This window comes from Girardinichthys multiradiatus, chromosome 15 (genome assembly GCF_021462225.1).
Source record: "Girardinichthys multiradiatus isolate DD_20200921_A chromosome 15, DD_fGirMul_XY1, whole genome shotgun sequence".
Taxonomy (NCBI): domain Eukaryota; kingdom Metazoa; phylum Chordata; class Actinopteri; order Cyprinodontiformes; family Goodeidae; genus Girardinichthys; species Girardinichthys multiradiatus.
Window position 1 is genome coordinate 11,278,535 of NC_061808.1, and position 72,089 is coordinate 11,350,623.

The following is a 72,089-nucleotide window of genomic DNA, read 5'->3' on the forward strand; positions in this document are numbered from 1 at the left end:
TGAAGAAATAGCAAAAAGCCGAAAAGACTTAAAAGATACCCCTCTGACAGATGGAGAAACATTATTTGTAGACGGGTCTTCCAAAAAAGATGAGAAAGGTAAAACAAAAACCGGATATGCTGTAGTAACTCTTGATAAAGTACTGAAAGCAGAAGCACTCCCTTCACACTACTCAGCGCAAGCTGCTGAGTTAGTAGCCTTAACTGACCTATCCTACCAAAAAACCTATACAAATGGGCAGCAATATCGAGTCATGGAGTTTCTCATGTCTCGAGAGGAGGAATGGTAGGATTAGTGAACAAAATATACACAACATATGGATTTAACTCTTATTCAAAAAATTTTTGTAGAACATGTTTGATCTGTGCTAAACACAATGCACAAGGGAACTTCAGACCAAAAAGGGGACAGTTCCCCAAAGCAAAATATCCTTTCCAACACATACATATGGATTTCATAGAATTAAATAAAAGTGAAGGAAAAAAGTACTGTTTAGTAATAATAGAACATGACTAAAATAAGTTTCTTAATAGCAGTGTTTATTCTAACCATCATAATTTGTGTTGTGGTCATAGCATTGTGGTATCTGTTGTAGCATTGTAGCTCTTCATCTGACCTTCAGAGAAAGTCCGGCTACAAAGGGAGCTGCAATCATAGTTTGCAGCTGTCTCAAACCGGTGAAGATTGTCCACAGCTCTGTTACAGGTTTTTAGGAAGGGCGCCAATCTACAGAAAGATGTTCACGCCAACACACAAAAAGATATTGATAATAGGGGGCGTCATCTCAATCATAATTGTAGGTGCCCTGCTAATATGGGAAAGAAATCATAGAACACTGCATAAAAGATCCCGGTCATCTGACCTTGACGAATCTGACGACAATAACAGGTGTGGAACAAAAAGAGCTTACCAATTCGGATTAATGGTGTGTGTGCAGTCAAACACCACCACGAATCTTGTCATTCCACTTACCAGTCTTAGCCGTAAAACAGAAAAAGGCCAAGATTATAAAAACTACAAATGGTACTTGACTAATGATCAAAAACAAACACAATGGGCCACAATAGTAGCTGATGCAAATAATGAATGGACCCCAACGTGGGGCACTACTGCATATGCAAAGCACCAGAAAAAACTATTCAAACTTAACGCAACAAGTACAGCTATATATCTAACTGTGAATCTTACAAAAACCTCCCTAAAACCCCCTGGGAGCAACTTACAGGGAGATTGTTGGCTTTTCCTACTAAGGGCCTATTCATCAGGGACGGATCCCAGTTTCCAACTGTTTATTTGTGAACATAAGAATACAACGACTCTCTCTCAAAAAACAGTAGAGAAAGGAGTTAGAATTGATCCTGAGAACCTGACCACAGACGACTGGTTTAAAATAACTACAGGAATATCTAAAATAGATAACAACTGGCTCTTAATGGCAGAACAGGCTGCCCAGGCAGTAAAAACAGATTGTGTAGTATGTATGGGAGCTAGACCACTGTTACAGGTGGTCCCCTCAACGTTGACAGAAAAATGCTTAGTAGAAGTAATGAACAGCACAAGACTCTCAACAAACTGTACTATGTGGGATAAGATTTATCCCTTGACTACAGCTGAAAAAACAAAAACCGATGTTTTCAAATAAGGTTGCTCCAGGAAATTTTTCTTGCATAAACCGAACAGGTGTGGGATCAAACATAAGCAGACTCAATAAAGATCAATGTCACTCCATCATAGCAGTAGGTGTCAGCTTTAAACCTAAAGCACGCAGCGACATCTGGTGGTGGTGTGGAGACGATAAACTGTATGACAGGTTGCCATACAACACAACTGGTTTGTGTGCATCAGTGTCATTAATATTTCCCGTGTCTGTTATTCCACTCTCAGTAGCAGATTTGTTGGGTACAGTAGCCAGCATATTTCCACACACCTGGAAAAGTAGAGTAAAAAGATCAGGATGGAGTAGAGACGACCCTACTTATATAGATAGCATAGGAATACCAAGAGGAGTTCCTGATGAATATAAATTAGCAGATCAAGTAGCAGCAGGTTTTGAATCCACCATATGCTGGTGGTGCACAATAAATAAAAATGTTGACAGAATAAATTACATCCATTACAATGTGCAACGACTAGGAAATAAAACTGAAGAAGGATTCTCAGCCATCCATGAACAATTGTCAGCTACCTCTTTAATGGCTTTCCAAAATAGAATTGCTGTCGATATGCTCTTAGCTGAAAAAGGTGGAGTATGTTCAATATTTGGGCATCAATGTTGTACATTTATTCCAAATAACACCGCAGCTGATGGGAGCCTCACCAAGGCCCTGGAGGGCCTTAGGTCACTTAACAGCAAAATGAAAGATCATTCTGGAGTTGACACCACAATGTGGGATGGGTTTGGAGAAATGTTTGGTAAATATAAACAATTAGTGTTGTCTATCCTTATGTCAATAGCAGTCTTTGCAGCTATTCTCACATTGTGTGGATGTTGCTGTATTCCGTGTATAAGAGCTTTGTGCACTCGCATAATAACCTCTGCTATTCAGCCAGTCAAAACAGAAATGTCAGAGATGTATGCCCTCCTGAGACCTGAGGAGACAGAAGGAGCCAGTGATGATGATGATGATGACCAGGAAGAAGAAGAGACTTCTCTGCATTTCCCTGATCTGTATCCTGACCCTGACGACAATTAGTTGTATACAGTAAACTTAAAGACCTCCTGCTACTTTTTTAATGACATGTACAGATAAAACACACCATGATGTCTTAACTGAAAATCTGAGAAGAAAAGGTTAATGATTGATGTATCAAGTGTTTAAAACATTTATAAAGAGGAGGAAAATGTTAGGGTTAATTAATGATTATATATGTTTTAACTTTAATAGAAGTGAAGCTTGCTGTTCAGAGTGATTATATCTTATATGTACAAGAGCTGCAAGATAGAGACAGGATGTTCTAGAACATTCTGTCGGTGCAGCTGTATCCAATCTTATGAGTGTGCATCCCTCCCTTTAGTGGTTGGAGCATTTTGTAACCAGGGCGTTTTTTCTCTTATCTCTTATCAATAAAATGCAGAGGGAGCAGAGGCTGTCTTCAGAGTGTTGGTGGAGGATTGTAACTGAGCAGCCTCTGAAAACACTCTCACCTGCAGGTTAAAATGAACTAACTTCTCTGTGTCTTTCTTTGTGCAGAATTGTGAAAGTGTTTGGTGTTTAAACCTAACAGTTAACCTGAAGTTGAACTCCCTGTATCTCATAATCATGGTACCTGCTCAGCTGCTTTTTGCTTCTTGTACTATTAGTTATTGAAGCTTTTTGGATCCTGTATCTGCTTCTTCAGTTTGGTGACCATAATTCATTCCAAAAGGGCTCTGTGTCATTTAGTCTAAAACTGTGTCTGGCATTGCTTCTAATATGTTTATTTCAATTCATGGAGATTAAGCATTTATAGATATATGTCAATCATTTTTGTACATATAAGGAAAATGTGTGGAGAAGTGAATGTTTGCAGCCTTGCTGTGTAAGGCAACCTTGAACCTGTGTGAAGTGACATTTTAAAAGTTGCATGCATCTTTAAAAGTCAGAATGAATTCTCCTTTAAAATAAATTGCTCAGCAGCTTACTTTAAAGCATGTTTTGGTGGTTTGAAAAAAAGGGACAAGTAAACGCAAATAAATGCCATAAAGCTAGTCTCTTTATTAGAAAGATCTAACAAGAAGCTGTGAAAAAATTCATCTAGATTCCTGTTTTCACACTCACAGGATTGCTGACAAACGAAGAGTATAGCAGAACCGGTGATATGTTTCAAGCACATTCCTCTGATTTACATTTCCCCTTTACTTGTCAAAACCATCTTATTCCCAGTGGTGCTGTGGTGTCATAGATAATGGATGAACATTTTTCAGCATCAATAAATGTCCCGGTTCAGTATTGGGTTTCTCCTAAAGTTGCTTTGACAAGAACTCCAGAACTAAACGTCTTTGACCAAACATACTTTGAGGCTGTAGCTGACTGATGCAGGATAATTCTAATATTTCACAGTCAACTAAAGTGGCAGATTCTATACATTTTAAGTTTTGGCAATGATGTAATCATAAATTGATTTTTGACTAAATATTGATGGCTGTGCACCATTATTAATGAAGAGCAAATTTAGGTTGACAAAAAAGAATGAAAGGGTTAGAATCCAATCCAGCGTTGTTTTTTGAAAATAAAAAGAACAAAAAACAAGTTTGCCTGGAGGTTTGATGTCGCATGCTTAATGGTCCTTCGGTTCACAGCTGCAGTTGAGACCAGCTGTTTCTCTTCCAGTTCGGAATGGAAATAAGTAATATGCTTTTTCAAATTTGGTGAGTTTCAAACTATTTCAGCTTGGTTTTAAACAGCCAGCATATAGTGAAGTTTGTGTTTGAGTTTTTTGTTTTCTCTTCAGTGCAGATTGTACAGGATGTAATTCTTGCTCAGCCAACCATTCTTGTTTCTGTTATGGGTTCACCATAAACTGTCCAGGTGCCACACTAATACTCATTTGAGTTCCTTCATTTGTGTTCCTAAAATTAGGTTGTTAATTGCCATTGATATAAACACGTTTCGACATCCGTTAATTGATTCAAAATCATCAGAAACAAATGTGTCAGTTGAATTTAACTACTGCTAAATCAAAATGTCAGAAGTATAAAAACTCAGGTTCACTACAGTGAATGTGTATGTGTGTTCTAGCATTTGTTACAGTGTAAGGCCCCTTTTTCCAACATGTACTACGTTGTGAGGACGAACTGGTCTTTATGGGGCCTAAAGCCTGTACCCCATAAGAATAAATTCTATTTCTGGGTTAGGGGTTAGGTTTAAGACTATGGTGTGAACTGAGTTTAGGTTAGGTTTAGGTATATACTGGTAATGGTTAGGTTTAGGGTATAGTCAGCATTAGGTCATAGAAATAAATGTAAAATGAATTGAAGTCAATGTAAAGTCCCTCTAAAGATACAAAGACATAATACAGATGTGTGTGCGTGTGTTATCAGATGAAAAAAAACACAAAAACCTCCAAAGATAATTTTGTTTTCTTTGAACTTGCAGGGTCTTAAAATACCAATTGCAATCTATGCATTGAAACTTGCATTGCTTTATGTTTGATCCTTGGCAAATAAAGGCTTTCACTTTTATCATTTCTGAATCGATTGGGGAATGCTATGAATCAGAAAAAGGCAGACCCAAGATTCAGCCAGACACAGTACTGAAAGTTTAAAAGGTTTATTCAGCCACAGGAAAATGTCACACAGGTAACACTCCTCACATCTTCCAGGAATCACTGAGGCAGAAAGAGGGATTAGTGACTTGTAGTCTCTCCAGATTTTGCAGGGATCAGAAAAGCCACTAACCTGCTTTTGTCTTGCATGGAACTTGAAACCCAGAGGGGAAACCTCAGTGGGCAGCAGGCGGTGATCTCCACAGCACAGGTAAGAAGTGACTCCAGGCTGAATAATCCGAGGACAGAAACAGGGTCAACGATCGGAACAAGAGGCGTCAGGCAAGGGGCAGGCAGGGGCATAAACCAGATGCAGGAAACAAGGTCCACAACCAGAATCCAAATAGTCCGACAGGGAGCAGGCAGAGGCATAAATCCAAAAAGCAATGCAAGGTCAAGAACAATGATCAGACAGGAAGGAACGATGGATATCTACTCACACAATGGCTTTTAAAAATCTGGCACCATCTGCTTGTCAGAGTCAGTATATATCAGGGAAGACACAGGTGCTTGGCATGCCACAGATTGCACTGCACTGCAGCAGCCACCAGGTGCATCTAATCTGATGATTGCAGCCAGGGAGACAGGGCAGAGCAGACGTGCCAGAATCATAACAGGGAATCCCTGCTGTGTACAAAGAGATTTAAATTTGTTAACCGTATTTTTGAGACAGAACTTATCAATTAAATATCCTTCGCGGCATTTTTTACTACTTTTCGCTCCTCTAAATAGAGATGAACTAACAATGCTTGATCTATTTTTTGTTTAACCTTTATTTAAGCAGGAAAAAATGTTGAACATTTGAATGTTTAACTTTTTATATCTGTACCATTGCTTTCTGTCTTACCCTGTCCTGGGAAAGACAGAAAATACTGGAAGGATAACAATAGTCAAAACACAGACATTTTTACCTTTGAAAAATAATTTGGCAAAACATCTAAAGCTAGATTTTTCTATCTCTAAGTCGTTGAACAGTCCATTAACAAGTTCAAGGAGACTTTATATCCTTACTTATTAGGTCATTCTGCAAACAGTTCTAGGCATGAGGTGCAGCATATTGAAATGACTTATTTGTTTAGTACAAAGATAAAAACATGGTACCAAAGGCTATCACCACTACAGAATGAAGTCACGTTAAGTCAGATTAAAAGGCACCCGAATCTTTTTCTGTGAATGGACAAATTGGACCATCAAACATGACCATACAACAGGGCACCTATAAAGCTTTGAAATAGTGCAATTTGCTGTAATTATTTTCAAGGTCTGGATATGTAAAAAACAAAATTGACAAAAAATGTTTCCAGACATTATTGCCAATTCCATTCTCTACAGACTAAAAACCTGAATTTCTTAAGAGTAAGAAAGAAAAAAACAAGTAAATACAAGACTTTTGAAGTGGTTTTATATTTAAATGCTAACATCCTTTCCTTGGGGTGGCTGTGGCTTAGGTGGTGGGAGTTTGTCCTGTAACCAATTGGTTGCCGGTTTGAACCCCTGCTCTGTCCGTCTCAGTCGTTATGTCCTTGGGCAATCCACCTCACCTGACTTGCCTGCTGATGGTGGTCAGAGGGCTTGGTGGCAGCCTCACTTCTGTCAGTGTGCCCTAGGGCTGGTGTGGCTTCATAGTGTAGCCACAGTAGTGTGTGTGAATGGGTGAATGACTGATTTCAGTGTAAAGCGCTTTGGGGACAAACATTTTTAAATAGAAAATGGAACCTTAATAAAGACAATGGTGTATGACCTTTGTAAAATTCTCTATAAAAATTGAAGCACCATGTTAAACAAGATCCAGAGCATGCATGCTTTGAGTAGAAGCATGCATGTAAGCCATATCACCATAATCCACTACAGATATGAATGTGGCATAAACATGCCTCTTGTTAGTGTCAAAAATCCAAAACGACCTAATTTTGAAACAAAAAACTTGGATTCAGTTTTAGCTGTTTTACCAGCATCTCAATGTGAATTGTAAAAATAAGGGAGTCTTTGAGAAGAGTCTAAATATTTGTATTAGGAGACAAACTCATACTTTGCATGTAATTACCTTTTAACCCTCCATTAAAAAGGTAGTTATCAAACCCAACAAGATCTTAGAGGCCAATACTTTCACTTAAATAATGTGTAATTTACTGTGTGAAATGGTTTTTAGAAGTCAACGAAACCTTACATCCACCAGTCAAAAAGTACATATTACTGAGACTGTGATCATGCTATGCAGTGATAGAAAATTTGCAAAAATAATGGATTGATCCAGATGGCATCAATCTGCTGGAATGGAAAACAATTCCATAAAATAAAATGGTAAATTAAATATCATTGTTTTTAAAACTCTGTAAGAGGTTTGTATTACTACAATAAATATTTAAATTAAGCAAGCCATGGATTTCCCAGTTTACAAACAATAACTGTAATCCTATTGAAAAAAAAAAACTTTTAACACAATCCAGAAAGATAAACTTAATAATAAAATATTATCAGGATCTCTTTGCTGACTGGTTTTAATCTAGACTTTGCTCAGGGATGCCTTAATCCCACAGTAATTTTTTTTCTGAAATGCTGTTGAGTTGAACTAAATGAATTGTTTTATGAAGCTTTAGATGTTACATGTACCAAATATTTACTTGCAAATGAGACATTTTAGGTATTGTTGAACATTTCCTGCAAATTTTGTTGAAAGGGGACCTCAACTTAAACCAGACTGCCCTTTCAGGACGGATGTCTTTCACTTATTTGCACAAGGCCTTTAACAAATGACACGTCATAATCATTCCTGTGTCTATTTGGAATTTTTTCCAGGAGAATTAAAGCAGGTCTGGACGATTCGACCAATGATGCCTGTTTCTTGGTTAAATCCTGGGTTCAACAACATTTAGGTGCATCTGAGGCAGGGTCCTGACTTAGAATTGAACTGAACAAATTAACAGCAGTCACTGAGCGGGTGAGTCATCTGGATCTGTGGCACTCTGCAGCAGACTGAACAGTCTCGCTGCCATGGGGCTGCAGGGGAGCAAGTGTCATGCCAGTAATAGACAAAGGAATAATGTCTGTAATGAACAACAAAGCAATATAGAGCCACACCCTAGGTTTTACAGACAAGCAAAGAGTCTGTGGTGCTTGTGTAAAGAACAGGTATAGAGCTAAAGCTGTTCACAGAAATGCCTTGTTGGTGACAGCAGGAGACAAGACACTGATTGCAAGGGAAAGCAAGGTCTTGGCATCTGGAAGACTGAATTACAGATGGCATCTTAGACCCTTAGATAGAATTTGCAAGAATTATTAAATCAGTGCCCCTTGTTGCAGATGTCTTACTCCCTTAGAAAGAAGCCATTTACAGTGCCTTGCGAAAGTATTCGGCCCCTTGAACCTTTCAACCTCTTGCGACATTTCAGGCTTCAAACATAAAGATATAAAATTCTATTTTTTTCTGAAGAATCAACAAGTGGGACACAATTGTGAAGTGGAATGAAATTTATTGGATGTGTCAAACCTTTTTAATAAATAAAAAACTGAAAAGTGGGGCGTGCAATATTATTCGGCCCCTTTACTTTCAGTGCAGCAAATTCACTCCAGAAGTTCAGTGAGGATCTCTGCATGATCCAATGTTGTCCCAAATGACTGATAACGATAAATAGAATCCACCTGTGTGTAATCAAGTCTCCGTATAAATGCACCTGCTCTGTGATAGTCTCAGGGTTCTGTTCAAAGTGCAGAGAGCATCACGAAGACCAAGGAACACACCAGGCAGGTCCAAGATACTGTTGTGGAGAAGTTTAAAGCCGGATTTGGATACAAAAATATTTCCCAAGCTTTAAACATCCCAAGGAGCACTGTGCAAGCAATCATATTGAAATGGAAGGAGTATCAGACCACTGCAAATCTACCAAGACCTGGCCGTCCCTCTAAACTTTCATCTCGAACAAGGAGAAGACTGATCAGAGATGCAGCCAAGAGGTCCATGATCACTCTGGATGAACTGTAGAGATCTACAGCTGAGGTGGGAGAGTCTGTCCATAGGACAACAATCAGTCGTACACTGCACAAATCTGGCCTTTCTGGAAGAGTGGCAAGAAGAAAGCCATTTCTCAAAGATATCCATAAAAAGTCTCATTTAAAGTTTGCTACAAGCCACCTGGGAGACACACCAAACATGGGGAAGAAGGTGCTCTGGTCAGATGAAACCAAAATCGAACTGTTTGGCCACAATGCAAATGATAGGTTTGGTGTAAAAGCAACACAGCTCATCCCCCTGAACACACCATCCCCACTGTCAAACATGGTGGTGGCAGCATCATTGTTTGGGCCTGCTTTTCATCAGCAGGGACAGGGAAGATGGTCAAAATTGATGGGAAGATGGATGGGGCCAAATACAGAACCATTCTGGAAGAAAACCTGTTGGAGTCTGCAAGAGACCTGAGACTGGGACGGAGATTTATCTTCCAACAAGACAATGATCCAAAACATAAAGCCAAATCTACAATGGAATGGTCCACAAATAAACGTATACAGGTGTTGGAATGGCCAAGTCAAAGTCCAGACCTGAATCCAATCAAGAATCTGTGGAAAGAGCTGAAGACTGCTGTTCACGAACGCTCTCCATCCAACCTCACTGAGCTCGAGCTGTTTTGCAAGGAAGAAAGGGCAAAAATGTCAGTCTCTTCATGTGCAAAACTGATAGAAACATACCCCAAGAGACTTGCAGCTGTAATTGCAGCAAAGGGTGGCGCTACAAAGTATTAACGCAAGGGGGCCGAATAATATTGCACGCCCCGCTTTTAATTTTTTTATTTGTTAAACAAGTTTGACACATCCAATAAATTTCATTCCACTTCACGATTGTGTCCCTCTTGTTGTTGATTCTTCACAAAAAAATTGAATGTTATTTCTTTATGTTTGAAGGCTGAAATGTGGCAAGAGTTTGAAAAGTTCAAGGGATCCAAATACTTTCACAAGGCAGTGTATGTTTTTCCTTTCCTTTCAACACTCCTCCTTGAGCCCATGCAACTCCAGTAAAGTTTATGAAGATGGATCATGAGCTGCAGGATGTTTCATACCCATAACACTACGTCAATTACCAGTCATGGGCTGACCGACAGAGTTCTTAAAGATCTTTTCAAATTTAAGAAAATGAATTAGTAGCAATAAAAGGTACTAAGTCACCTGTATAGCTTAATTATGGTGTCTTTGTATGGTTTAATTCAATTTTAGACTGCTACCAATGTCTTTGTTCAATAATGCTCTCAAAAGTGTTACTGTGAAAAAAGATTTTTGCAGTTTTCCTGAAAATGAGGAACCTGAAATGTACTTCAATGAGAGTAGAAAATTGAAGACTAACAACTGATTTTACACTTGTTGGTCTCCTAAATCAGTTCAGGGGTGGTGCATTATATATACAGGGGTTGGACAATGAAACTGAAACACCTGTAATTTTAGTGTGCGAGGTCTCATGGCTAAATGGGACCAGCCTGGTAGCCAGTCTTCATTGATTGCACATTGCACTAGTAAGAGCAGAGTGTGAAGGTCCAATTAGCAGGGTAAGAGCACAGTTTTGCTCAAAATATTGAAATGCACACAACATTATGGGTGACATACCAGAGTTCAAAAGAGGACAAATTGTTGGTGCACATCTTGCTGGCGCATCTGTGACCAAGACAGCAAGTCTTTGTGATGTATCAAGAGCCACGGTATCCAGGGTAATGTCAGCATACCACCAAGAAGGACGAACCACATCCAACAGGATTAACCGTGGACGCAAGAGGAAGCTGTCTGAAAGAGATGTTCAGGTGCTAACCCGGATTGTATCCAAAAAACATAAAACCACGGCTGCCCAAATCACGGCAGAATTAAATGTGCACCTCAACTCTCCTGTTTCCACCAGAACTGTCCGTCGGGAGCTCCACAGGGTCAATATACACGGCCGGGCTGCTACAGCCAAACCTTTGGTCACTCATTCCAATGCCAAAGGTCGCTTTCAATGGTGCAAGGAGCGCAAATCTTGGGCTGTGGACAATGTGAAACATGTATTGTTCTCTGATGAGTCCACCTTTACTGTTTTCCCCACATCCGGGAGAGTTACGGTGTGGAGAAGCCCCAAAGAAGCGTACCACCCAGACTGTTGCATGCCCAGAGTGATGCATGGGGGTGGATCAGTGATGGTTTGGGCTGCCATATCATGGCATTCCCTTGGCCCAATACTTGTGTTAGATGCTGTCACTGCCAAGGACTACCGAACCATTCTTGAGAACCATGTACATCCAATGGTTCAAACATTGTATCCTGAAGGCGGTGCCGTGTATCAGGATGACAATGCACCAATACACACAGCAAGACTGGTGAAAGATTGGTTTGATGAACATGAAAGTGAAGGTGAACATCTCCCATGGCCTGCACAGTAACCAGATCTAAATATTATTGAGCCACTTTGGGGTGTTTTGGAGGAGCGAGTCAGGAAACGTTTTCCTCCACCAGTATCACGTAGTGACCTGGCCACTATCCTGCAAGAAGAATGGCTTAAAATCCCTCTGACCACTGTGCAGGACTTGTATATGTCATTCCCAAGACGAATTGACGCTATATTGGCCTCAAAAGGAGGCCCTACACCATACTAATAAATTATTGTGGTCTAAAACCAGGTGTTTCAGTTTCATTGTCCAACACCTGTATATTTACAGTACAAACCAAAAGTTTGGACACACCTTCTCATTCAAAGAGTTTTCTTTATTTTCATGACTATGAATATTGTAGCTTCAAATTAAAGGCATCAAAACTATGAATTAACACATGTGGAATTATATACTGAACAAAAAAGAGTGAAACAACTGAAAATATGTTTTATATTCTAGGTTCTTCAAAGTAGCCATCTTTTGCTTTGATTACTGCTCCACACACTCTTGGCATTCTGTTGATGAGCCTCAAGAGGTAGTCACATGAAATGGTTTTCCAATAGTCTTGAAGGAGTTCCCAGAGATGCTTCGCACTTGTTGGCCCTTTTGCCTTCACTCTGCGGTCCAGCTCACCCCAAACCATCTCGATTGGGTTCAGGTCCGGTGACTGTGGAGGCCAGGTCATCTGGCGCAGCACCCCATCACTCTCCTTCTTGGTCAAATAGCCCTTACACAGCCTGGAGGTGTGTTTGGGGTCATTGTCCTGTTGAAAAATAAATTATGGTCCAACTAAACGCAAACCGGATGGAATAGCATGCCGCTGCAAGATGCTGTGGTAGCCATGCTGGTTCAGTATGCCTTCAATTTTGAATAAATCCCCCAACAGTGTCACCAGCAAAGCACCCCCACACCATCACACCTCCTCCTCCATGCTTCACGGTGGGAACCAGGCATGTAGAGTCCATCCATTCACCTCTTCTGCACCGCACAAAGAAATGGTGGTTGGAACCAAACTTGGACTCATCAGAACAAAGCACAGATTTCCACTGGTCTAATGCCCATTCCTTGTGTTCTTTAGCCCAAACAAGTATCTTCTGCTTGTTGTCTGTCCTCAGCAGTGGTTTCCTAGCAGCTATTTTACCATGAAGGCCTGATTCACACCGTCTCCTCTTAACAGTTGTTCTAGAGATGTGTCTGCTGCTAGAACTCTGTGTGGCATTGACCTGTTCTCTAATCTGAGCTGCTGTTAACCTGCGATCCCTGAGACTGGTGACTTGGATGAACTTATCGTCCGCAGCAGAGGTGACTCTTGGTCTTCCTTTCCTGGGGCGGTACTCATGTGAGCCAGTTTCTTTGTAGCGCTTTATGGTTTTTGCGACTGCACTTGGGGACACTTTCAAAGTTTTCCCAATTGTTCGGACTGACTGACCTTCATTTCTTAAAGTAATGGTGGCCACTTGTTTTTTTACTTAGCTGCTTTTTTCTTGCCGTAATACAAATTCTAACAGTCTATTAAGTAGGACTATCAGCTGTGTACTGTATCCACCTTCTGCACAACACAACTGATGGTCCCAACCCCATTTCTAAGGCTTGAAATCCCTCTTATTAAACCTGACAGGGCACACCTGTGAAGTGAAAACTATTTCAGGTGACTACCTCTTGAAACTCATCAACAGAATGCCAAGAGTGTGCGGAGCAGTAATCAAAGCAAAAGGTGGCTACTTTGAAGAACCTAGAATATAAGACATATTTTCAGTTGTTTCACACTTTTTTGTTCAGTATATTATTCCACATGTATTAATTCATAGTTTTGATGCCTTCAGTGTGAAGCTACAATATTCATAGTCATGAAAATAAAGAGAACTCTTTGAATGAGAAGATGTGTCCAAACCTTTGGTCTGTACTGTATATATACTGTGTGTGTATGTATATATATATATATATATATATATATATATATATATATATATATATATATATATATATATATATATATACTGTATATATAAAGACGTTGAGTTTTAAAATAAGCCATCAACCGTGCCTGTAGCAGGTATAATGCTGTTACAATGTGTGCAATGCTTTTTCAGGGCATTTCCCACTGACTTTCGTTTACATCTATTAAAGATCTGTTACTGTATTCTCAAAGATGGAAGGTATTTTGATTTTGTTTTAAGGTGTAATTGCTGTGAAAATCAGATGTCAGGGTCAGAGTGTGCCTTCATTGAACACATTTAAAACTTATTACAGTTACACTTTTGCATGTAGTAGCTTTAAATATGTTGTACATTTAAGTTGCTGTGAAAGAATCCCTGGTTATAGTTTTTTATTAAACTATAACTTTATGCTGAGTATGAGCATAAAGAAGCAACCTTCTCACCATCTATGTGTGTGATTTACATGAAAACCTCTTAAGTCGAAGAACACTGAATAAATAGCTTGTGTAAGGTTCAGGATAATTTAGATGCAGGGAAGTAAAGGTTCAGGTTAGTATAACGGAAACACGCCTTAGAAATTCAATATTGCTGTACTTCCTTTTTCTGCCAGTTTTGTATTGCTTAATGCTAAATGTTTGTTGTCAAAGTAAAAAGTCTGCATTATAAGAATATAATTCAAACTCCCTATAGAACCATTAAGAGAAAACATTGTGCTGCCATGTTGATAATTGTTCACAACCTTAACAAGAATAAAAAAAGTCAGCATAATCTATGAAGCTGTGATGGACTGTGGACCTATACATTTCATTTCATATTTAATTTCATAGCCTTCATTGTCATTGTACATGTGCACAAAATAAATCAATACATTTCCATTAAACAGAAAATAAAAATAAAATGCAAGTAAGTTTAAAACGTTTAAAAATAGTACCCATGAAGTGACACATCATGCGCCGTGCTATCTTATGTATGCCTGGTTGCTGACCTTCTCCACCACGTCCTCTTCAATGTGTAGTGGGATGAGTTCCTCCCTCTTCCTCCTGAAGTCGACCACAAGTCCCTTTCTTTGGTAGAACTGAGTGTTGTTGAGCGTTGTTGACAGAGCACCAAGTGAATAACTTTATCTCTGTAAGCCCATGTTTGTTGTTTATTAAATCAATCACAGTGATGTCATCTGCAAACTTTAAAAAGATGTAGCTGTCATGGATAGGTGAGTAGTCACTGGTGTACAAGGTGCACTGAATACCCGGTGTTCAGAGTCAGGACTAAGAAGTAATGGGACCCCAACCTGACTGACTGTGAATGGTCAGTTAGAAAGTCTATGATCCATCTGCACCCAGACTATGACATCTGGACACCATTCTGCTGGAAAGGATGGTGTTAAAAGGGGAGCTAAAGTCCACAAACAGCATCCTGGAAGCTCAGCACGCTGGGTGTGCTTTCTCTACCTCTCACTTACTGATAGCTGGTATAGAGGATGGATGGATGGATGGATGGATGGATGGATGGATGGATGGATGGATGGATGGATGGAGTTATTTTAATTATTTCATTTATCACTCAGTTGGTAAATGCATGTAAAGAAATCAAAAGCAACCGTTACCACTTATCATATGAAATGGTTTGTATTCCTTCACAACTGTCGGAGTAAATAGAAACAAACATCTGTTGTGTACTGAGCCATCTCATTCCCCCATTTATCTCTGAGGTTTTTTTTCCCTCATCAACATTTGTAATATCAGCATATTTAACTGATTTCCACCCTGTGTGGCAGATTAAATGATGGATTGTCACGGTCTACTGGCCCACATGTGTAGACACACACAAACATGTTCACCCTTGACTTCACTCCAAAGTAATTTACAACTGGGAAGGCAGCCATTGCTGAAATAGTGTCTCAGTTTGATTGGTGGTTACTATGCAGAGCAGTCAGAACAACAAATCAAATGATTGCCTTTGAATATCAACTACTTATTCTCATATGATGAGCACAGAGCCGGGTCTAACCATTTTGGTGTCCAGGTGAAATTTTGGTTTGGTGCCCTAGACAACAGCTGTATGTATATAGGCCTTATTATGTAGATATTCCTGCTTTAATACTTTCTGTAGAAGACTATATTCCCTGCGTAAACTATACTTGTAAACTACATTTATTGTACAACTTTAACTATGATAATAGCAGAGTGTAAGGCAGCTTACAGTGGAGGTTAAAATGTATGGCCTGATCTCAAAAGATTCCAATGAGGAGCACTGAATTGCTTGTGCAAAAGAATATTGCACATGCAATAAACGGGCAAGTTGTGGGTGATTTACAAACATTGCGTGCACAATGGATAACAGGTGTAAAAGTGATGTAGTCCGCCTTGTTTTTTTTTACAAAAAAACCATTAATATTCATCAATCCATTTTATTCCGCTTACTCGGGGTCGGGTTGTGGGGGCAGCAGCCTAAGCAGAGAGACCCAGACTTTCCTCTCCCCAGGCACTTGGGCCAGCTCGTCCAGGGGAATCCAAAGGCGTTCCCAGGCCAGCTGAGAAACATAGTCCCTACAGCATGTTAGAGTCATCCATTTTGATCGCACAGTGGAACATGCGCAATAGACATCGCAGCTCTGACATCACCGGGATTATAAATCCGCCGAAAAAAAATGTTTACTTGTCATTTCCCGCGTGTCTCACGGGACAACGCAATGGAGGCGCATATCTGGAGAGACAAAAGCTCACAGGCAAACTTTTGCTCCACAAGGCCATTCCCAGAAGACCTTGAAAGCTGGAAATCTGTCTGATACAAGGTCAGAAGATTCATATACCGATCGAAACCACACCGACACATGGTGCAGGTGAAAACCCACAGAGGTTTTATTTCCAAGGAGATGAGTTTCCTCCTTGTTGATTCAGTTGACTAACGGTTCTTCATATTTTCCCCTTCTGGACGGATGAGAAGTGTACCGTTTTTTTCCTTTGATGTGATCACGAATGCATGATCCCCCCACCTCGTTTTTCTTCAGACCTGATCCATCCTCAATTGGTGGAGAGAAGAAATTAACGTCAAAGTAATTTCGTTCTTTTTATTTTAAACCGGATAGGTGCATTTAGAAGTCTGGGCAGGATGAGGCATAGTTAAGGTGATTTTAGAATCACCAGTGGTCAATCCAAGGTGTCAACTTGTTGTATGCAATACTTATTGAATTGTTTTATGCTGAGTGGTGTTTTGATTTGCTGTGCAAGCGCTGCTGAATCGTGTGTGTTCATGTTTTGTCCAACTGATCCCAAATCAGCCAGGAGTTGGAACTTTTAAAAGTTTTTCATTCAAAGCAACGGTGGTCTGGCCTCGCCATTCCTTTGTTCCAGTTTTTATTACTGGAGTTTTTCCACTGAGTTCCCGCCTCAGAGTTTTATGACTGTGTTCGAGATTTGGGGGAATCAGCTGTACGGCTAAAGGGGCGTATCCCCATTAATCATCAGCTAATCGCAGCAATTGAGACATCTGCACACCAGGAGGACTTCTATTTCCATTTATACCAAATTGCACATTTAGTCCATAAAACTGCTGGTTTGATCTTCATAGACACTAAATGTGCATTTATTTTTCTTTTAATATTATTGTTAGATAGTCATTTTTATCCCCTTTGTGTATAATAGTGCTTGTTAGGTGAAGGTTTTTGGACCAGAATAAAGGTATATCAGAATTATTTGGCTTCAATAAATCTTCATATATATAATTAAGAGAAGCGTTTGTGTTTAGTTATTTATCTGTCAAAACAAGGTCGAAGTTCCCCCACCTTTGGTGAAGCAGTTCAACAAACAGTGACATTTTGTGGTTTTGGTTAATAATTTATCAATTATTAATGATGAATAGCTAATTGTAAATATTAAAGAGCTTTGAGCCCATAATCACAACACCAGAGGACATCTCTGATTTCTATTTGTAAGTTATGATTTTAAATTATAACTCTTGATAAATATTAATTCATCAATAATCATAATTTTTACAAGCGTGTCCTGGGTCTTCCTCTGGGTCTCCTCCCTGTGGGACGTACCCAGAACACCACACCAGGGAGGCGTCCAGGAAGCATCCTAACCAGATGCCCGAGCCACCTCAACTGGCTCTTCTTGACGTGGAGAAGGAACAGCTCTACTCTGAGTCCCTCCTGGATGACCGAGCTTCTCACCCTATCTCTAAGGGAAAGCCCAGACACCCTGCGGACGAGACTCATTTTGGCCGCTTGTATCCATGATCTCGTTCTTTCAGTCATGACCCAAAGCTCATGACCATAGATGAGGGTAGGGATGTAGATTGACCAGTAAATCGAGAGCTTCGCTTTTTGACTCACCTCTCTCTTCACCACGACAGTTCGGTAGAGCGACCGCATCACTTCTGACGCAACACCAATCCATCTATTGATCTCCCGCTCCATTTTTCCCCCATTTGTGGGCAAGATCCCAAGATACTTGAACTCCTCCACTTGAGGCAGGACCTCCCCCCAACCCAGAGGAGGCACTCTAACATTATCAAGACCATGGCCTCGGACTTGGAGGTACTGATTCTCATCCCGGCCGCTTTACACTCGGCTGCAAACTGCTCCAGTGAAAGCTGTAGATCACGAGCTGATGAAGCCAATAGGACCACCTCATCCGCAAAAGGCAGAGACTCAATCCTAAGGCCACGAAAACAGATCCCCTCAACACATTGGCTGCGCCTAGAAATTCTGTCCATAAAAGTTATGAAAAGAATTGGTGACAAAGGGCAACCTTGGTGGAGTCCAACCCTCACCAGAAACAAATCCAACTTACTGCCGGCAATGCAGACCAAGATCTGACACCAGTCATACAGGGACCTAATGGTCCGTATCGAAGGGTTTGGTACCCCATACTCCTGGAGTACCCCCCACAAGATTCCCCGGGGGACACGGTCGAATGCCTTCTCCAAGTCCACAAAGCACATGTAGACTGGTTGGGCGAACTCCCATGCACCCCCCAGGAACCTGCTGGGGGTGTAGAGCTGGTCCAGTGTTCCACGGCCAGTACGAAAACCACACTGCTCTTCCTGAATCCGAGGTTTGACTATCCGACGGACCCTCCTCTCTAGAATCCCCGAAGAGACCTTACCAGGGAGGCTTAAGAGTGTGAATCCCCTACAGTTGGAACACACTCTACGGTCCCCCTTTTTGAATAGGGGGACCACCATCCCGGTCTGCCTATCCAGTGGAACTACCCCGATGTCCACGCGATGCTGCAGAGTTGCGTTAGCCAACACAACCCTACAACATCCAGAGCCTAAAGGAACTCCGAGGCAAATCTCATCCACCCCTGGGGCCTTACCACTGAGGAGCTTTTTATTCACCTTGGTGACCTCAGCACCCATCAGCTACTTCTGGAGTCCCACAGGCCAAAAAGACCCGATGGGACTCCTTCTTTAGCCTGACAGCATCCCTCACCACCGGAGTCCACCAGCAGGGTTCGAGGATTGCCCCGCGACAGGCACCAACAACCTTGCGACCACAGTTCCGGTAAGCCGCCTTGGCAATAGAGGCACGGAACATGGCCCACTCGGACTCAATGTCCCCCACCTCCCTCGGAACATGTTTGAAGCTCTCCCGGAGGTGGGAGTTGAAGCTCAGCTGGCATTCCCAGCAGATGCTCATGGTGTTAGTTATGGACAATCCATGAGGAGCACAGAAGTCCAATAACAAAACACCTCTCGGGTTCAGAACGGGATGGCCATTCCTCTCAACCACAGCCCTCCAGGTCTTTAATAAATAACATAACATAAACATTAATAAATAACATAAATTGTTTTTAACCTGGTCTGGCCTCTCCTTGACCTATTTACAAAATACATACTGTTAAACAATTATTTAGCAGATAAACTCGTGTAAAGCTGTTGAAACATTAGTTCACAGCTATTTCAGGTGGAAAACACCATACTGAAGAAAGAGTTCTGTTATGTAGATAAATAAGGGACATGTCTTTTTCAGAAGCTACAAACTAAATGCTCATTTCAGCTTGAAATAATACGTAGCTAAATGTAACTCAAGGAAAATGTCAGAAAACGATATAATTCACTCTCAGACACTCTCCAAACTATTATGCACGAAGATGTGTAGATCTAAAAGGGAATTCATTTAAACATACATTTATCTACTTACTTGGATCAGCTGATTGCATTGCATTGGTTTAGGAAGTTCAGCTCAACGCACATTTGAATGGGGGAGGGGGTCTGTCAAATAATGAGAAACAACAGGGGCACTGGGGCGTTGTTGTGGTTTATATTTTCTAAAATTTGATTTTTAAGGCATTGCATCACCAAATGGTGCCAGTCAGGTCTACCCAATATCGATATGTTTTTTTCTTTAATTATTCATTGCTTTGTTTTTTTTTTGTGTACTTCTTGCAGCAGTGCCACATCCAGCAGTTGCCAGCCAAGGCCCCTGCCTATGTAGCCTGTGCAACATAGGAGTCGGCTCTGGCTGAGCAGTTTCTGAAGGCACGCAGGTGCATGTCAACAATATCTCCTCTGTGGTTACATATTCCAATGAGCGTTCAGGTCACAGTCCTTTGTGAGAATCATGTTGGCTAATCCATCCATCCTTTCTGAGACATATTTCTACAGGGTACTGTTCGGCTTAATAATTTCCGACATTTTCTCAATCCTTGCTTTTTCACACATGAATCTCAAACACGAAGCAGCCTTTTCTATCCACAGGGGAGGATTACAGATGAGAGGAGAAATGTCTAATGTACTTATGTACAGAGATATGTGACATTCTAACTGATGCAAGTGTGTGTTTTTGTGTGGTATGGCTTAGATTGCATTGCATTATATGCAAGAGCTATCTGTACAATGTGCTCCCAGCTCTGCAAATTAACTGACAAATTGTCACCTAATTTTCTTTTTCTTTGCATTCGGAGACCTCATGGTGCCCTGAAAATCATCACTGCAGACCCATAAGCTCTTTAACGCCCTCTTATTTAACCAGTAATGTTCTCCAGAGGCCTTGCAGTCCCCTTCACAATGACAGTACCCCACCTTTAAAGCTTCTTTGGTGACAGAATTAGGACAGCTCCACAGCATCGTCAGCAGCATCAAAGCCACTGCGAGAGACGGAGATGGATTAATAAGTAAAGAAAACTGCAACAGAAGAAGAAAGGCTCTTAGATCACACAGAGGCAATAAAGTCACCTGGGGCCCTTGAATGTGAAGAAGTTTTCAAACCTGTTTGTCATGTTCTGTTGACTCAAAGAGTTCCTGTGCATGGAGGTCTACTCCAAGATCAGCAGACGGGGAGGGAGAGAGATAGAGAGACGGTGGACTGCTGCTGATGGCTGCTATACAAAGGTTTGGAGAGCAAAAGAAGTCATGCGTTTACACCCGCAAACACCCAGCATGCCACATTTAATTATTCTGCCCGTCTGTCAGCTCTCAATGCTGAATCATTGCTACAGCACAGCAGGATGGCACCATGGCTTCCTCAAACTTTGCAGTACTTCTTTATGTCTGAAGACATGAATTCCTCATTAATTGTATTGAAAACTGACAATTAAATGCAGAAAAAAAGATTCAGAGCATGTAAGATTGTTCTGTGTTGCTTGGAATGATCTACTAATTGAGTTCCCTGGACAGATAACCGTTTGCAAAAAGTGAACAAAAGCAAGTTACCGATAAATTTGAAATTCAGAAGTCTTTTAAATAATACATCCAGTAAAGTACTCTTTTGGTGTCCTCATTTCATACAAACTGAATGGATGGTCCTAGAGGCTAAAGCTACCCTCTAACCTTTCTACCATTTAAAACAACTCAGATCTGAAGAAAATCACAGATTTACCTGAACACTCACCTCCACTTCCCTGTCAATAATTTTATCCCTGCGTCACAAACCTGCAGCAAACCAGTCAGACAGATATTTACTTACCTTACTCTAAGTCTCACTTGAGTCTCTTTCATCCAGAGAGAACTGCAGACCCATTCTGCCAGAAGCCCAGACCTGTACATTATTAACAGTAAAATCTTTATCCTGTTCGTCTCAGTGTTTCAAGAATTTTCAAGCACTTTTTGTTCAAAGCATGGCAAAAGATTGTTTTTATACTACAAACCAATACATAGTGACAGTCAATTTATAAAAAGCATGAATCAGCATTAAATTACTACTTTCCTAATATTTACGTGGTTGATATCTGCTTGCTTTTGGTATTGTTAAAGTACCCTTTGCCTGTTCACTACTTCTTAAAAGAATTGCACTTTTAAGTTGGGACCAGACAGCAATCTACAAAAATTAACTGGAAATCTGCTAAATTTTCTAAAACGTCTTGTTTAAAATAGACAAATATGCATGTAATTACCCTCAGGGAGTTTTTGCAGTATTCACTATTACGGAGTAGCTCTGGCTGAATGTACAGGTTTACTGCTGTTCTGGAAGGTGAACTGCACCCAGCTTCATTCCTTTTGTAGCTTCTAACAGGTTTTCTTCCAGGATTCATTAACATGTAGGCTAACTATCTTCCCATTTACTTTGAACAGCTTTCCTGTGTCTACTGAAAAAAAAAACCATAACCAATGGATCAGGTTGCCTCCACTATGTTTTTCAGGGCAGATCAGTTTTCTATAATGTATATGGTTTTGATGTGTCCCCTACATTGCTTGTGGCAAACATGACTTATTACAGCTTTCTCTTAAGAAGTCTACAACTCTTCCATGGTGGTCATATTTGTAGAGACTGTGTCTAGCAGTTGTCTTGACGATAGATTCTACCATTCGAGTCGTGGATCTCTGCAGCTCCTCCAATGTTATCATGGAACTCTTGTCTGGCCTGTGAGTTTAGGTGGATGGCCATGTCTTTGTAGTTTTGCTGTTGTGCCACACTCTTCCCTTTTCCAGGTGAAGGATTTGTCAGTTTAGAAAATAGTTTTATAAACTAACCTAACCCTGCTTTAAAATTCTCCAAACTGTTGTCCCTGACCTTTCTGGTGTGTTCTTTGATCTTCATGCTGGTTCTTACTAATGCTCTCCAATAAATCCTTGAGGCCTTCACAGAACAGTGTTTTTACTGATAATAAATCTGTGCGGGCCTAAATGCCAACAAACATATTAACGTTTGTGGTGGTAATGTGATAAAATGTGAAAATGTTCAAGGCGTATGAATACTTTTGCAAGGCACTGTACCATCATGGTTTTTCCTTTCGGATCTAATTTGCTGCTTTGTCACAGCAGGGTTTATCAGTTGATTGGAAGTTTGTGAGGCATCCCAGTTTATCAGTACCTATTGGGTGTGTAGGTATGATCTTTATGACACCTAAAAACAGCTGTGAAATCTACAGTGTGGTGGTAAAGTCACCCTGCCATTGGGCTGTGGCTACTGGTGTTCATGACCATCACTGCCTCTTAGTTGAAGCTTCAACCTGCCCAGCTATATGTGCCAAAACAGCTCAACATTCATCACACTTTACTATCTAAGACACACAAACAGAAACAAGAACACAAAGTGCAAAAGAAAAAAATAATCTGCTGAAGCTTAGGCACCCCACGGCGTCATTGGATGAGATTTTGCAGTTTATGAAGTCTGTGACAAAACTGGCAAACATCATACTCCCCTAGCCCCTGTTCCTTGATCTTGCTTGACATAGGAGAGAGGAAAAGGTGTAATGAAGCTAGACCTGCTCTTTTTTTCTTAATGTGGTCTGACAGTTCCTGACTCCCAGAGTAAGATTAATGTGAGCTGCAGCTGGACACATTTAATGTCATCTGCAATACCACGCTCTTCTAACAAATGAGAGCCCCACTGTCATAAATTCCTGTGGCACATTGTCCATATTCATTAGCAAACTATTTATTGGAGAATTTTGCTTCTGTTTTTTTTTTTTTTTTTGATTGCCACTAGATCTTTCAGTTAGCCCCTGAGCCCATCATCACAATTGAAAGCCTGAGACTGATAGGTGTGTATCAGGCTTCCATGAATCATTTAACAAGTATTCACTTATTAACCATGGAGCAGTTTTAATTTAGCTTGCCATGGGATTGTTTTAATGCACTCATAAAGGTACAAGGGAAAAAGCTGTGCATCTGTGTTAAAAACAGTATTTTAAGGCTTAGAGTATGAAGGTTTGAAACAGTTTTATTTTTTATTAATTTATTTTTTGATAATGTGTCCTGTCCATATGGAGAAGAAGGTTGCCTACATGAGCCAGGGCAGTTTTGCTCTACAAAATAGATATCTCAAGACAGGATCCTAATTGCGGGATTAAAATGATTCTGGAATGAATCCAGCATCCGAGTACGCAGGCTACATTGATGTTATAGTAACCTGTGTTTGAATGCTCTTCAAACATTTAGGTAATTGTGTGTTGGTGGACATGTGTGTGTATGTGGGCGGGAGGGGGTTTGGGTGGGCATATGTGTAGAAATAGGTGTGTTTGCATTGAGTTGGTGTGTGTGAGTGCGAGTTTATCTCTTGAAAGTGTAGGCGAGAATGGTAGAAGGCCTGCAATCCAAAGCACCTGAGAGTAGAAACAGTTTAGTTTATGCAGTGCTTGATTTGAGGATAAGGCTCTCAAAACATTTGTATTCATCCCATGATTAATTTAAAACCTGAAAAGTAGCCAAGATGCCCTTGGTAACTGCAGAGATCAGCTATCATGGCCTTTATGGAAGGGTGCCAAGAAGTAAGCCATTGTAGTCAGAAAGCTAAAATATGTGTTGTTTGCAGGTCACCAAAGCCATTTAGGGAATGCAGCAAATGTTATCTTTCTATACATGATACACTAGGCCCTGTCATTGTGTGTTTAAACTTGTCTCTGTCCTAAACAATGCAATTAAAGCAGCTATTGTTGTCATTAACCATATGTACTCTGCTTTTTATCACATGGATTTTACTACAGAGCCTACTCCTCAACCAGTGCTTCTGTGTTGTTTTTTGTCTCCTCTGCCTACAAACCAGTTGAGGCAGATGGCAAATCAAAGACAATTTATGAGTTAGAATAGCTAAGTGAAAGTCTAGACCTAAAAGCTAACAAGACTTTAAATTGGCAAACGCTCTCCATCCTGTCTGACTGAGCTTGAGATATTTTGCAAAGGAAAAATGTGCTAAAATATCAGTCTCAAGATGTTTAAAGCTGTTAGAGATATATAACAAATGACTTCCAGGTGTAATTGTAGCATGGGTGATTCTACAGCGTATCATCTCAGGGACACTAAAGACAAATTACAAACTTTACACATTTTATAAAAGATAAATTGAAACCATATTTCATTTTTCTTCCTGTTCACAATTATGAGCTACTATTTGTCAATCTGTCACATACAGTTCCAAGAAAATATGGAATTTTGTTTATGAAATGTGAAACGTACAAGGGATATAAATATCTTTGCAAGACTACAGAGAGAAAGAAGGGAGATTCAATTTTAGTTGCAGAAAAACTTCTCACTGACCTTAGCTCCTAATCTTTAACAGTTCTATTTGATTTGATTGTCCCACTGTGGGATTCCTCTTACAATAGTCCTCATATTTTCAGTTCTCTTTCACAATATTTAGCACTTTAGCTTCAAAAAAGCTCCAAAAATCATGAAAACTAGGAGTTCAGGGCTTAACTAGATAACCAGCTGACATTTCCCAGCATTGCTTTTAATCCAGCAGCAGCATCTCCTCACTTTGATACACCTTGCCCAACCCAACGTTTCCCATTCACTGCACATTCCATATAAGCATGCATCTTAATCTGAAAAGACGGTTCCATCTCAGCTCACTCCTAGGAACCTTCCCACTTATTGCTCCCTATGTACAGCTCCAGTGAAAGGAAGAGAGCACTCTACCGAAATAGAAATAAAAATAGATTATTTCAGTGGGAGAATCAAAGTTATTGGCAATAACCTGAGAGAGGGAGAAACGAATAAACTCAAGGGGAACAAGTTGGGAAAAGTATAATGAGATGCACAGAGAAAAAAAGTACGATGTTTGGCTCTTTGGTGTATTACCTTCCTAAGGCTAGGATTGTTAGAAGTTAGTCCTTTTGGCATTGCTCCTTGCCTGTTTCAACATACAAGGAAGGAGCCTTTCAATATCTGCAGCAAGGTGAAAAGAGAGTTGAATCATGACGAATGTATGGGTTAAATAACCCAATCTGTCTGCATTGTCTTGTGTAGAAAGCAATCAGCTTGTCTCCCCTGGGTTCAGACACAGAGGGAGCATCTAGAATTTAAAAGACAAATTTGGTTGAAATCCAAAATGAAACACTGTAGGGGAAAGTAATGAGTGGATTCCTGATTAACTTTATGCAGCTGATAAATTACCTGCAGACCTAATATTGAGTGCTGAAAGACTAACCACTGTTAAATAACCCACTGGAAGGGAAAATGCCTGGTGGTGTGTTTTTGTCTTTGCTATTGTCCCTCTGAATGAAAACAAAAGAAAGGCTAGTACTAGGCATTTGTTTAATTGGGGCATGTGGTAAAACATTTTACCTTTTGTGTCGTCAGTAGAATATAGTTGTGTTAAATAACCTCCATTTATGAAACCATGTTGTTATTATATGTACCCCATTATTTGGCATTGATCTCACTTATTGAGCTGCTCAAATATCAAATAATATGTAATTTCTACAACTGAGACAAAAAAAAAAACCTCAAAGCCTTTCATCTTTATTACCTGCAAAATGTAGCTTAATCATACTACTTTTGTTGCAGTTCTGCAGTGGAGATTGTAAACATTTATCAATGCTCCTTTTTCCTTTGCTAATAGCTGGAAATTATCATCAAATTTTATGTTTCATATCTGAAACAAATTAGGAACTATTTTACTGGTACATTATGTAGTGTATTATACTGTGGCAAAACAAAATCTGACCCACTTCTATTTTCCTTTTTATTTCTTTCCCCAATCTAGAAAATTCTAAAGACTTTTATTTATTAAATAAGAAAATAAAAAATAACACCATAAAAAGTTATTATAGTAAGCCAATGTGATCAAAAATCAACAAATTGCCTGTTGTGGCACTATTAAACTATGTTAAAATAATGTTCATAAACTAGTCAGTACAATCTATAAGAAATAAAAATCTGTCTGAAGAATGAATTCTTGACCCTTTCATTGAGAAAGCATTCTCACATATATATAAAAAAGAGATTTAAGTGTTTTTCTCAGGAATAATTTATTTAGAATCAATGCTAAAAGATACACTCCTTCAAAATTACATACCTTAAATATATTAAGTATAGCCCCACAGTTATAAGGCCTACATGCAAACTTTTGGTACCTGTGTAAAGATAGGACATAAAATAAATTTTTTCCAGTGGAACCATTATTGTAACTGTTACTATGTCTGATTTAATTGTGATTAAACAAAGAGAAAATAAATAATTTTGAGCCTCGCCAAACGTTTTTTCTAAATGAACATTGCAAAACACTATGGACATCCTTTGAAATTCCTAGGAGAACCCCCAGGTTGCATTCATCCACATCTTGACTATAACAGCAGCAAATGTGGACTGAATAAGTTGAAGCATATATGTTCTACAAACATTTTAGAGGGCAATGTTGCAGGCGGAAATGCCAGTTAGGCAAAGGGTGCCAAAACTTTCTCAAATGTGTTTTTCACCTCATAAAAAGAAAATAAAGGGGATTCTGGTCAAATGAAAGTGCTGATTTCCATTGTAGGAGTCCTTCTGCATATGACAGCCTATGGTTATGACATCAGTTGCAAACATAACTGGATGCTATCGAAGTAGCGCGCAATCTAGCAGCAGGCGGACAGCAACCAGCAGACTGTAATGTGCAAGCAAATCACAACACCAGAGAAGGTGCTAGAAAGACTTGTTATGCCCTGTTAGAAAGGTGAGTGTCTGTAGTTTGTTATGATATGAGGCATGTGGGGGTGCTGCAAAGAGAAATGTGCTTTTTGTACCGTTTTGTTTACAGAGTCAGCAATGTCTGACGGACCTTAAAATGTCATCGCTTGTGTTTAAGTTGCTGTAAAACTAAAAGTTATGTGTGCAAAACTCATTTGGGGAATTGTTGTGTCAAAATTAAATCCTCTTGTGATATATTTAAGAAAAAAAATTTTGGTGGACTTTTACCTCCTTTTATAGACCGCCAAAAAGGGACATGGCCTAGTGAGCCCACCGCCCGGTTAATTACATTAATATCTAGCCACTAAAAATAAATTAAGTAAAAAAAAAAAACAAACAAACAATACAAAGACAAAGACAAAAAAACACAAATTATTAAACAAAATTCTGGCTAAGACAGGAATTTCTTTACTGAGAGAATGGATTTTCCTAACACTAATGGATTTACATAGTATAATATAAAATCAGGCATTGGTCAGTCTCTCAGAAGTCTAAAGAAAGGAGTTTTAGAGTTGAGTTTTAACACTTAGTCACCATTAGAGCCACCACAATTAAACAGAAAAGAATGGTCCAAAATAGGGTTGTTTCACAACTTATGGAATTGGCTGGACCTCAATCTCTCAGTTTGGAAAATTTTGGCACAAAGAGCTGTCTGAATTGGCTGGTAGGTCACTTAGAAGCAGGCAGGATGTTGATTCTGGCCCAGGTTGCTGGACAGCTGGGAAGTTCTTTCAAACCAAGAACTTTAGACAAAACTTGTCATATTTGGAGTTACTTTCCTGACCCACATGCAGAACCACTCAGACAAGGAGACAACGAAAGTTTTAACAAGGTTTATTTTCCTTTGAAGTTGGATTCGGGACGCAGGAACTAACGGTGGGGACTGGCAACTTCTGCAGTGGAGACGCTCAGTTAGATGAATGCTTTTATGAAGATTGAATAAAGATGCTAAGAAGAGAAGAAGGTGCTTATGTTTTAGGGTGCGGGGAATAGTCCAGGGGGGGTTCCGATGTTTTCCAGGTTGTGTTCGGTTCCTTAAGATCCATGTGATCTGTGGATCTGCCTGTTTCCACCCCCGGAGGGAAGGTCCGGGGGCTGGTTGCCCCAATGGTGTATCGGCACCTGGACCTGGGAGTATAGAGTATGTATGGGGAGTATAAGTGAGTGTACGATGCCCATTGTTGTTTGTCTTTACGTTGGGTGTGTGGGTGTGTTTTTATGTGTATGCATGGGGTGGGAATGTGTGATTGTGACTGTGTGTGCCTGTTTTTTGTGTCAGGTTGGGTCTTGGACTGCTCCCTCTCCTGGATCAGTTTAAGCCCCCCATCAAATGTGGGGCCTATTTCCTCCCTGCCGATGGTTGGTGTCTCTGCCCGCCGGTGTACTTGTGGTTCTTGGTGTCCGGGGCTGGGTGATTTGGTGTGTGCTGGCTCACTCCCGGTGGCTGCTTGCTGGGGCCTGGACCCCTGGGCTCTGTCGGGCCTCTGCTTGGGGAGTGATATGTCCAGGGGTCTCATGTCTCTGTGTTCATGGCTGGATCTGCTCGGGCATAGATAGCTGCCGGCGGAGCCTGTGGGCTCATTGCTGAAGCTTCCTGGGGGCTTCTGCACTGTGGGTTGGGTGCTGGGTGGTTCCCCTGGGACTCTCCCCTGCTCTTCTCTAGGGGTATTGCGGTAGTCCCGGTGGTGGCTCTTCTGGGGTTCCTGTGCGCTGGGGGGCCTTTGGATGTCTGTGACTCGGATCTCTTCCATATCTGTCCTGGGTCAAGGGGGGGAGGTCTGTAGCTCCAAGGGGTGCAGGTCTGTGGCTCCTCACACTCACTATTGCATATTTTTATGGAGAAACCTTGTATACACAAGCGCGCTCACACTCACACCCACAGGTGTTTAGATTCAGGTGTTAACAGATACACAAATGTTCTATATTGAGCCACATTTACCACTAAAAACATCTTGTATTCATAAGTAACTTGAAGTTTAACAAAGCTAGAGTCATAAATGTTTACTAGGAGCTCGAAGGGCTCGAGGTTACCAACAACGTGGACCATGAGGGAGGGAATGCTTGTCCAGCAGCTCCTTTTAAATACTGCAGCTGAAGATTGCTTGGAGTTGCACAGCGATCAGATGTGCGCCATGCCCACGGCAGAGTTCTCAGTGAATGGCAGGGAGGCTCACACCACACAGGATCACACACACACACACACACACAACGGTAACAAAAATAGACAAATTGCATATGGTCCAACCAAAAACTTTTAGCGCAACTGGTTCTCTAAATGATGACCAGTCCTCTCTCACTATGCAAAACCTTCCTGAAGGATTATAAGATTTGAGATGATCACCAGAACTCAGGTCATCGACAGCACGCACTTCCAGTGGAGGACCCATTACCAAATGCTGCTCAAGCCATCAGAAGAAGAGTTGGGGCAACATAAAAGATTCACTGCATTACCTAGATTATAACATGCTCTTGTGACTGACAGATATCTCTCGAAGTACCTAAATTCTCAACAAGGTATCACATTAGACAGCTACATAGAACTGCAGCTGACAAGGCCACATGTTTTTCATATTTTTAAGATCTTGGCAATTGGAAAACAGTTTTTGTGGGTGTTCATGTGTGCTGAAATATTATCAAATTACATCCAACTCACTACGCAAGTTCTATAAAGTAGAGGAAATATGAGACCAAACAGTGCAAAGTATTGCCTTCAGTTACAATCTGAAACATAGAGTAAATGGAGCATTCAAATATACTCTCATGGAACCAACCAATAGTTTAAACAGCAAAAGTATTGTTATTGTAGGGTGACTAATTATTTTTTTCTTCTGGTATGTGGTATATGAATAACCACCGATTTTTAATTTGTAACCTGGACCAGTTAAACATTTAATGCATATTGCACACAAAAGTTAGATGTTTTCCAAATCTCCATGACCAAACTGACAAGGGCAAACTTAAATGTTTGAGACTGAAGCTTTTTCATTTTCCATTTCGCAGAGCTTGGTTTGTTATACTTTTTTGCACTTCAAATTCTCTACAAGGGTTAAAATAAAATATGTGCATACAGCCATGTTGAACATACACCTTATGAATGAGATGGGAGGAGAATAGTGTTTTGTTATCCCTTTTAAAATCATCATGAACTAAAATATTTTTAAAAACAGGCACAGCTATGCTCTTCTATTTTAGGTATTATTTAATTACCAACTTAAAACCTCAGTATGCTTTTGTTGCCTTGGTACATTTCAATCAGAATTTCTTGATGTTACAGCTGGTTGATCATCAACAGTTGAACTAAATAGAAATCTGTTTTTGTTTGTTGCTGTGAAATTTGTAGGAATGTGTGGCCGCAGTGGAGTCAAATGAAAGGACCCGGCATTTGTATGTGAGCGAAAGAAGAGATGAAAAATGACAGCGGCTAGTCGCATTTCTCTTAATAATGGTGTGTGACTCTGCCACAAGATGTGTGACTGTTGCCATCAAGCTGCCAGAAATACCAGCAACACACACCAGTGGCAGCTGCAGTGGTATGAGGGAGGAGGACAGAATGCTAATTGGTTGGCTGAAAAGAGCACAACATCTGAGTTTCTGCAGAGGCAAAGAGATTTCACCAACAGCACATACATGTTCCAAGAGGCACATGTGTGAACACTCGGGAACAGGTAGTCACAAGTACCCAGTCACAAGCTAAAGCCCATAGACTATAGAAAACACAAATAGCCATACACACATTTATACTGTAGCCTCAATCTCACCTCGGGGGCTCCATTAACTGAGCACTACCTGTCATAGAGCTGTTGGAGAGAGCAGCAGGGGCAGACAGTTTTTTTCTGTAGGGGCTAACCTTTTCACCATATCTCTAACCTCTTTTGAATCATCTGCTTCAGGAAGTGTTTACTTGCTGAGACTGCTCACATCCCCTTGTTAGCCTCTTGAAAGTACTTACTGTACTGCAGATGCAGCAGATAGACTGTATGCTTTATGAATAATAGAGAAGAAATCTAATAAAGAAGGGATTTAGGATTCAAGAAACTCTAGCTCCATGCGTCAAACTTGATAACACTACTAGAGAACCTCTGACTGATCAACTGCTTCTTTTAAAATGGGAACAATCTGTATGGTTAAAAAGTACTGCTTCAATGTGCCTTGCCCTCTTCCTAAATACATAGTGTTAAGTAAAGCAATTGAGGTTAAGGTGCATTAAAAAGGCTGCAAAAGAGACTAATAAATGTAGATTATACAGTTGCACCACAAATGATTCATACCCCTGATAGATTTAGGTTACAACACTAAATGGAATGTTGATCAATTCAAATTTACCAACATGTTTCTTCTGACCGGAAGTAATATTAATGTTTTGGAGTGGCCCAGCCAGATAACATACTTGACTCTTTTAAAGAATCTGTGGAGAGAGCTGAAGATTAGGGTAATGGCAAGTAGGCCTCCAACCTAAAAGTCTTGGAGCCTATCACCAAAGATAAATCATCAAAATACTAGTGCAATCATGAGATACTAATTTTTATTAAACCTTAAATAAAAACAGAAAGTATTTCCTCAAAAGGGGAACTCCTTTTAATTAGTTTATAATCTTTTTAGAGATATCTGTGTCATTTCCTATCAGAACCAAACTTCTTGGTTAAATAAAAAAAATAAAAATGATATATGTCAGGCATATGTGTAATTTTGGGTTTATCTGTATAGGGACTGGCACCCAACGTTAATGGAATAATGGTTAAAGGCACATAAATTAATGAAAACCAATCATCAACATTTGTACATGGTGTATTTTTCACATGTAATTTATTAAAAATGCTAATTTTTCATGACATTTTAAGTCTAATATTATTATTAATATAATTATTAAAGCACATTTCTTAAGGAAAAACAATAAAATATGAAAATCCCCTTTTAAATAAGCACCCAAGATGATTTAGCTTCACTCATATATTGTGCAGTATGATTTCTTCAAAATAAAAACACTAGAGTTGATGTAAAATGCACTTTTCATTTTTATAACGGTCCAATCTAAGCCCAGTTTGTTGTATGGTTAGTATTTGCAGACAGTAAGCAGAAAAAAATAAAAAGCGCTTTTCATATAAATTTAGCAACATCATTGCATTGATAAAGTCATAAAGTCACATAAAAGTCACCATAAGGCAATGTTTTGATTTGTGCCTGGTTTAAATGCCTTTCATTCATTAACTGACCACAGTCTCATTATGGTTTGGTTTTCAATATAAATCGTTTAAGTTGGATTCCCCTCTTAGCTTTTATCTGACATTGGAGCAATATGCCTTAATACCCTGGAATTTCAGTAGCCTCTCATAATCTGCTTCTCTTTGGGGTTTTGAGTTTTAGTTCTGTTCACTTTCTCTGCACTGCCATGTTCTTCATTTGCTTTATTTCAGTTCATTCGGATTAATTAGATCCATTCTGGTGTTTAGGTGTTTGTTACTTTGCTGAATTCCTATGCTAGATGTTTTAGTTTGTATTTTCATATAGATCTGTTTTCTCCCTGTTCATGTTATTTTGGTTTTCTCATTGTCATATTGGTTTTAACGGATTTGACCCACATGCAGAAAGCAATTCAGGAGACAACGTTTTTCGGTGAAGAGTTTATTTACAGTGTAGTGACGTGGGCAGGGAAACTGGAACTGGGAAACCAACTGGAAAATAAACCGGATGGTAATCCGGGAATACTCAGGGTCAAAAACTAAAGAATAATAATTCAGCCTTACTGGGATGATGGAATGATCCGCCAGAGGGTGGAGAAGCAGAGAGACCAAATAGTTGTTTACCCGTGAGGTAGATGAGGGTGGATAACGGTGTGCCAGAATGATAAGACGGTCCAGGGTTTTCAGAAGTTGGCGCAGTGGAAGGGGGAGGGTGGACAGGGTTCTTGAGTGGTAATCCAAGGAGCGAAGAATTCAGGAGGCTCCCAACCGGTGATCTCCAATGAAGTAACGAGTGGTTAGAGTCTTTGCTCATGGAGCTGGACAGCTTCTTTCCAGAAGTTGTTAATCCAGGCAGAGTTCCACACGACAAGGCAAGGTCAGGTTCTGGTAATCCTGCGAGATAACAAAATTCAAATTACTAAAAGTTCAAGGCAAGAACAAGACAAGGTAATGTGGCTTGAGCTGTACCACTAATTAATCTGTTTTTACAACCCATTTCACACTGATCTATTGTTTATGAATTTATGCTAAAATTTGTAACATCATTTCTAAAACCTTCAGTTAACATTTGGATTGTTAAATAAAAATAATAATAATAATAAATAAATTGATGTTGATTCAATCTCTGCAACAACCAGCAAGACGATCTAAGTTCTTAATGATTTTTGATGTTAGTCCTACTCCAGGGAGAAATTGTCCTTAGTCTGAATTTGTGTACTTAATTTCAAGGAATTAACTTTAAACTCTAAAGGGCTTTAAAGGAGCCTAAGACTAATCACATAGAACTTCTCCCTATACCTCCTACTTACTGTTTGACTACTCTAGTATATAAAAATGATATAAAGCCTGAGAATTCAGTAGTATTCACTAATACAATTCACCTTTCTCCAGTGCTCCTTGCTGAAATCCTTTGAATGTGCGAGGTAAACGGAGGAAAATCTATTTTCAACTGGATTAGCATATACTGTAACAGTACATTTGCTCATTATGTACTCCACGTTCCTGCTTCCTTTCTCTGATTTTGTCAGTTTCATTGCCCGTCCTATTGTGGGGTTGTCTGTAACTCTCACGCCTGCCTTTCTCACGCCTCACTTCATCTCTTGTGCTGTAAAAGAGACCTATTGATTTTTATCATAACGTTCTTCTCATTGAGCATCTGGCTCCCTCTGTGGGGTTTTTTTAGGTTATTGAGGGGTGATAAAATTAACTACTAAGTTAAATTTTTTTTTTATTTTACAAGATGATGCTGACATTTGGGGCTCATCCACAATACCCAACTTGGGCGCTCGAAATTTGGTTGGGGGTTGTGAAATTATTCCTCATAATTAAGCTTTTCTAGGACTATTGGACCCTATTAAATGGTAGAACAACCAAGATACAGTATAACAGGCCATTTATCCCTTTAGCACCTCATATGAAGGTTTATTTTTATGGTATTTTCTCCACATTAATCTAAATGTAGTTTTAAATTACTTGAAATTAACACCCTTGAGCAAGAAAAATCTTCTGGCTCTTAAGAAAACAATATCAATCCTCCTTTTCTGGCTTCCTGCAATGATGGAAAGTTTAGCAAAATATGTTTTTAATTTAAAAAAAAATGTTTTCTTCGCAAGAAGTGCTGTGAGATTAAACAGAGATGTAATCAGGGATGGGCTAGTCAACAAAGTCACACATAGAGGGAGAAATAAAGAGAGAGCTTTGTCCAGTTATTAATCAGGCTGTAAAGGGCTGTCCAGATTGTAATCAGAAACAATGGCCATTTGCCGATGCAGTATCTAATTACAAGACAGTTTCAGGCTCGTGAACCCTGAGAGGCAAAGTGGATGATAGCAGCATCAGAAAAGCTGGTCTGCCGCTTGATGCCTTTGGGCTCTGTGTTTTTGTTGGTACTATTCAGTCATCATTATGCGCAGAACAAACATATACTGTGGCTCCAAGTAGAACTATTGATGAGGAAAACAGCTGCCGAGCTGTTTGGCATCACGGGAGGTGTGATAATTACATGTCTCACTCTTAAAGGATATGTTTTTCATAGTGCTTTGTCATGTGAACCAGCTTTTCTTCATTATGCAAATTGCATAAAAATACATAAAAGAACAGTATAGTCTACTAAATTCTGACATTTACAGAAAATAAAGCATAAAAATCCCTTGTCATGTTATGCTGTTGCAATGCTATGATTGGAAAATGCTTTTTTAAACTGGAACTGTCTTCAAAGGTTTTGGCAACATGAAACAGTTACATCAATTGCTTTTTTCATAAGAAAAACAAGCCTTTCCAATTGCATTTTTCCAAAAAGCCCATAGGAATGATTTAAAAAAGTACGTTAGCGTTGAGTGTCTGCTTGCAAAGTCACAAAACTTTTACTCAATAAGTGTTAATTGAGACAGCAGTCCTTGTAAGACATGTCAGGCATTATTAACTGACACAAGCAAAGCTCCGAAAAAGATATTGAAGCTCATCAGTCTGCAGACTTCACTGAAGGTTGAATCAAGATCCAAGAAAAAAATCATGAATTTGTACTAGCTTGTCCTAAAGAAACTACATGAGTATTTTATGTGCTGTCAAAACTTGTTCAAACACTGTGCATGTGAATGGAATGACAGGAGTTCAACAAAAAAAGATAGAACTTTTTCATATTTGATCACATTACAACCACAAACAGTTATGTATTTAAAACGGATTTTATGTGTTTGACACCAAGTAGTGCTTAATTGTAAAGATGAAAGAAAATGATATATGGTTTATCACATATTTTGCAAATAAAATTGTTATTTTCTTTCTTATTTTTCCCGCAGTTTCTCTTGTACTGCATTATGTATGTTCTCTTACAGCAGCTTTTCATTATATTTTGGGTTGTATTCATTCATTATTTGCATATGCGTCTAAATTACTTTTTTTTCTTTTTTTTGCAGTGTGCAACATTGTGCAAACTAGAATTTTGTTGCAACGATCTTTTTGAGAGGGAAGAAAATTTGCCTTCCATGTGCAAGCACTCAGGCTTTAGCAGGAGCTTTTCAATAAAGATCCAAGATAGTCTGTAGTCTGTTCCAGAATGCTGCTGCAATAATTCTGTGTATAAACAACACAATGTAAACCATTCCTGTGGTTTGTTGCCAGTGCATCCAAATTCTCACAAGTAGGTAGTAGACTTCAACTGTAGAAGCATGTAACAAATTTATCAGGCCATCAACTGATACTAAGTAGTGAATGAGGGAATTGGTTTAATTTAACATTGCCTCCCAAAACACCTAAAAATGCATACCTGAATTAAATTAGATGCAATTTTTCAACCCTTTGGCGTACATGCAGAAGCTTGGCCTCTTTGAATACTTAACCTAAGCAGTGAAACCTATTGCAGTTGTATATATTTTGTAGTTATTAAAGTTGGATTATGCTGAAATGTAACATCTTGTCTGGATGGTTTTTCCTTTGTTTTGATGTAACTGTACGTGGAAAGCTAAAAATATGGACTCACAAATAGTTGTCAATTAAAAGAAGAGAACCTGGGACCTGTTTTTGCTCAATGGTGTTAAAATTATTATTATTTTTTTAAATGGTGATGCTCTAAATGCAAGCTCACATACTTTCAGGCCCTGCTCCGGCCGTCGATCCGAATGGGTTAATCCTATTGAAAAGAATTATTTTAAAGGAGAGATAGCAATTTGGGAAAACGAAATGGTGTTTACAAAAAATCAAAAGTAAATTAGACTGAGAAATGAGAATCGCATAAAATGCTGAAAAATAATAACTGCATTAAAGAAAAATAAAAAAGCAGTGTGGAAGACTATTGTGCTTGCATCAGTTTTTTTTTATGGATTAGAAAACCAAAATATTTACTTTCTTTTAAGAAATTGGTATTGTTCCTTTAAGTCCTATTCCTCTCTAGCATCCTTGACACGTGGGGTTCCTCAAGGGTCAGTACTTGGACCTGCCATTTTCTCTTTAGAAATATTCTCCGTGGGACACCTCTTACAAAGATTTAGATTTGTCTGATGAATTCTATTTGGGGGAAAAAACTAGCTCTATAAACCCTTGAAGCCTAGTAGAGTGTATTACCACTTAATTTTCTCAAATTGTAATAAAAAAGATGTACTCCTTTTTGCACCAAAGCAATTTCCAATAACTTTGTTCAATCTATAGGGATCTTAGGTGTTAATAAAACTCTCAGCAAAAAATGTGGGTGTCATCAACAAACTGAAATTTGAATAATTACATTTGTTGTTCAGTACAAATATTTTGAGCTGAAAAATGTACATTTATAGCCAATCCTGTCTTGTCACAGTTGGAAACACAAATTTAAGCTTTTGTATTATTATTTCAGTACTACTGCAGCTTGGTGTCTTCCTGCCTACGCTATAAGTTAGTTTTCTGCTTACAGCTTTAGTCCAAATACGTGTAATGTAATGTGAACATTAGGACTCTGTTGCTTGTTTTAAATCATGCTTGAAGACTTACCTTCTTTCCAACTATTTTTATGTCTGACTCATATGCACTTGTTTGCTTTCTGTTGTTGCTGGTTTCATTGTCTCACCACTTGTATTTTAAGTTTTTCTTTTGTATTTTATGTAATGCACATATTCTGAAATGTGATCCTCAAATAAAGCTTTACTTACAAATTTTTTACATCTCTTTTCTCCTTCTCCACCTGCAACACAGCAGCTGTTTAATTTTTTTAGATGATTGCATTTTTTATATTTTTTTGCTTTTCTTTTATTGGTTTCAACATCTCTCTGGGGTTGCACGGTGGCGCAGTTGGTTGCACCGATGCCTTGCAGCTAGAAGGTCATGCGTGGGTTCTCTCTGGGTACTCCGACTTCCTCCCACAGTCCAAAGACATGCCTATTAGGTTAATTGGTCTCTCTAAATTGCCCTTAGGTGTGTGTGAATGAGTGTGTGCATGGTTGTTTGTGTGTTGCCCTGTGATGGACTGACGACCTGTCCAGGGTGTACCCCGCCTCCTGCCCATAGACTGCTGGAGATAGGCACCAGTTCCCCCACGACCCACTGTGGAAGAAGCATTATATAAAATGACTGACTGACATCTCTCCATTATTCATCTTTGGATGATTACTTTTTGGTATTAATGAACTAAAATTGAGTTTGAGTTAAAACATAGTTATTTTGCTTCTCAGATGCCAAAGGCAAACCTTTTAGTTTTGCTTTGCTGATTTGACTTTTCACAAACTCTAGAAAATACTTTTTAAAAAACTTGGCTTGCTTTGTAGTTTGAATCAGATTTGCACGCATAGTGCTGTACTTGTTGACCTCTGGATAAATTTCCACTTACAGAGCTATGTAAGGTTCATTGTGCTTTATTCCCAACTATAAATATGTCATCGATAATTTCCAATTGAAATGTCCAGATTGTAATGGCTGTGTACCATTGAGCAGACCTGAAGCATAACACATTATCTGTACTCTGTCTTTATATTTCATACAGACAAACAAGGACAAACACACACACACAGCCACATGCAGTGCTCTTGTTATCAGGATGTACAACAGCTGCTGTTAGAGTGACTGATTTCTGTGTGTTTGTGTGAAGCATAGAGCAACTGGCCACAACAATTTTGCAGGAGTGAACAATGACCTTTGACTCCATTACTGCTGATTGGATTGGTTTCCCCCCTCCCTCTCCTCACAGCTGGCTGACCGCCCAGCTGTATACCCTGTGGTGACACAGTGAGAGCAAACTCTGGTTTCAATCCCCTCTGCTCCCTACCTCCTTCATATGTCTACCTTCCCCAACCAACGGAAACTCCTTTTGGCTACAGTTCATCCATCTTTTGTTCTGCTTTTTCGTCTGTGGGTTCTTTTTTTCACCTCACAAATTATCGTTGATGCCTTCGGCTCCCTGCTTCCTTCTCTATTATCCACTGTATCTACCCTCTTCGTCTATCCATCTCTCTTTAGGCTTCATTCCTCTTTTACTTCATCATTCCATCTCCCTGCTGCTACATTCCATCCATCCTTTTTACTCAATCTGCACGTACAAAAGCATGTAGACCTCCAAATCTGTAGGCAATTTTCTGTTGCCTGCAACTGCTTCAATGATGGATTTCCACAAGATTTTGACACCTGCTGCTGGATGTTGGGGGACAAGGAATGGCTCACATGTTTTTAACCAAAGCTTTTAGGAATAGCTTGGCTACAAACAGAATTCAGAATTTGCCATTGCTTGTTTGTGGAGCAGACAGGTCAGGAAATGAAGGCTTGTGGGTTTAGAATGTGTTAAATGTGCTTTGGTAAGAAAAAAAACAGTGTTGGTGAATGATAATGGTAAATGGACTGTTCTTATATGGCACTTTTCTAGTTGTACCTTCCAATCAAAATATCGCTGCACTGCGAATGCCATTGGCTTAGACACACTCAGAATGTTCACACACTCATTTGCAGCGACCTTGTCCAAGTGTCTTGCACAATGGCAGGAGCATGCCGAATTTGAACACACAATGACTGAATTCATCCTCCCACAATGCTTATAAATAAAAAGTATATTAAACAATAAAAAAAAATGAATTTTTCAAGTGTAAATGAAGCATATTTTTACATGGTAGGTAGGTAGGTCAGTCTTAAAGTAGAGGCTTTGATTGACAGAGGATCTTCCATACACCTGCTCTGACAGATCCTTTAGGTGACAACAAGTTTATTTCACGATGGAAGGCAAACTTAATTCTTTGCTTCCCTTTAGGTTAATAACTCACCAGCATTGCCTTTTTTACAAATCTGATAGGCAAGACATGTTTTTTTTCTATCGCACATTTCAGCAACAAGACAATTCAATGTGCTTCACATGATGACAACATAAAAAAAGAAAACATTAAAAAGTACATTGCAGTGGCATATTAGCAGAAAGTAAAGACAAGCTGGACTACAGACTGAAAACAATTATGTTTCAGTTAATAGTTTAAATTGAATGGTCAGTGGCAACTCTAAATAAATGGGTTTTCATCCTTGATTTAAAGGAACTCTGGTTTTAGGCACTTTGATAGTTTTCTGGAAGTTCAAATTAGTGGAGCAAAATAACTAAATGCTGCTTCTCCATGTTTGGTTCTTATTTGGAGATGCAGAGTAGATTTGAACCAAAGGACCTGGAGCCATTCTGTGATTTATAAACTAATAAGTGTTTTAAACTCTTTTCTCTGAGATACAGAAAGTCAGTGTAAGGTCTTCAGAACTAGAGTGATGTGCTCTACTTTCTTATTTTTAGTGAGGACACAAGCAGTAGTATTCGGGATCAGCTGAAGCTGTCTGGCTTTTAAGCCAGACCTGTGAATACACTGTTGAAGTAATAAATTCAACAATAAATGCATGGATGATTGTTTTTAAGATCCTGCTGGGAAATTAGTCCTTTTAACTTGGAAATGTTCTTCAGTTGACAGAAGGCCAACTTTACGTGTCTTTATGTGCTTCTGAAGTTTCAGGTCTGAGTCCATCACTACAGCCAGATTTTGGGGCTTATCAGTAGTTTCTAGCTGAAATAACTGAAGCTGTATGCTGACTCTTGATCGCTCCTTTTGTCCAAAAATAAGTACTTCAGTTTTGTTTTCATTCAACTAAAGAAAATTGTGACACGTCCATAATTTGTTCTATGGATCTACCCAAAGCTTCAATGGGTTCATAGTCACCTGGTGACATTGTAATGTAGAGCTGTGAATCATCTGCGTAATTATGACATCTTAGCTTGTTGTTTGTTATAATCTGATTGTGTAGATTTTAAACAGGAGGGTCCCCAAAATGAAACCTTGGGGAACCATGCATGTGATCTTTGTCAACTCCAATGTAAAGTAACCTATTGACACAAAGAAGTCCCTGTCCTTCAAGTGACACTCTAACCAGTCAAAAGCCCAACCCAGTTCCCCAGTCGCTCCAGTAATATACAGTGGTCAACAGTTTTGAATGCCACCTGAGGTCCAATAATACCAGCGTTGTGGTTCTTCCACACTTGTGTGCATTTAGGCGTATGTTATTGAACACCTTGACAAGGGGAGTCTCTGTATATGGGTAAGCACGGAAAGCTGATTGGAAGACCTCAGAACAGTTGGTCATTGTTAAAAAGATATTTACCTGTTAAAACACAGCTTTTCCAATAACCTTACTGATAAACATGGGATATGAGATGTAATTTTACAAAAGCAACTTGTGCAGATTATTCTTTATCAACTTTTGTTTTTAAGGCCTGAGGACAAATATCTGATACGAGGGATCAGTTTATTATTTGAATCAAATCAGACGTTATGTCAGGCAAACCTTTCTTAAAGATAGCTGTGGGTAAAATATCTAGACAGGAGGAGCTTAATTGATGCATAATTTCCTCTAAGCTTTTGTAGTTAATTTTTTAGAGTTGTGTAATTTTTACAAGTTTTTTTTTTTTTTTCGATTGGATAAAACATTGATACTGGAACATTTCCAATATAAAAGGACAAATCTCCCTGCAGGATCTTGAAAACCTCATCCATGCTTGAAACATTGATTCAAGCTGATAAAGAAGGCTGCCTCTGTTCTGGCAACTCCTCTAGAACCTCTGGAGACGATTCTGCTAAGAAGGATTCTTCATAAATCGAAGAACATTACAGACAACCCTGAGCATCCTCTTGATCAGAACAACTTCAGTCAGAGGCTTCTTCAGATCTGCTGAAATACTAATCACTACAGGGGATCATTCCTACCCACAACCATCCAACCAACACAACTCTTTGTGCCTGGTAGGAAGAAATCTTCAATCTTAATTTAACGGGGGCAATAAAATCAATGATTTCTGCAATTTTAGAATAGCTACTAGCTTATTCATTGAGTAACAGGACAAAGTGTAAGTGTAAGAGTAAATTTGGTTAGCGGTTGCAGTTATACTGTTCCTAAAAACTTGTTTTCTTATAATATCTCTTTGGCCAATTAAGTTGATGGAAAAACACTTTCATAGAAAACGGAAATGTGGTCATATAGGGGCACATCAGTTACAAAGACTTTGGAAATGTTTAGACCCTTACTGATGATTCAAGTCCAAAACATGTTCCCCTTTGTGATTTGGCTGTTCAAAATGTTGGTTCAAGCCAATGATTCAAGTTTATTAAATAGTTCCTTTGTCCCTCTCGTTTGGGGTTTGTCAACTAGGATGCTGAAGTCTCCCACAATGATTAAACAGCCATAAATAAAACATAACACAGATAAAAATCTTTGAAATCATTGAAAAAGTTTGCATTGGGTTTCGGAAGCTTGTAAACATTCATAAAACATGGCTTGAACAGGGACCTTTATCTGGACAGACAAATAGTGAAATTTGCCCAAGAATAACTTCTTGCATTTTACTGAATCAAGATTCACTAAAATATTATTTCATTTTAAGCTCTTTTTATTTCATGTTCTTATATTCAAATGAGGGGGCGGAGTTTTATCTGTGGGGCGGTGCTGGGACAGCAGGTCTGAGCTAAATTCGTGGCAGTGGCCAACTGAAGCATGCTACCTGTCAGAAGACAGCATGCAGAATTTGCTTTCATCCAAAAAAAGTACTTTGGACCACTGAGCAACAGTCCAGTGCTGCTTCTCTGTAGCCCAGGTCAGGCGCTTCTGCCGCTGTTTCTGGTTCAAAAGTGGCTTGACCTGGGGAATGCGGCAACTGTAGCCCATTTCCTGCACACGCCTGTGCACGGTGGCTCTGGATGTTTCTACTCCAGATTCAGTCCACTGCTTCCGCAGGTCCCCCAAGGTCTGGAATCGGCCCTTCTCCACAATCTTCCTCAGGGTCCGGTCACCTCTTCTCGTTGTGCAGCGTTTTCTGATACACTTTTTCCTTCCCACAGACTTCCCACTGAGGTGCCTTGATACAGCACTCTGGGAACAGCCTATTCGTTCAGAAATTTCTTTCTGTGTCTTACCCTCTTGCTTGAGGGTGTCAATAGTGGCCTTCTGGACAGCAGTCAGGTCGGCAGTCTTACCCATGATTGGGGTTTTGTGTGATGAACCAGGCTGGGAGTTTTAATTTATTAAGAGAAACTCCCTCTGCCTTGAAAAGATATCTGCGTTTCCAGAAAATGTTGAAATTGTCATAAATTTCATTTTATACTCCTGACATTGAACTTCTGTCTATGTCTTACCCAGGACCCAATCTTTGCGATGGTGATTTGAAATAATGCAAACCTGAAAAGTCTTTCAGTAATTTTTACCAGTATGTGACATGTCCCACTCGACTCTCAGAATGCTCGAACCTGTGTTATGGATCTGTGAAATATGCTTCCAAATCTTTGAGCAGAACTCCACTTGGCTCCTTGGATCATATAGGCTGCATCCAAATTTAGGGGTTGAATCCTTCGATGGCAGCAAAGACTGCATAGACTTATCTCAGCATAACGTCTGTCACTTAGCAACCATGACAGCATAAAGCACAGAGATGTGAAGCCATAAAAATGGACCACGTTTTTTTTTTTTTTTTGGCCTATTTAACACTATACTCTAACTGTTGTACCATTTTGTTTTGTTTAAAATGTTAAACTATTAACTTGTCATTTTATTGCTGTTTAACAATCAGCTATGTTTTTAGAAACTGTGCCCAGCAGCTCACATTTTTTTGTGTTCATTTTAATATGTGTCTCCAATCCCTTAGGGTCCCTCAGCTTTGGAAAGATCCTATCATTGTTGCTGTCCGCAAAAGTAAGGCTGCCAAATTACTGAATAACTTCAGGCCATTTGCACTTACCTCTTCTGTAATTAAGCCATTTCAAAAACTAGTCAATGAGGTTATTATCTAAAGTTGATATGTTTTTTTAACTGTACGGTCTCAGCAGGTAATAGTTAACAGGGTTCTCTCTGATGTTTTCGTTTCTTTTACTGGGACCCCTCAGGGATGTTTCCTCTTGCCCCTTTTATTTATTTTATATACTGTCACAGCCAGCTTTCACAGCATCACATTTTAAAGTTCGCTGATGGTCCTGTCATTCTGTCCCTCCTCAGGAGAGATGATCCTGATTTCACTGACTGTTTTGAGTTCTTCTTTTTAAAGGTAAATGGCTCAAAGACAAAGGAAATAGTTACTGATTTTACAAAAGAAGGCACTATCAGCTTACTTGTGGTCATCTCTGGTGAAAATGTTGAGATTGTGAACCAGTATAAATACCTTGAAACTATCCTTGATGACAGGCTAACCTTTGAAGCCCACTCTTTAAAAAGGCTCATCAGCATACATACTTTCATTAGAAGCTTGGTAGTTTTAATGTACACTCTTTTTATGTGAGTATTTTATTCTTGTTTTAATAACCCTATGTTAACTTTTAACTTCATTTGCTCGTTCTTGTGTTTAACTTGTCTGGCTTTTACAACAAAAAGAAACTGTTGAGAATTGCTAAAGAGTGTGGTAAAATTCCCAGTGTTGTCTTAAGGTGAGGTCAGTTCAAAAAGTCAGAACGATCCTGGTGGCCCCATATCATCCACTGCACCATGAGTTCAAGCTGTAAGTAAATTGTTGCAGCCATAAGGAACTTTCTTTTGGTATTTTGCTGTGGAAAACTGTTGAAATAAATGAACATGGCCAAAAACAGACATAGAACACATTTCAACCTGAAAAGACTCCCAATAAGAAACAAGATGGCGATTAGAGAAGTTTATTGATAAAAGTTAATATCTTTGGCACTTGGACCCCGGAGGAATACATGAATGCTGAGAATAACATGAGCTTGTATTAACATTTTAGGCTTAGAATTAGGTAAGTCTTTCCCCCTTGGGATCCGATACTGGTGGTGGAGTGAATGCCTAAGAAGGTAAGAGTGCCAGGAGGTGTATGAAAGGGAGACGGTGGAGGTGGGGCGGAGAAGGGTCGAATCTCAGCTGAAGAGAGGGGAATCCATGACTCGAGGTCCAAAAAAGCGAAACCTCGGAGGATGATTGATTGAATACACATGTGGATCTGATGCTGATTGGATGGAGGAGAGACGCACGGTGGAGTTATAGGACATCTGGGTGGTGGAGGTGAGTCTTTCAGTTTGAATTTTCGACAAAACTCCATTTCAATCTGAAAAGACTCACAATAAGAAACAAGATGGTGATTAGAAAAGTTTATTGATAAAAGTTAATATCTTTGGCGCTCGGACCCCGGAGGAATACATGAATGCTGAGAATGACATGAGCTTGAATCAACGTCTTAGGCTTAGAATTAGATAAATCTTCCCCCCGAAAAGGGCTGAGGCCGAGGCCAAGGCTGGAATTAAACAAACTAGATGAGTGATTTGGTAGGCAGGGTTAGAGTTATGCATAGAGACAGGTGAGGGGAGGACATGGATAAGAAAGTAGAAAAGGGAAGAGCTGGATAGGCATTGTGAAAGGATTAGATAGGAGAGAGGAAGAGTCGAGCCTGATAGGACATAGAGAGGGATGGATTGGACTGTTGAGGAGAGAGGGAGGTTAGAATGCTTGAGATACTAGATGGTTGATTGAACCGTGAAGGCCACAGGAATGAGAGCTGAGATTGCAGAGGAAAGAAACGATAGATTGTGCCGCGAAGGCAGTGAGAAAGAGAAAAAGACAGCTGCGGAGGCTGAGAAAATAAAACATCGAGCCGCGAAGGCATCAAGAGAGGACAGCATTGGAGGCAATGAGAATGAAATTATGCCGCGGAGGCATGAAGAAGGATCCATAAATTGCCGCGGAGGCAATGAGAGAGATAGATTGATAAAAATGGTATGACGTGCCGCAGAGGCATCGAGAAATGAATGCATTGCCGCGGAGGCAATGATATCGTGCTGCAGAGGCACTGACAATGAAGGAATTGCCACGGATGCAATAAGGATGATATTTCATGCTGCGGAGGCATCGAGAAATAAATTCATTGCTGCGGAGGCAATGATATCGTGCCGCGGAGGCATCGATGATGAATGAATTGCCACGGAGGTGATGATGATATTTTGTGCTGGGGAGGTATTGAGAAAAAGAAGCATTGCCACGGAGGCAATGAGAAAAATGTTTCGTGCCACGAAGGCATCGAGAAATGCATGCATTGCCACGAAGGCAATGGGCATGATGAAGAGTTAAGCAGAGAAGGCAAGGAGAGTGAAGGAGAGGCCAGCGAGGGAGTAAGAGAGGAGAATTGAACCTACGAGAAGAGAAATGATGAAGATAAATGAGGATGACGTGATGGTACCTGATAAGAAGAAGCATGAAGTGAAGACTAGGCAGAGAAGTTTATAGATAAAGTTCATATCTTTGGTGCTCGGACCCTGGTGGAAGACATGGATGCCGATAATGACATGAGCTTGAATTGACATCTAAGATTAGAATTGGAGATGTCTTACCCCCAAAAATGGCCGATGTCGGGGCCGAGGCTGAAATTAAAAGGGATGATCTGAGCCTGAAAGATAGCAAAGAAAATTAGTGAGCCTGACAGGGCGTGAAAGGGCTGGACTGTGCCTGACAAGGCGTAGAGAGGGATGAGGCGTGTGCCTGACAAGGCGTAGAGAGGGATGAGGCATGTGCCTGACAAAGCGTAGAGGGAGCTTGATCTAGAGAGAATGAAGTAATGAGATGAAACGTCGGAGACATAACAGATATCGTCAGCTGACGGATGTTGGAGGATGAGGACCTTGAAGAGAATGAGGGGAGATATTGAGGTTTGATAAAACAGTCTCACATAGCAAGGATAAGTTTAAACTGAAAAGGCCAACCACCACCAGATAATGCAGAAGCTCTTACCTAAGAGCTTATAGATTGTTGAGCAGATAGCACAGAATGGAAGTTTGGGTGAACATATGAAGAGAATGCTGAGTCGACCAGTGGACAAGTTGTTGTAGGGAAGCTGTGGAAACTTCTTGGGTAGCTGCTGAAGTGGCTGCCCCGAGTTTGAATGAAGGACCTGAAAACTGACTAGGGAGAAGATTGCACTGAACAAAGTTTGCCTTAGAAATTTGAGGGACCAGAAGGCGATCGTGGAAACTCCTTCTGGAGAGGAAGGAGCATGCTGGGTGAGCTGATTTTGTGACGTTTCAGAGCAAAAGTGAACATGGCTTGGAAAGAACAAAACGGGCTATCAAGGCGAGCAATGGAAATGAGACATGGACCTTTAGTTTTAATTTGTTTGAGGTAAAATTTGAAATGGTCTGGATATAACTTGAGGTCTGAAAAGGCTAAATCTCTAGATGGCACGAATGAATTAGAAGGAGAAGTAAATTCGTATAGTCTAAGAAAGCTGTAGAAGACGGGGAGGAAGGCACTGACAGAAGAGATTTGAAATAAGGTGAAAAACGGCCAGAACGAAGGGTCATAAGAAAATTTCTACGGAGGGGAAGTGTAATACGTTTCCGGGAGTCAGGCTGTAGAACACAATGTTTTGAGAAGCCTTTGAGGAGAAGTTAATGCGTAATGAGAGAAAAGGCTCGGAGTGGGCTCAGAAAGATGATCTTTTGATAAAAATTGATGCCTGCTTATAGGCTGCGGCTGTAGGGGAGCTTGAAACAATGGTGTTCAAAACAATGGGTAATGAAAGCTAGGACTGAATGTAAACCAGGTACGATGACGTGTTATTAGCAAGGTAAAATTTTACAAACGTTTGCCAGGCAAAGGAATAAGGTTTGAAAATGGAAGGACCTAGACCTGAGATACAGCAGTGTTTGGCAGATTGCGAAAGAGGAAGGAGAGAGAGGAATAATCCTCTCTCTTTTAATAATAAAAGTAGGCTGATGGACAGAGAGGGCGGAAGACCTGAAATTTTTGAACGGGACAGGGCAGCCAGGATTCGATGGAGGTAAGAGCAATGTCCGTAAATGATCTTACTAATATTGTCTGGTCATAAATTGTTTAGTAAGTGTTTGTTATTGTGCTGCGGCGGTAATGCAGTTAATGCATGTATTTTGAAAACACTTAGTCCAGGAAGGTGTTGTAAATCGCATCTTCGATTGACAATTGATTGTCGCAAACTGACCAACACAGTGCCGACCCGATATGCAGAGAGAAATTGTGCTCCACAATTAGACAGGAAAAAATATAGTTAAGATGTATATTAAAACAGTAAATGGTTCCTTAGCCCCTGGTTAATAAGGGAACAATGTTGACATAAAGGTTCAAATGCAAAAATGAATATTTAGATATTCTACAGAGCAAACAAGTTGTTTTTAAAAGTACATCCCCCCAGATTAGAGGGAGCTAATACAAAGGTTTACTAGTTTCAATATTATAAGTAAAGTCACAGACAATTAAAATAATTCACGTTGCATTTATTTTATTGTACAGAGAAAATATAGAAGGCAATGGATATAAATTTTATAAATTTACATGGTAAAAGCACTCAAGGGAAAGACTGTCAAGGATAAACGGGGGTTGTAAAGATTTAAGCTAAATAATTAATTTATGGTAAATAATGAGTCAAAAAGGTTAAAAGTACATTTTTTTTGCTATAATGATGTGTTCACATGCAAGGATTGTGAACCATCCGTTTGAGAAACCATCTTTTTTAACCGAGATGGTACAGACCGTAAAGAACTGAAATGAGGCAGCCGAGAGAACGACGTCGCTGTAAAAGAAGGAGATACCATTCCAGTTCGTAAGGAGACTGGAACGGGAAGGCAGGGGTTTGAGTTTGGCCAGGCAGGAGTTGTGGAAAAAGGAAGACAAGAACAAAGAGTGCTCTGATGGCTGACTGAGCCACAGGAATACGAGGTGGCTTGCGTCATGACAAAATTTCAGTGGTGAGAATAAACCAGTCTAGGCAGACTCCTGACTGAACGAGTGTGGATGCAGCTTTGGCGAAAAAGGATTTGTGATATTGATAGAAAAATCTGGAAGCCATGTTTGAAATGTAGGTCGACTAAGAGGGACGGATAGGTATCACACATTTTCTATGCTCAGTTAACAGAGCAGAAGACGTCTCTGAAATGCTTAAAGGTAGCCGAAAGCGCGCCAAAAGGGGATTCTTAGAAAGGTGGGGAGTAGATTATTTAAACACAGCATTAAAGCCATCAGGGAAAGCTATACAGTGGTCAACCTCGGGAGATGGTAAAATGGGAGAAACCAGATTAATGAGCTGCCTATCATTAATTTACTCAGGTTGTCGAAATATAACCAAATCAGAAGATGACACAGATTCGATGCACAGAATTAGATTGAAATGAGGTTTTATTGTTCCAACTTAGGTAGACCTTGATTAGAGTTGTTAGAAGCCAGAGGATGAGGAAGCCCCAAGGATCCGAGCAGAGAGAGAGTGTTCTGGCGGTGGAAATATTTACAGTGCAGATTTCCTGAAGAAGAGTTCCATATGGCGACAGGCAGGCAGACAGATGGGCAGATCGACAGGAAGGCAGGACAACAAGCGATCAGGCAGGCTGACAGAAGTCCACATAACAGAGACTATGTTCCAGCAACAGACTGTGTCAGCAGCTGTCTTAAAAAGCCATGAGCTCATTAGCTGGATGAGTTGCAGCTGAGAACAATGAAGTGCCAGAACCAGCCAGCAGAGATCTCACAGTACCCTCCCCTCAACGATTGCCTCCAGGCAATCCCGAACGTTTCTCCGGATGACGTCTGTAAAAAGATGTAATGAGAGCAGGGTCCAGGATAAGAGAACGAGGTACCCAGGTTCTTTCTTCAGGTCCATATCCAGCCCAATCCACAAGGTACTGAAAACCACGCCCCCTACGTCGAACATCCAGGATACGATTGACCGTGTAAGCTGGATGGTCATCAATGAGACGAACAGGGGGAGGGAGCTTGGTGGGTGGATTCAGGGGACTTTCCGAGACTGGCTTGATCTGTGAAACATGAAAGGTAGGATGAATGTGCATAGAAGCTGGCAACTTGAGTCTCACCGCAGAAGGGTTGATGATCCTTTCTATGACAAAAGGACCGATGAAACGGGGGGCCAACTTTCGAGTAGTATCCTTTAATTTAATATTCTTGGTGGAGAGCCAGACCTTCTGATCAATGCAGTAGACCGGTGCGGTGGAACGGTGACGGTCAGCAAACCTTTTATTCTGTTCCAAAGTGCGTAGAAGTGTCCTCCTGGTCTGACGCCAGATCTTACGACACCTGGAGATATAATGCTGAACAGAGGGGACAACAGTGTCAGATTCAATACTGGGGAATAATGGAGGTAGATAGCCCAGAGAAATCTCAAAGGGAGATAAACCAGTAGCAGAGGAAGTATGAATATTATGGGCATATTCTATCCAAGTGAGATGTCTACACCAGGAAGAAGGGTTGTCATTAATCACACATCTCAATGCTACTTCCAGTTCCTGATTGCATCTCTCAGTCTGCCCATTAGACTGAGGGTGGTAACCAGATGAAAGGCTTACGGTAGCACCAATAGCCCTACAGAACTCCTTCCAGACTTGTGAAATGAACTGCGGGCCTCGGTCAGAGACAATATCCAAGGGCATGCCATGAATACGGAAGACATGAAGAACCAGAAGTTGAGCAGTCTCCAATGCAGACGGAAGCTTAGTTAAGGGAATAAAATGAACAGTCTTAGAGAATCTATCAACAACGGTAAAGATGACTGTGTTTCCGTCAGATGGCGGGAGACCAGTGACGAAGTCAATAGAGATGTGGGACCATGGGCGACTGGGGGTAGACAGAGGTTGAAGAAGACCGGCAGGAGGTTGATTTGAGTTCTTGTTACGGGCACATGTGGAACAAGCTGCGACAAACTCTCTAATGTCGGGATTCATAGTGGGCCACCAGAAATACCTCTTGGTAAAAGTGATCATACGATTAATTCCCGGATGACAGGTAAGTTTATTATTATGAACCCAATCCAGAACTTTATTGATGACAGAGTTCGGAACGAACAGTTTGCCTACAGGACCAGTACCTGGGTCTGGTTCAGATTGTTGTGCCTCCCTGATGTCCTTTTCAATGGCCCAGGTGAGGGCGCCCACAATGCAGGATCCCGGTAAGATGGAAGCTTCAGTCTTGGATTGCTCAGAATGAGAAAATTGGCGAGAGAGAGCGTCGGGCTTGATGTTCTTGGAGCCGGGTCTGTAAGAGATAGAAAAATTAAAACGAGCAAAAAACAGGGACCAACGGGCTTGTCTGGAGTTAAGTCTCTTGGCATTTTGGATGTAAGAGAGGTTTTTATGGTCAGTCCAAATGAGAAAAGGGACTTCCGCCCCCTCTAACCAATGCCGCCACTCCTCAAGCGCCAACTTGATAGCCAGAAGCTCTCGATTTCCCACATCGTAATTCTGCTCTGCTGACGACAAACGACGAGAAAAATAAGCACAAGGATGCACCTTGTTGTCTATAGGAGAACGTTGAGACAAGATGGCCCCTACTCCAATGTCAGAAGCATCAACCTCCACAACGAATTGCGCACTAGGATCAGGATGAGTCAGAATGGGTGCAGAAGAAAATAAAGTTTTCAATTTGCAAAAAGCTTTCTCTGCCTCAGGGGACCAATGGAATGTCTTCAGAGAGGAGGTAAGTTGAGTGAGAGGCACAGTGACCTGACTGTAGTTCTTTATGAACCTTCTATAAAAATTTGCAAAACCTAAGAACCTTTGGAGTTGCCTGCGATCCGTTGGAGTAGGCCACTCTGCCACTGCCTTGGTCTTCTCAGGATCCGTTCTGTACCTGCCTGCTTCAAAAATAAAACCCAAGAAGGTCACAGAAGAAACACCGAATTCACATTTTTCGGCTTTTACAAAGAGTTGGTTTTCATAAAGCCTCTGGAGTATGGTCCTGACATGCTGGTGATGCTGATCAATGTTCTGAGAGAAAATCAAAATATCATCCAGATAAACAAACACAAAGAGGTTGAGGAAATCACGGAGAATATCATTTATAAGAGCCTGAAAAACAGCGGGTGCGTTAGTCAATCCAAAAGGCATCACCAAATATTCAAAATGTCCCAGGGGAGTCTTGAAAGCTGTCTTCCACTCGTCACCCTCTCGGATCCGAACCAGATGATACGCATTGCGCAGGTCGAGCTTGGTAAAAATCTTGGCAGAGTGTAATTGGTCATGTATAGAATCAATGAGTGGTAAGGGGTACTTATTTTTTATTGTGATTTGATTCAACCCCCTATAATCAATGCAGGGTCTTAACGTGCCATCTTTCTTCCCCACAAAGAAGAAGCCGGCGCCAACGGGGGAGGTAGATGGTCGAATGATCCCGGATGCTAAGGAATCCTCAATGTACTCCTTCATGACTCTTCTCTCCGGTCCAGAGAGATTGTATAGTCTGCTGGATGGTAACGGAGCACCTGGAAGGAGATCAATAGCACAGTCATAGGGGCGATGCATGGGTAAAGAAAGAGCCCCCTGTTTACTAAAAACAGAAGCAAGATTGTGGTATTCAGGAGGAATCTTAGACAGATCAACAGGCTCAGGTGGTTCAATTTGTTTGCTAGAGTGAGAGACAGCAGTCTTTAGACAATTCTGGAGACAGTAATCACTCCACTTCTCTACTCTGCCCTCCACCCAATTAATTGCGGGATTATGTCTCTGCAACCACGGAAATCCTAGAACCAATTGTGGGGAGATAGAGGAGACAACAAAGAACTCACCCCATTCATGGTGGTTACCTGAGGTAATGATGTGAAGGTGGGGCACTTTAAACTTCACCTGAGATATGGTTTGACCAGTGATGCCCGAAACAGAAAGGGGGTGGTTGAGAGACTGAGAAGGTATCTTAAGTTTGTCAACTAGATCCAAGGAAATAAGATTCTGTTCCGCACCAGAATCAATAAAAGCATCCACTGGACACTTTTCTTGGCCAATAATAATAGTGACTGGAAAACACAGACGAGATATAGGGGAAAAATGGGACATGCTCATCAAAGTCCCCTGACCTATTGACGAGCCCCCCTCTTTTCCCTTCTTAGGGCATCTTGCAACATAATGTCCACCTTGTCCACAATACAAACAAAGACCAGCCCCAAAACGACGTTGTCGCTCTTCAGGAGAGAGACGAGTGTGACCAACCTGCATAGGCTCAGGTTCCACAGATCCCTCCGAAGAGGAAGTGGGTGTATCAAGGTAAGCGGTCCGAGGTGCCATAAAGTGCTGCCACTCTGACTTATGATTCCTCTCTGCTTGTCTCTCTCTTAGGCGGTTGTCAATACGGATTGATAGTTTGATTAAATCATCCAGTCTCGCAGGTTGATCTCTTAAAACCAACTGGTCCTTTATCTGATCTGTAAGGGAATTCACAAAAATACCCTTGAGTGCCGCTTCATCCCAACCCACCTCCTGTGCTGCCACCCGGAAGTCGATGGCGAACTCCGCCAATGCCCTCTTTCCCTGTTTGAGGGTAAGTAACTTCTTAGCAGCTGTCTCCTGTTGGAGTGGTTGATCAAAGACTTCCTTGAAGTGACTGAAAAAAACAGCATAACTCAGAGACTCAATAGGGTTAGTTGTGAGAAAAGCGTGCGCCCAGCGTAAAGCAGATCCTTTTAGGGAGGTAACAATAAAAGTGATCTTGGAAGCAGCAGTCGGAAACAGAGAGGGGGAACGACTAAAAGCCAACTCACATTGGAGAGAAAACCCACCAAAATTATTAGGGTTGCCATCAAAAAGTTCAGACGGACGGAAATCAGGTTCTCGGATTCCGGATGAGTGGGTTGTGGGTGGCTGAGGATTCTCAGAACGAACTGGAGGATTGGAAGGAGCGGGTGAGAGTTTGGTTAATATTTCACTTAAGGCATGTACCATACCACCAAGTTCCGTGAGATGGGCATCTGTCGTCCTTTGTTGTTGTAGCAACTGTTGAAGCATGGTCTCAGTGGATTGGAGGCGTTCCCTCCAGGAGGTCTGTTCATCTTCATCTGATTTGTTTTTCGACATGTCTGCTGGCTGGAACATACTATCATTAATTTACTCAGGTTGTCGAAATATAACCAAATCAGAAGATGACACAGATTCGATGCACAGAATTAGATTGAAATGAGGTTTTATTGTTCCAACTTAGGTAGACCTTGATTAGAGTTGTTAGAAGCCAGAGGATGAGGAAGCCCCAAGGATCCGAGCAGAGAGAGAGTGTTCTGGCGGTGGAAATATTTACAGTGCAGATTTCCTGAAGAAGAGTTCCATATGGCGACAGGCAGGCAGACAGATGGGCAGATCGACAGGAAGGCAGGACAACAAGCGATCAGGCAGGCTGACAGAAGTCCACATAACAGAGACTATGTTCCAGCAACAGACTGTGTCAGCAGCTGTCTTAAAAAGCCATGAGCTCATTAGCTGGATGAGTTGCAGCTGAGAACAATGAAGTGCCAGAACCAGCCAGCAGAGATCTCACACTGCCAATGCAGAATTTGGAGCGGAGCATGAGTAAAATGTAGAATGCATGGGAGTATATGATCTACCTGAATGTAAAAGAGGAGTGGGAAGCTCAGCGTGCTTGAAGGGCATATGAATGAGGAAACAGTTGAGAAAAGAGAATGAAGTGATACATCTCACCCTTAGAGATGAGCCAGGACGAGCGTTGCGATGGTGAATGTCAGAGGGAGGGGCCAAGAAGCGGGTTGAATGTTGGTGGAGCGGAGAAGAGGTTGTGGTGACGTGGCAGAATTGGAGGCGAACACCCGGAGAAGCTGAGTAAAAGATAATATGAAGCTCTGGAGAGAATCAATGGACGAGATGAATAAAGCAGGGAAGATTGTGGGATGACCGGAGTAGAAGAAGACGTCGAAGCCTGGGGAGCGGGAAAATCGGTTTGAGAGATGAGATCGGAGGAGAACCACTGCAGAAGCCGGACTGGTTGACGCGGCGGCGGGAGCCAGGGTGAAGGCAGGGTGACCTCGGTGATGCTTAGTAGGACGATTGGAGTTTTTAAGGTGCCTTCCACTTGACCGGAGCTGAGACAAGGGATAAGGGGCCATCACGGCAGGAGGCCAGTCGAACGCTCCTACGAGCGGAGGAGGAAGGAGGGCGGGGATTCGTCACGAAACTAGTCGGACATGTCTCAGCTGATCATCGAAGCTCAGCTGAAGAGTGGGGAATCCATGACTGGAGGTCCTTAAAAGTGAAGCCTCGGAAAATGATTGATTGAAGACACATGTGGATCTGACGCTGATTGGATGGAGGAGTGACGCACGGTGGAGTCATAGGACAGCCGGGGGGTGGAAGTGAGTCTTTCAGTTTGAATTTTCATCAAAACTCCATATTTTAAACAATGTTTATACATGTCAAAATACAAAAAAGATTGTGAATGGTATATATAAGTGGATAATTTCTAAAACAGAATATTTATACAGTTTGCAAAAGGGTAAAATGTAGATTTTATGTAACTAGATAAAACATTAAAGTGACTTTTCCAAAATGTGAAACAGACTTTTCCGTAAAACAAATTCAAAATCCACTAGCTATTCAAATAGAGAAGGAAATTACTTTTAATTACTCTTCACATAATTTTTCTTTTTGGAGTTCTTTCCTTCTGGTCCTGTAAACCTGTGATCTGTGACTATTTATTCTCAGGTCCTCATAAGTGTGATATTATTCTAAAGTGACACTTATCAGCGGATCTCGTCATTCCTTGTGCTGTCCTAAAGGATGCATTTATTTGCAGAGGGGTGAAAGCTCGACAACCTGAATCAAGTCTGCAGTTCTCAATATAATTATTGTAAAAAAGCACATCACAAACCAGTATCTATAATGATTTTACACAGCTCTTTATGTCAGGAAATTGGATTTATTACACACCTTTCTTCTGTTAGACAGTGTTAAATCACTCTTCTGGAATTTTCTTTTTTCAGATCCTAGTATTAATACTGCCTCAACCTTTTGTCCACCGGATCACATTCATTTAAAACACTCTGCATACAGTACAGACCAAAAGTTTGGACACACCTTCTCATTCAAAGAGTTGTCTTTATTTTCATGACTATGAATATTGTAGCTTCACACTGAAGGCATCAAAACTATTAATTAACACGTGGAATGATATACTGAACAAAAAAGTGTGAAACAACTGAAAATATGTCTTCGAACTAGCCACCTTTTGCATTGATTACTGCTCCGCACACTCTTGGCATTCTGTTGATAAACTTCAAGAGGTAGTCACCTGAAATGGTTTTTACTTCACAGGTGTGCCCTGTCAGGTTTAATAAGTGGGATTTCAAGCCTTATAAATGGGGTTGGGACCATCAGTTGTGTTGTGCAGGAGGTGGATACAGTACACAGCTGATAGTCCTACTGAATAGACTGTTAGAATTTGTATTATGGCAAGAAAAAAGCAGCTAAGTAAAGAAAAACGAGTGGCCATCATTACTTTAAGAAATGAAGGTCAGTCAGTCCAAACAATTGGTAAAACTTTGAAAGTGTCCCCAAGTGCAGTCGCAAAAAACCACCAAGGGTTACAAAGAAACTGGCTCACATGAGGACCGCACCAGGAAAGGAAGACCAAGAGTCACCTCTGTTGTGGACGATAAGTTTATCCGAGTCACCAGCCTCAGAAATTGCAGGTTAACAGCAGCTCAGATTAGAGAACAGGTCAATGCCACACAGAGTTCTAGCAGCAGACACATCTCTAGAACAACTGTTAATAGGAGACTGTGTGAATCAGGCCTTCATGGTAAAATAGCTGCTAGGAAACCACTGCTGAGGACAGACAACAAGCAGAAGATACTTGTTTGGGCTAAAGAACACAAGGAATGGACATTAGACCAGTGGAAATCTGTGCTTTGGTCTGATGAGTCCAAGTTGGCGATCTTTGGTTCCAACCACTGTGTCTTTGTGCGGCGCAGAAGAGGTGAACGGATGGACTGTACATGCCTGGTTCCCACCGTGAAGCATGGAGGAAGACACCGTGTGTCCTGCGCCACAAAGTCAGTCAAAGTCAAAGCGTCAGTCCGTATTTCCAGTAGCACCCCACAGAGGAAACTGAGCAGGTGCTCTGGACCAGGTCGTGGAGGCAGCCCACCCACGGGCTCCTCCGGAGCATGACGAGGAAATGGAGGCAGCCCACCCACGGGCTCCTCCGGAGCATGACGAGGAAATGGAGGCAGCCCACCCACGGACTCCTCCGGAACTAGGCAAGGTTCAGATGACCCTGAAGCAGCCGGTTGTGGCTCTGAAGAACCTGAAGAGGCCGGCTGTGGCTCTGAAGACACTGAAGAGGCCGGCTGTGGCTCTGAAGACACTGAAGAGCCCGGCTGTGGCTCTGAAGACACTGAAGAGGCCGGCTGTGGCTCTGAAGACACTGAAGAGGCCGGCGGAGGCTCTTGTAGCTTGGCTGCCGGCGGAGGCTCTTGTAGCTTGGCTGCCGGCGGAGGCTCTTGTAGCTTGGCTGCCGGCGGAGGCTCTTGTAGCTTGGCTGCAGGCGGAGGCTCTTGTAGCTTGGCTGCAGGCGGAGGCCCTTGTAGCTTGGCTGCATGCTGTGAGTCCATAGGCTTGGCTGCTTGCTGTGAGTCCAGAGGCTTGTCTGCATGCTGTGGATCAGGATACTCGGGGCTCTGTGCTGCTTTTACGGCCACCAGAAGAGGGTCAAAGGGACCTCCAGCAGAAAGAGGAGCTGGAGCGTCGAGCCATCCCTCCGCAATGAATTCGGCCTGAAGAACAGAGTGCACTAGGTACAGATCCTCTGGGTGATCCATTAGGTGAAGCACAAAACCACAGCAACGTTCCTTCATGAACCTTTTCTTCATTTCCTCCAGCCCGGCTTGAACCCAACTCGGGGCTGGAGGCTGCACCGGTGGCTGGAGAACTGCAGAGGGCGCTAAGTGACCATCACCCAACTCAGGGAAAACAGTCGCAAAGAAACCATGGCTGGTGGACCCTCCGTGGAAAGGTTGGAGGCGCCCATCCGGAACTCCCCAAAGGCAACTGTTTTGCGGCGACGATGTCGACCTGGTCGAGAACTGGACCCAGCGGGAAACTGCTGCAGCAGGAGTTGCTGCAGACATAGGTGACTCCGGAGAAACTGCTGTGGCTGTGGTTTACGAGGAGAGCCCGCGGCGATGATGTCGGCGGCGTGAGGAGGTGGAGGTGGCGTAGAATGTCGAAGGTGGACTGGTGCCCTTCTGACTTGTCTGCTTGGTCCTGTTGGCTGGTTCCTTCTGTCAGAAAAGGGTTTGAGGGTGGACCAAAGTGCAGACAAGAGCTGGGGGGCAGCATGTTGTAAAAGGTTTTAGCTTTATTTCCAGAGGTTTTCAAAAGAAACCAAACAAGGCACTGCAGATGCAAACAAAGTCCTGATCCAAAAACCTACAAGAAGTTCTGCAAAAAACTCAGCACGAATACGTGGGTTGAGAACGGGGTATGACAAACACAAGGGACCAGCAACAAACAATGACACAAAACCAACTAACATACTGAGGGATAACAAAGGGCAGGTAATCAGAGAAAACAGGGAACAGCTGTGACAAGGAGGCAGAAGGAACACGTGAAACAAATACGAAGACTGAGCATGAGCAAAGTAACTAATAAACAATAAACAGAAACACAGACCAAGCAAACCTATAGACAAAGATAAATAATCAAATGGGGAATAAGAAAACTAGAATAATCATGACTAAAATAAACAGAGAAACTAGAGGGAACATAGGAACAACAATAACAACTTGATAAAGAAAACCTGAATGCAAAAGTAAACAAACCTAACCACACTGACTGAATTAACTGGAAAGGAAACAGAAAATAAACTAGTAAACAAGAAGAGTGCAAAGGAACAAATAAAACACAATTAACCACAAAGATACTAAAGAGAAATAAAACTAGAGAATCCAGGGAAGACCAAGAACTATAATAATTACAATAATAATAATAATAAACCATACAAAGTAATAAGAAAACAACCATAAAAGAACTTAAGAAGTAAACACTAGGAGGCGGAAGAGGGAGAAAAGAAAACACGATACAAAAACCATAATAGAAACATCTAAGCAAAAGGTAAACAAACACAAAGCCACAAACAAAGTCCAGAAATGTGACTCTGTGACAGAAAGAAATGTTGATAAAATTAGATTAACAGCTCTTGATCATTTGCAACTGTAATTAAAATGGAGGTCAACTCGCCTTGCAATAAAACAGTGCTGTCAAAAATCTATAATATTTAAAAATATGGACTTTGGTATGATTATTTTTATGTCATGAGAGGCATGGAAAATAAACTGTTTCCGACAGATGTGTAGCCAAATGTTCGTTTGGGAGGTTATTACCATCTCATCCACTTTTATAACTTGTTTTAAACCTGTATCCTCTCTCCCTTTATTCTCATACCTCCCCATTTAGTTGCCTTCATCTGGTCATACTTTTCGTTCCCTCACTCCTATCCTCAAGTCTTCTCCTCTCTTCCATTATCACCTGCTGCCCATTCTTTTCTTCTCCTTGCTCATAGCCCACAGGTGTACCACCTGGGTTAAACCCATTGTCAGCCTTCATTACCCGTGGCTCAGTAAATCCATCGCCGCCGTATTTCCACATATTTTTTCCGCATCCAGTGTTTTTTGTCCAAACACAATCTGCAGACTGAATCCAAATTGGTATCATTTCAGTTTTGGATGCATGTGCTTTGAAAACATACCACTGGGTTTGAAAAAGTAAAACAGCCCTGGAGAGTCATTGAGCGTGAATGTAGTGGTGATGGTTTTCTTGGTGAATATAAATACAAACATTGTCTCATTTCCGGGACAGTTTTTGTGTTTATGCTCACTGAATGTAGCGCGGGTTTGTTACTATTAGGACACAATATCAAAGGTGAGTGCACTGTGAGTTTTACCTCATAAAAAACGAGATACCCAAGTTTCTTACTGTTATTTTATACAAAAGGTTGTCAGACATCATCTCTCAAATTAAACACAATTTTATATATGGAATCTGTTGGCCTGAATACTATATTGCTGAAAGCATTGAGTCACCTGCTATCTCACATGAACTAGTGTGAGACCCTAATCTTTAGTCCTAATAGGGTTTAATAGAATTGTCTGCCGACTCTTTGCTGCTATAACAGCTTTAGCGCTTTTTGGAAGGCTTTCCACAAGGTTTAGGAGTGTGCTTGTGAGAACTTGTAGTGTGTAGTGGTGAGTATCTATTAAAGGAGGTGGCCCAAGGAAGAAAAGGTGGTGAATTAGTCACAGAGTTATGGGCGATGGAGGCTTAGTGATGCATGTGGGGAGTGTAGGCTGGCCTGTGTGGTCTGTTCCAATGAAGCAGCTACTGCAACTCAAATCTCTGAAGGTGGTGAAATGCACCATGCATCACAGTTTTTGTATGGAACAGAATAATATAATGCCTTCTCATAACACATCATTTACAAAAAAAATGTAAATGAAACTCTGTTTGTGCTTTAGGAAAAGCAGGTAAACATGCCAATACATATATTTCTGTAATAAATACAACAGACAATGGATGGTAATAACTAAATAAATAATGAGTGAAAGCAGTGGTAACCATAACAGAAGCTATCCGTCTCATGAAGTTTGTTTGTTCAGAATTCTTATTGAGCATGAAAAAATAAGTTTGCAAATCTGACTGGGGTGAAAAACAATGACCTTTAATGCCTGGCTGAGGGCTTCATCTCAAACAGGCGGTGTGCTGAGAATGAATTTAGGGTTACAGATGCAGCAGGATCTGCTAATGTCTTCCAGAAAGGACAGGTGCAACCACAGATGCACCATGATGCATCTATGGATGAATGATTGAGGCCTTTAAATATATAACTTGCATAATTTGGCAAATTTTGTGGTAACTCTCTTATTGTTATATAAACTTTTATGCAACTCAAAGCAAAAACTATGAGTTTGTGAGAGCCTAACTGGCAGATTAAATGTTAGATTTTAAGATGGGACATATATGTGCATGTTTGGTTTGAAAAGCATAGTATAGTATGCTTCCAGAAACCATAAGAGAAATGATCCGGTTTGGGGCCTTTTTTTACTCTTGCAGAAAAAAAATCTCCAAAACATTTTCAATTACAGTAAAAGATTTCACATAATCACAGTTTAGTCATTTTTAGTAGAGTGGTATAAGTTGGATTAATTCAACTGTGCATCAACCAGTTAGTGACTTTCAGCAGCATAGTCATAAGCTTTTACCACCTTGTGTGAGTATGTGATTAAAAGCTTACCTCTGCTGCTGTTTACGAGGACACATCATGCTTCTGTGCCCTGGATTTTAATTTAGTGTATGAAGCGCAGAGAACAATAAGGGTGTTTAAACATAAACTTAACGGTGATGAGGTTGTGACATTGGCTGCTCTTCTCTGTGTCCTTAAAATATGCTTTTGCGTACAACTCAGAAATGAATTCAAAGGAAACCTTTCTAATCTGTGTGGCTGTGCAAACAATGTGTCTGCATTCATGCTGGAAACTGCACAGTCAGTTTCAAAAAGCTTTTCCATCTCTGCCTGTGCATGCATGTTTGTGCACGTACATTTTATTTTATTTTTTCCAAATCAATCATGCCAGGAGATGTTCTTCAGTTCATCAATTGTGCACAATGCCTGCAAGGTGCTGTTAATGAACCAGAAATGTATTCTTGTGGAAATAAAAAAAATGATTTACATTGTAATGAAAGCATTTACGGCCTCTGACAAAGCGCCAAATGGACAGAAAACAAATAATAATTGTCTCCTTTAATCCTTTGATATTTTTCATATTGTGATTTGGTTGAGCTGGATGAGGGGTACTTAGCCACTTCAGCCTGATGAAGCCTTTGTTGAAAGGATAATAAAGAAGCAAAAATGGACACATGGGATGATTTTCCTATGCCTGAATGTGCTGCAGCATTATGAACGAAGGTCACCTAAAGCTTTCACGGCAAGAATGTGTCTTAATTTTACAAAACAAATGGAAATTTGGGAGGTTGGTTTGGGAGTTTGTTTTTATCATAGATTTAGACTAAAGATAACCAACCCAAACATCAAAATAAAAGCATTACACGTGTTTCCAGGTGGCATATTTGGGAAACTAAGAAACTAGATTTTAAGTTGTAAGGAAATACCTCACAGTACTGACTATACTTCATTCCAACAAACATAGAACTAGATTGAAATTAATTCAAAAATTACATTGTATTATTAAATAAAGTGTGCTTGTTTGTGCAACATTGCATTGGCATGAAAATAGCTTCCCGCTAGATATCTCTTCTTCATCTGAATTGTTAGAATCATTTGATTGAAATTTTAAATATAGAAATTTCTCTCTTCTTAAAAGGCTGAAGGTTGCTTTAAAAATGTATACATTTGATTAGCAGCTGCAATGCCAGTACCACATAACCAGCATGTGTTTTTATATTTAATCTGACATATTTGTCCTCCAAATTTCAAAAGTAGATACCTTGTGAAAAGTAGTGAGATCTTGTCTTGTTTTCCAACTAAGAAAAACGAGTCTTAGAATGTAAAAACAAATTGTTGTTTTAACTTTTGTAAGATCAAACCTGATTTGGTACCAAGCATCCACTTGTTGTTCTTGTCTCAGAATTCCTGACTATACTCAACAGGAATACCTGTTGTTGGTGTACTGTCAGTAAATTTATATCAGCCGCACCCCCTGTGAAATTACTTTTAAACATCTTTTAAAAGTCTGTTTTCGTCTGCACAGCTTGCAAAACCATAGTATTGGCCTTGCATGTGGTGTGAGGCAAACCAGACACAATCTTTTAGCACAGGACATCCTGATTTAAATTCACAGTGAACATTTTTCTATTGGCCACCTTCTGCCATTTCGGCTATATGCCAAGTTTTAGATTTATTTACAGAGTTTATTGCTGTGTGTGGACAAAACTTAAAGAAAAATATGCTTTCCTGCTCTTTCCAGCTCTCCTCGACTGCTTTGGACATCTGAGCCCGTTGTAGAAAAGGTCACATGACTTTAACAGACCAGGTGCTGAAACAAAATGGAGCAAGTGGACTAAAATGTTTAATCATGCTCCGTAGTCAGACACATTTATAGGGTCTTTATTAATCCCCATTCTTTTTTAAAAAGCAAGCATGTACCCCTGTCTGATTTACAGAAAAAAGGTGCTCCTTATCTTCATGATCTCTTCATTCACACAGTTTACAGCCATGGAGATGAAAGGTATGGTCAACAGAAGACGTTTTATTTTTATTCTTATAACAATGCTGCATCGCTCTTGTTCACTGTAAAACAGATCAAATACAAAGGACAACTTTGAACAGTACTGCGCTTCTCAGGTGGAGGCTTCAGACAACCAAAACCTGGCACCCCTGCGACCAGTCTGCAACAGTGCAGCTGTGACATGCAAACACACACAGGTATCCTAGTAACTTTTCAAACTAGTCACTTTTCAAACATAGTAGATTGGAGCTTTAGCTTCAAAACAGGTACAGGTCCTTCTCAAAATATTAGCATATTGTGATAAAGTTCATTATTTTCCATAATGTCATGATGAAAATTTAACATTCATATATTTTAGATTCATTGCACACTAACTGAAATATTTCAGGTCTTTTATTGTCTTAATACGGATGATTTTGGCATACAGCTCATGAAAACCCAAAATTCCTATCTCACAAAATTAGCATATCATTAAAAGGGTCTCTAAACGAGCTATGAACCTAATCATCTGAATCAACGACTTAACTCTAAACACCTGCAAAAGATTCCTGAGGCCTTTAAAACTCCCAGCCTGGTTCATCACTCAAAACCCCAATCATGGGTAAGACTGCCGACCTGACTGCTGTCCAGAAGGCCACTATTGACACCCTCAAGCAAGAGGGTAAGACACAGAAAGAAATTTCTGAACGAATAGGCTGTTCCCAGAGTGCTGTATCAAGGTACCTCAGTGGGAAGTCTGTGGGAAGGAAAAAGTGTGGCAGAAAACGCTGCACAACGAGAAGAGGTGACCGGACCCTGAGGAAGATTGTGGAGAAGGGCCGATTCCAGAACTTGGGGGACCTGCGGAAGCAGTGGACTGAGTCTGGAGTAGAAACATCCAGAGCCACCGTGCACAGGCGTGTGCAGGAAATGGTCTAAAGGTGCCGCATTCCCCAGGTCAAGCCACTTTTGAACCAGAAACAGCGGCAGAAGCGCCTGACCTGGGCTACAGAGAAGCAGCACTGGACTGTTGCTCAGTGGTCCAAAGTACTTTTTTTGGATGAAAGCAAATTCTGCATGTCATTCGGAAATCAAGGTGCCAGAGTCTGGAGGAAGACTGGGGAGAAGGAAATGCCAAAATGCCAGAAGTCCAGTGTCAAGTACCCACAGTCAGTGATGATCTGGGGTGCCGTGTCAGCTGCTGGTGTGGGTCCACTCTGTTTTATCAAGGGCAGGGTCAATGCAGCTAGCTATCAGGAGATTTTGGAGCACTTCATGCTTCCATCTGCTGAAAAGCTTTATGGAGATGAAGATTTCATTTTTCAGCACGACCTGGCACCTGCTCACAGTGCCAAAACCACTGGTAAATGGTTTACTGACCATGGTATCACTGTGCTCAATTGGCCTGCCAACTCTCCTGACCTGAACCCCATAGAGAATCTGTTGGATATTGTGAAGAGAACTTTGAGAGACTCAAGACCCAACACTCTGGATGAGCTAAAGGCCGCTATCGAAGCATCCTGGGCCTCCATAAGACCTCAGCAGTGCCACAGGCTGATTGCCTCCATGCCACGCCACATTGAAGCAGTCATTTCTGCCAAAGGATTCCCGACCAAGTATTGAGTGCATAACTGTACATGATTATTTGAAGGTTGACGTTTTTTGTATTAAAAACACTTTTCTTTTATTGGTCGGATGAAATATGCTAATTTTGTGAGATAGGAATTTTGGGTTTTCATGAGCTGTATGCCAAAATCATCCGTATTAAGACAATAAAAGACCTGAAATATTTCAGTTAGTGTGCAATGAATCTAAAATATATGAATGTAAAATTTTCATCATGACATTATGGAAAATAATGAACTTTATCACAATATGCTCATATTTTGAGAAGGACCTGTATATCCTTAAAAAACTAAGGATAAATGTGCATTTTAGGTGACACTTTTTCAGAACATTATAGAGGCTTTTTTAAACTAGTTGACCTTGAGTTGGGGTCCTGTACTGTCCGGTAGAAACTCCTGGTGCAAAACATTATCTATTGTTGTCAAGAAAAAAATTGAAAATGCAGAATCATGAAGAGTATTGGTGGTATGGATCACATAATACTAATGAAATGTAATGTGTATTTTCTCTGCACTTTCAAGATGGAGTTTTCCAACATATACAAGCAGTGGATTTCAACAATTCTCTTTGACCTGATATCAGCAAAGGCCTTGTCTTAAATGGCTCAGATCAGTATAGGGGCCAAAAAAATCCCGACTGAGACATTAGTGTCATTACTATTACTTTTAATATTCGTAAAAATAAGAAATGTTTTCTAGCAGGTTTTATTTTAACTGTTTAAAAACCGAAATCCATTGTACTCTTCACCTCAGAATTTATAAATGAATTTAATCTAAATGATACATTTGAATTGTCATGGTTTTCAACTAAAATTCAAAACTATGACAAACACTGTCAACCAAGGAAATACTTGACATTATTTTTAAAGTTTGGAAGGAAAAAATAAGCCAATTTTTTGTAATATATTTTGTAGCCCAAAAAGTGAAGATATTTAAAAGCACAAGCAAGCCTTTATATCAAAGCCATTGCCTTAGGATGCCTTTATTTTTTATAACCAATGGCATCTACAACTTTGGTTCAGAACATGAAGGATGTTTGTAATTTTTCTACAGAAACATTTTATCATAGCATTGTTGGTAAAATGTGTCTAAAGTTTTGAGAAAGCTCATGTTTGCATCAGTCTGAATAAATTTATATAAATCTTAGACAAATACAAATCTGTGTTTTTTAGGTACAATCCACTAGAGAAAACGGCATTTCCCCAGCTCTTCATTTTAGCCATAATAAACCAGAAATTGCATTTAATGATATCAAATAAATCAGCTTTACAGCCAAATCTGGCTAAAACCAGTTTTCCCCTGAAAAGAAATCTTATATTGACGTAGATATGCCAACAAATGGGAGATCAGTCAGTGGCAGAATCAAATCATACCTTCCATAGATCTCTGTGAAGATTTAAAATGTAAAAGAAAACAATTAGCACTAGAAATACCCATGCAATGTCTGCTACTAATCTCTACCCAAACACTCAAAGCTCCTTAAAATAAAGTCCTGTAAAAGTCCCATATTTTAGCATCCAGGTCACCTGATGTCACAGGGGGTCATGGGAACTGACCCCAGATTTTTAAGGTAATTTCTAGATTTTAGTAAACATGCTGCATGACTGGCCTTTAATAGAATCTGAAATGGATTCTGGAGCAGTTTTATCTGGTCTGATGGGCTTTTTTTCTGAGAAATGGAACTCTTCAGAAATGAAACTGGTATGACGCTTTTCAAGGTATTGAAATTTTCCATCCAATGGAATTCCCTGATATGTTGGCCATTTGCAAATGCTATATTCTGGTATATTCTATATGCTGGTTTCACTTTGACTAAGTGAGTATTAGATTAGGATGTGCACATGTATGCTATAAGGATTTAGCAGCTTTTTCTTTAGATTTCTTTGTTGTTATAAGTTTATCTTTTCATTTGAATAACACAAAATATAGGTCTCATTATAGCTTGTTTTACATTCCAAAAACCTGATATTTTAAGAGTTGGGTACACTTTTAAGAGCTGCTATAGCTGGTACTTGAAAATCCAATCTGACCGCTCCTATCCATGTGCATCATCTTCATGAACCAATTCTTGTCATGATTCACCTGTTTTTGAGTGTCTTTGTTTCTCTGCACTTCCCTGAATTTATTTTCTCCAGTTGAGGTTATTTCAGTTTATGCATGGTAGATTGGGGTTTTGGTTCATTCTTCTGTTTAGATGGTTTTTCCTTACCTGGATTACTCAGTGTTCTCATTCATCTGTGTTAATTAGTTGCTCTGCAGTTTCCTTGCAGCTGCTCCACATTTAATCTGATTGGCTCTTTTTGTTCGTTGGTCATTTTATTTCACCATGCTTATGCGTTTATACTCTCTGATTTTCATTGTTCGTCATTGGATCCTCCTGTTTGTCATGCTTAGCTGTCCTTGACTGTTATCTGCCTGCTCCTTGTCTGTAAACTTGCCTGTGTTCCCTGTCCTGTCGCTACCTGTAAGTTAAGCAGTTCTTGTCATGATGTAGGGTTGTTTGGTTTTTGGTTTCGGGGTTTTTCCTTATGTTTTTCACTGTTCAAGTTTTGAATCATGTTTCTGTTTATTTTCCTGGTCATGCTTTTGTTTTGTCGTCTTGTTCATGTTTTGTCAAGTTTGGTTTTCGGATCTGGTTATGCTTTTGCTTCATGTTTTTCTAGTTTGTGTTCAAGAGTCTCTGTTTTGCTCCAGTCACGTTTTGTTCTGTTAATTAAGTTTATTCACTTCACCTGCTTCAAGTCAATCTGTCTCCTTACTCCACCTGCTTTTCACGCCTTATATTCACACCTGTTCTGTTAGTCTTCGCAGAAACATCTTTCATTCTCATGCTCATGTCTTGTTTTTAAACCAAGTCTTGTCTTTTTGATCATGCCATGCCTGTCTTGCCTGCCCATTTGTTTTGTTCCTGCCTCCTGCTGTGAGTGAGTTTTTGTTATTAAACCATTTCACTTACCATCACGCTGCCTGCACGTCTGCATTCTGAGGTCCAATATCAAGTAAACTGTGACAGTATGTTTCCGCCAAGCATGGACCTCGCGGACAGTAGGCAGGAGAGCGCCAGGGATCGTTGGGTTAAGCAGCAAATGAAGGAGGCGATGAGACTTCTGCCGACTGATTTAGAGGTTCTGTCGTCTCCTCTGCTGCTGGAACAGATGGAGCGTGAGGCGGCCCAGCGCCAGAGAGTTCGGGAGGGCTGTTCTGTCCCTCCACCTCAGCTCCTACGTTCCCCACCTGCTTCCGTACCTACAACAAAGCTATCATCTTCCTCCCGCCGCACGGATCTCCGTCATTCAGGGATTCCCAGCCGTGAGGGCTGCAGCAAGTAAGCCTGCATCTTCGTCTGCCACAGCACTGTCTCCCAGGCTCGCTGCACCTCCGCCCATGCCGTCTGCGCTCGCTCCAGCCCGGTGTTCTGGGGCAACACCTGCCGAGCTGGAGCAGCGCTTGAGATTCACTGCAAGCCAAATAAAGATCCTCAGGACGACTGGTCTCCTGTATTCCTCTCCTGAACTGATGGAGAGGATAAGGCAGATCGAGATGGAGTATGAAGCGGCAGTAAGGCTGTTTTACTGCCATCCTCCATTGCCCACGTCAAGTCTCCAGGGCGCTGCTGCAGAGCAGCCCACGTCAAGTCTCCAGGGCGCTGCTGCAGAGCAGCCCACGTCAGGACTCCAGCGAGCTGCTGCTGCTGCAGAGCAGCCCAGGTCAGGACTCCATGGAGCTGCTGCTGCTGCAGAGCAGCCCACGTCAGGACTCCAGGGAGCTGCTGCTGCTGCAGAGCAGCCCACGTCAGGTCCACAGCCTGACAAACCACAGCCTGACACACCACAGCCTAACTCCAGGCCAGACGCGCCACAGCCTCAGCCTGACTCCCGGCCAGACGCACCACAGCCTCAGCCTGACTCCAGGCCGGACGCGCCACAGCCTCAGCCTGACTCCAGGCCAGACGCGCCACAGCCTCAGCCTGACTCCAAGCCAGACACACCACAGCCTCAGCCGGACTCCAGGCCAGACACACCACGGCCTCAGCCTGACTCCAGGCCAGACACGCCACAGCCTCAGCCTGACTCCAGGCCAGACACACCACAGCCTCAGCCTGACTCCAAGCCAGACGCACCACGGCCTCAGCCTGACTCCAGGCCAGACACACCACAGCCTCAGCCTGACTCCAGGCCAGACACACCACAGCCTCAGCCTGACTCCAGGCCAGACACACCACAGCCTCAGCCTGACTCCAAGCCAGACACACCACAGCCTCAGCCTGACTCCAGGCCAGACACACCACAGCCTCAGCCGGACTCCAGGCCAGACACACCACAGCCTCAGCCTGACTCCAGGCCAGACACACCACAGCCTCAGCCTGACTCCAAGCCAGACACACCACAGCCTCAGCCTGACTCCAAGCCAGACACACCACAGCCTCAGCCGGACTCCAGGCCAGACACACCACGGCCTCAGCCTGACTCCAGGCCAGACACGCCACAGCCTCAGCCTGACTCCAGGCCAGACACACCACAGCCTCAGCCTGACTCCAGGCCAGACACACCACAGCCTGACCCTAAGTCAGCGTCAACCCCCTCCACATGGCGCAGAAGACGTCGTAAGAGGGACGCCCCGGCTCAAGTCATCGGGGGCCCCGGCGACGCCTCTGCTCACGCCACTGAGGGTCCGTCTGACGCCTCAACCTCTGCTCACGCCACTGAGGGTCTCGGCGATGCCTCAGCCTCTGCTCACGCCACTGAGGGTCTCGGCGACGCCTCAGCCTCTGCTCACGCCACTGAGGGTCTCGGCGACGCCTCAGCCTCTGCTCACGCCACTGAGGGTCTCGCCGACGCCTCAGCTCTTGCTCACGTCACTGAGGGTCTCGCCGACGCCTCAGCTCCTGTTCCTAGTCTGTAGGAGTTTAAGGAAAGTTTTGTCCTCGTTCTGGCTTTTGAACCCAGAGCTGAGGGTTCGGCAGGCTCTGCTTCAGCCTCTGAGGGTTCACCAGGCTCTGCTTCAACCTCTGAGGGTTCGCCAGGCTCTGCTTCAGCCTCTGAGGGTTCGCCAGGCTCCACGCCTCTGGAGTTCCACAGAGTGTCTGGTCGCCCGCCTGAACTCTGTGCCTGCTCGGGACGACCTCCTGGTCGCCCGCCTGAACTCTGTTTTTGTTTTTGTTCATGTCTTGCCTGCCCGTTTGTTTTGTTCCTGCCTCCTGTAGTGAGTGAGTTTTCATTATTAAATCTTTTTCACTTACCATCACGCTGCCTGCTCGTCTGCATTGTGGGGTCCAATTCCAAGTAAACCGTGACAGAACCGTGACAGTTCTACTATTATAAAAAGACTTCAGCTCACCATGTGGCTCCCATGCTCCTGTCTGCACGTTTGTCCTACAAAACCCCACCATAAAATGACAATTCTGTCTTTTCTGTTGCTGGGTTCTCTAGAAACCTAACAATGTTATCGCATATGGCTTAGCAGGAACATATAAGAAAAAAACACAGTCACACTTATATGTCATTAGTCATACTTCGCCAAACTGATCTGTAAACAAGCGCCTTCTCTGATGTCTCTTGAGTGATATGCATGGAATGCAGAACGTGGTTTGTTGTAACAGTGTGTTTTATTCACCTAAATAATAAATTACAATAACAAACAGAAAACAAACAGAAAATTTACAGTGGCTATTTGTTTTATGGTTACGTTAAATGTCCGTTTGGTTGATTTAAAAGGAAAGTCTTGCCAGTAAGTTTAAGACAGTAGAAGCCTGTTTTGGTCTTGGCTCCATTCTGACTGGATGTTAGCTTCAGCCTGCAGGACCAGCTAATCTGGATTTACACTAAATTAATGGGAGCTATCTACTCCAGGCAAGATATACATTGCTTATGACCCATTAACATAACCTCAGTTTAAAAATCCATAGAATAAAAATCTGTTTCTGGCTATAGTTTTCAACAAGAGCCATTTACTCCTTTCTCTGAATGCAATTTGTATAAAAGCAATATCCAGCTACAATCTCCCAAACAGGGGTTTGAATAATCTGCTTCTGCCATTTATTTCACTTTTGTTTCTCTCTTTTTCTTCCTCTCGATCCACCAGTCTCCTGCTTCATCTCTTTTTAGCTCTTGCTGAACTTTTTTTGTCTACTTCCTTTTTCTTTCCCTCCCCTGTCTGCACTCACTCTCAACACTGGATGAGAGAAAATGAGACATCTGTCTAGAAATCAAAAGAGCGAGGCATCTTGTCTCCACATGAATTCCTACACACCTTGTAATTGCTGTCAGCGAGCCCCCCGACAACTCATTTAATTGCCTGCCATCCAATTTATCGTAAAATTGGGAAGGCAGAAATTAAAAAAAAAGGAGAAGAATGAGAAGAGGAGGGCCAAGAGAGATGATAAGAGGAGTAAAAACGGCAGGGGAGGTGGAAAACTAAACCCAAAAAGATGTGGTTGCCTAGCACTAATAAGAACAGTGCAGTGTAGATAAAAGGAGACTAATATTTAATAATAGTGGGGATTTTTTTGTGACAAGGCAAGGTTATTAACTTTCCAAGTTGCTCGAGAGAAACTCACTATGGACCAGCAATTAATGTGGCCCTCATTAATGAAAGAGACAAGTGGAACGAGGGCGCTGAAGTAACGATTTTAGGTGGGAGGGCTGAACAGAAGCAGCTTTTGTTCACACAGGCGCACAGCATGCTATAATTGGAGTAAGTGCTGTCATTAACAGTCCAGTGAACCTCATAACATTGTCTTTTAAGCGTGTTTAGGACATTTTAAGTTAATGGTTAGACATTTACACATTATAATAAAAAAATTAAAATACATTTTATTTAAAGTAAAAAGATCAGCTGAAAGCCCTGAATACCATGGCGGTCAGATGAGCAGGAGGCACAATGAAATCTATGCAATGTAGTCACATTAGACAGGAGTTTAGCTTTAAGCTAAACTTTCATTTCACTACAAGAATCCCCTACATCTGCAGGGACAACACGGTATCACAAGTTTAACACCACAGTACAAAGAAAAGGAAAGGCCTGTGTTTTGGTGCTGTTCTTGGTCAGAGCTCTACCAGAAGTGAAGAAAAAATAAATAAACAGGGGTCACAAGCCAATGATGAACTCAAAAACCAATCCCAGTGGATATGACCTCTCATATAAAAAAAGCTGAAGATAACAATGTAGGAAAATACAAGACAAGGCAAGTGGTACATTCTTGTACTACAAGTCTATATATATTTTTCTTTCCTTCTGCCGACTGCCAGAAGTTGTGTTATTTCCAAATAACTGCTGAACAATAATCAAACTGCATCCTTTGTTGTTTGGTCTCTTTATTCTCTGTCTGTCAAAGCCAAAGCTGGCTTTTTACACATTTTGCCTTTGTCTGCTGTCAACATTCTTGAGAAGCAACTACTTTGCAATACTAACAGGCACAAAGATGGGCTGCTAACAACAAGCAGCAACAAAAACCTGTGGGACCTCCAGAGGTATGTCTGGAATTA